Source organism: Macaca fascicularis, chromosome X (genome assembly GCF_037993035.2).
Source record: "Macaca fascicularis isolate 582-1 chromosome X, T2T-MFA8v1.1".
NCBI classification, from domain to species: domain Eukaryota; kingdom Metazoa; phylum Chordata; class Mammalia; order Primates; family Cercopithecidae; genus Macaca; species Macaca fascicularis.
Window position 1 is genome coordinate 141,712,550 of NC_088395.1, and position 72,089 is coordinate 141,784,638.

A 72,089-nucleotide genomic window follows, 5' to 3' on the forward strand; every position below is an offset into this window, starting at 1 on the left:
GAGTGACTACAGGAGAGCGATGAGATTTGGCCAGATTCTCCTAAAGAGATTTTTCTCAGATCTTAGTGGAGGCCATACGTAGCCTCCTCAGGGGGAAATCTGGACGCAGCTGACTGCCAGGGATTAGAGGCTGAGTGGAGAGTGCGCACACGGTGTCAGGAGACACTCTCTTCTTCTACTCTTTCATTTCTGGTTGCTGTCTCTCATTGCTCAAATCATCTACTAACCAGAAAGCAAGGAAGCCAAAGTGATGCGGTCCATGGTATCAGCATTCTGGAACATAGCCTTGTAGAGAAGCATATATCTGGTTGAACAAACTGAGAATAACCTAACCAATTCACCACTTTTTTTCCATAGCCAGGACCCACTGTTACTTTGATCAGAGAAAAAAATACTCTTGCATAACACACAGTTTGAGGTCGATTTGATTATAATAAAACACGGGTCCTAAATTGTAACTTTAGTGGTTACAGGAAAGTTTCCTACACATTCTCATGGAATGGGTGAAGGAAAAGTCATCTTATCTCCCTATGAAACTAATTTCTTATACTCTGTCAGCACCTGGAAATGTTGGTGGGTGGATGTGTACCTGGTGGGAATAACCTAGGAATTTGTTGCTGAAATATATGAATTTTTGGAAGTGGTACCATTATGGAATTGCATCAGTTTTCTGTGGAACATTACAGCTCGACACGGAAGTGCTAGGTGGCTCCCCAGTGAATCCCCTCAGGTGCAGAACGAATCATCTTTCTCACATTAGGAAGCAGCAATCCAAACTCCCCTTGGTCACCTGGATCACTCACCCATTCAGGACAGTGACCCCTTCTCAACCCCAATTTTTGTTACCCAAAGACTTGAAAATGGACAGGGGACAAGAAGTAAATGTCAGTTTCCAAGATAATGGAACTGTGGATATTTTCCAAAGAAGAGGCATCTTAGCTCAAATATTTTAGCCTCCAAACTATCCAAGTCCTATTTTTGGAGAGAAGGAAGGGGAAAAATCTGTGAATCATTTTTTGGGGGGCATAAGAGTGGGGAGAGTCATTCTGTATCCCATCCTGGCAATGGAGAATGGCACTATAGGTTGCTTACAGGTCCAGAACTAGAGCCATATCCTATAGGACAGCCCTCCAACCTTGAAGATTTCTGCTTCCTACATAATGCTACAATTGACTTTTCAACAGGCCATTCCAGCACTGTATAAGGCCAGATGCTTCTGGGTGATGGTAAGACTGGTAGATTACATGGGCCGGAGCTCATGTACCATCTTCAGTTGCCATTAAAAGAGTTATTGGACAAAAGTGATATTTTTGAAGAAACCACGGTATTGGGGAAGTAGATCAGCAATACAGAAATGTATAGGTAACAGTAGAGGAAGTGCCTGTTTACTCACCTCCCAGCAAATAAAATAAATGCAACTTAAAACTAAAGGACTTCATTTGTTCCTCACGTAAGCTCAATTCTGAATTTTGGACTTGTCGTTCTCATGTCTGTATGGCTGTTGTGTAAAATAAGTAGAGGCCAAATTCAAATTATTTTGTCCCATAACCCCTCCCAATGTCCAAACCACGTCCATTCTGCTGGGTTCTTTCATCTCTGCTCCCTATTATCAATCCTAGAGTTAGCCCTACACATTGTTTAATCACTGCTATATAAGAATATGTCTTTTGTGACCTTAGTATTCCACTTGGTCAGTGTTCAGTAATTTGTACACCCTGTCCAAGATAATCATCACAACTCTAATCTTCCAATATCAAAGCTTCTCGCTTCCCCCAGCTCAGGCTGGGTCCGGGCTGCAGCCTGCAGTAGGAAAGGGTGGTGACCCTTCCACTTGTACTCAGACAACATCTGCACCCCTCCCCTTCAGCAAATACTTGTCCACCAGGGTCTGTTGAATAGGGGGAAAGGCAAGAGTTCCAGGTCAGTAAACATCTCCCTTATCTGGATGGAGTTTAGCAGCTGTTTAAATCTGATTTTGTTTTCTTCAGTGAGTGCTTTAATGGCTGTTCAGGGACTAAATCGCTAGGTCGCTAGGTCTCAAGTCCCTACAGTTCCCTGACATAAGGCCTCCACACAGATCTCTTGAGAAAACTTCCTTTAGAATACTCCAGACCAAACCAAATACTATTTTTCTCTCTCCCTTTCTCTTCCTCTCTCCCCTTCCTCTCCTCTCCTCTCTTTCTGCTATCCTACTTCCTGTTTAAATTTCTTTGTGATTCTATCTTTTGAGAAGATGATCCAAGGCCTTCTTGTGGCCCCTGTGAAGTGCCATCACTCCAGGAAGTTTGAGGTGAAAAGTATTTTCTTCCTGTAAGCTGAGGACACTGTTCAACCTCTGCTAAGTGGGCCTCTCTGCTCTCCAAGTCACCCAGATCCTCTAATGTGAGTACACACTCACACATGGGTGAGTGGTCAGAGCTCACATGATTGTTTGTGATTGCCTTCTTTACCAGTCCTCCACTGATAGTCAGGCAACTCCTTGCAAGATGTGAAGCACTTGGTACCAATTTTGGAAGCATTAGCTAAGTCTGAAACTAAATAGAGCTCCACTTCAACATCCAGCTGCCTTTTGGATACCTTTGCTATTCACGTGTGTGTGTATCCAATATATGCACACACACACACACACACACAGCTTGACAAGTTTTTCTTACTATTTGGTACATACTTTTATGCTACTTTTTTCCCACTCAACTATTATAATCATGAAATTTACCTACGTTGGTGTGTATAGCTCTATATCCTACACTTCAGTTTTTCTCTTGTATGTCAATGTACTGTAGCAGGTTGGATATACCCATCTGTGCTTCACTGTATGTGTTGTCTGCACCTGTTACATCATTGGAAAAAAGAAGCTCAGTGATTGGTGGGTAAGTTTTGGATTTTGTAGGCAACATATACTACACTGGAGTGTGCTATGTTATCCCATAATCCCAGAGGTCTAAGTAAGACTACTACTTTTCACTGGGGACATTTTCTGTGCATGACAATCAATCTAATTGTCCATCTGTCCCACCTCTTGCACAATGGTCTTATGGGCACAGAAACATGGACTTTCCGTAGTGAAGGCTGATCTGGCTACCATTACTGGTGAGGTCCTAACCTGACAAATAGCAAAGAACAACACTATGCCCCAGATATGGCAACGTTCCCTGGGCAAACCTGCAAGCAACTTGGTGGCAGGACAGTTACATTGGACCTCTTCCACTGTGGATGTGTGTCACAGTCCATTCAGGCTGCTATAAAAAAATTCAATAAACAAGGTAGCTTATATAGAACAAAAAATATTTGTCATAGTTCTGGAGGCTGGAAAGTACAAGAATAAGATGCTGGCAGATTCGGTGTCTGGTGAGAGCATGCTTTCTGGTTCAAACATGGTACTTTCTCACTGAGTCTTCACATGGTGAAGTGAGCAAGGGGACTTTCTTGGGTTTCTTTTATATGGACACTATTCCCATTCATTAGGGCTCTACCCTCATGACTTAATCATCTCCCAAAAGACTTCACCTCTTAATATTATTACCTTGGGGATTAAGATTTCAACATATGACTTTGGTGAGAGGGATGGGACACAAACATCCAGATTATGGCAAGGAGGCAGATATTTGTCATCATAATAGACACATATTCAGGGTATGGATTACCTTCTCTATCCATAATGCTTATACCAGCATCACCATAGGTGGACTCACAGAATGCCACATACTTCATTATGGTATTCCACATAGCATTGTTTTTGATCATACAATTAATTTCACATCAAAGGCAGTTCAGTACTGGTCTTATATAATCCATCACCCAAAAGTGCTTGATACAATTGAAAGGTGGATAGACTTAATGAAAAATCAGGAATCCCCTGCGTGACAACACCCTGAAAGGATGGAGTTCTATCTAAAATGCTGCAATATATGCTTTAAAACAGAGACCATTATGTGGTGCTGTTTCCCCCATAGATAGAATACATGTGTCCAGGAATTAAGGGGTGGAAGAGGGAGTTACTTCTCTTACTAGGACTTCTTAACAGCCAACTCATAGACTTTTTGTTTCTTCTTCTTGCCACTTTTAGCTCTGCTGATTTGGAAGTGTCAGTTCCCAAAGGAGGAATGCTTCCATCAGGGATCATATGAGTGGTTCCACTGAATAGGAAGATAAGACTGCCACCTGGCCATTTTGAATACCTCATGCCATAGAAACAACAGTCAAGTAGGGGATTATGTTACTGGCTGAGGTGATTTACTCTGATTACTAAGGGGAAATCAGATGCAGCTACATTATAAAAGAGGGAATGGGGGAGGGCTATATTTGGAATCAACTCAGGATTTTCTTGGGTTCCCCTTGGTGCTTTTATGTTCAGCACTAAAAGGTAATGAAAAGCTACAGCGATTAAAATGAACAGGCAGTACCATGGATGACTCAGACCTCTCAGAAATGAAGATCTGTGTCACATCATCAGGCAAAGACCCCCAACAGCTGAGGCATGGGAGGAAAAAAGTGATGGCTAAGTAAATAAGAAAATTGTAATTACTTTTAAATGTGTCTGAACCTAATAATATTATATCCTTAAAACACACAAATGTGGCCTGGCACAGTGGCTCACGCTTGTAATCCCAGCACTTTGGGAGGCCAAGGCGGGTGGATCACTAGGTCAGGAGTTCAGGACCAGCCTGGCCAAGATGGTGAAACCCAGTCTCTACTAAAAGTACAAAAATTAGCTGGGGGTGGTGGCAGGTGCCTGTAATCCCAGCTACTCGGGAGGCTGAGGCTGGAGAATTGCTTGAACCCAGGGAATGGAGGTTGCGGTGATCCGAGATCATGCCACTGCACACTCCAGTCTGGGCAACAGAGTGAAACTCCTTCAAAAAAAAAAAAAACAGATGTTGAGAGCATAACAAGTAGAAATATACAAATCCACAAATACAACAGATTGTAAGACAAATATCTTGGGAAATGGAGAGAACAACCAGAAATAAAATATCAGGAACAGTATTAAAAAATTTAATGCACCCCAATCTCTGAGCACTTTGAACTTTAAGTTTATTCATTTTAGTATCCTGATTCTAACACTCTTTCATTCCCACTGCAAATTCCCATTCATTGATTCTATCACATTTACTCAAACCTATGATGTCCTCTCTCCTCTCCTTACAGGGCTGAAATTCCGTGTTAATCATTGTAATCACTGGGTTGCTGACCATCTCAATTACTGACCCTTGTCTTTCTTGGTTATAGACCATTGACAAAAACACAACTCTGGTCAAACATAAGACACTACTTTTCTCTGTACCTGTATTAGGTAGATGAATTTGGAGGGGAACTAACAAAAGAATATGCAGACTTGCCACTAATTCACATAGATGAATGCTTTTACTCCTATCTAAGGTCAAATCTCTAACTTGCACACTAGATGCGAAATCTTACCTTCTCAAGAGCATCACTCCACCAATTCTTTTTTCTCTGACTCTTTAGTCATCTATTCTTTTTCCCCTTTGCGCCAAAATTTTCTTGTCTACATTTTGTGTCCCCAATTAACTGTTTCTCTTTTTAAAATTTCTTTTTGTTTTTCATTTTTTAAATTTTTCATTTCTTTTCTATGAAGCCCCATGCATGTAAAATTTAAATATTACACACATTTTGATTTTGTATCCCCAGTTAACTCTTTCTGTTTTATTCGTTTCTTTTTTGTTGTTGCTTTTCATTTCTTTTGTTTTCCTTTTTTATTGTTTTAATTTCTTTTCTATGAAGCTCACACACAAGTAAAACTTAAAGTATTAACATCAATAAAAACTGCAAACTTTTTCTCCTGTTTGCCTGTCTTTTGTCAGTTTAATTCACAGGCCCCAAAACAGAACCTAAGAAGATAAAAGAAAAGTTTGTCCTCCCCAACAATATCAATAGAACTTGAAACACATTTGACAAATTACAGCATTCATTCATGATAAAAAAAAATTTCAGCAAACCATAAATAAAAAGGAATTTTACCAACTTGATAAAAAGCATCTATAGAAAACCCGCATATAACATCAGGCTTAGGGAAATGCCAGTTAAAACCAAGGAAATACCACTTTACCACAGTGAAATGGTTAAAGCAAAGGGACATTAAAAAATTTTAGGGAGGATGTGGAGAAATTAGAATCCTCATACACTGCTGGTGGAGCAACCACTTTGGAAAACAGTCTGATAGTTCCCCAAACAGTTAAACATAGAGTTATCATATGACCCCAAAATTCCACTCATATGTATACACCCATGACCAGTAAAACATGTGCACACACAAAAACTTGTGTAATAATCATAGTGTCATTAATCACAATAATATAAAAGTGGAAACAACCCATAAGTACATCAACTTATGGATGGACTAAAGAAATGTGATCTATCCATACAATGGAATATTATTCAGCAATAAAAAGAAATGAAATAATGATACATGCTGCAACATGGATGAAATTTGAAAACAGTATGCTAAGTGAAAGAAGCCAGACACAAAGGACAACATGATTCCACTTGCACAAAAAAATCCAGAATAGGCAAATCTATAAATAAAAAAAGATTTATAGTTACCTAGGGCTGAGTTTACCAAAGAGAACCAGGGAAAGAAATAGTAAAGAAGATTTCTCCTGGGATTAGAACAAACCTCAAAGACTTTCCCTAAAAACTACATTTCCAAAGGGACTGAAATTTAAATGGATCAGGCTATAGAACAATGTATACTCTAAGGCATTGTGAAAACCAAGAGCTCTATCAGCAGGCAATTAGTGAACCTAACAGGTGTGATCATAGAAAAAGATAGTCAAAGATAGCCCTACTAAAACCACTGTCATCTCAGGATGACTGTGCACAAGCTCAAGTTCATGTGCACATGCTCAAGTTCAAGAACAACCTCATGGGCTTTCTGCTAGGGGGTGGGGGACAACTTCAATAAAATAGTCTAGCCAAGTCACTAAACAATCAAGCAAGCAACACCAACAGTAAGTCCACAGGAGATCAATATTCAGTGTTACTACAATATATTATCTAAAATGTCTAGTTTTCAACATAACATAACAAGGAGGGTGATGTCAGTGAAAATGGCAGAGTAACAACCACCAAAAGTTCTCTCCTCCAAAATATCAACAAGGATAATGGCAATAATGGTTAGAATCAACATTTTCAGAACTATAGACATAACCCAAAGGCTTATAGCTAGCCAGAAAATATTTATTCAAGAAAACATGGCTGAATCAATAAAAATAGCAAGCTTTATGGCATTTTAACTTGCCCTAGTTCCATTCTCCACTCTCTAGCTCTGGCATAACTTAAGAAACTAATGGGTCATGTTGAAGGTGAAGCCTGACAGCTGACAGAGTTGCAGAACAGAGCTGGAGCTCTTACAAAGCTTAATTCCCAAAGAATTGTCATTATTGGACCCATCTGTTGGCTCCCTGGAAGATCTCACTCACGAGACTCCTTGTTTTTGAACTGACTTGAGGTTCACCTAGTACAAAAAGCTTCTTCTCTAGTGACATTTGTAAGGGATGTTTTATAATGATAGAAGTGTCAATCCATCAGGAAGATCAATGTATAAAAGCAATTTTATTTCTATTAACTAACAATGCATCATTGGAACATGAAATTAAGAAAGCAATTCCATTTATAATAACATCACAGAGAAGAATATACTTAGGAATAAGTTTAACAGAAATGCAAGAACAAAGTTGAAATAATTACACTACCTGATTTCAAGTTGCAGCAATCAAGATAGCGTAATATTGCTTTAAGACTACACAAAGTTGTTCAACAGGGAAAAGAAAGTCTTTTCAACAAACGCTGCTGAGATAACTAGATTTTTAAAAATATATATTTAAACAATGAAGTGAACACCATCTCCTATCTCATGCCATACACAAGCATTAATTTGAAATAGGTAACAGACCAGAATGCTAAGCAAAAACTATAAGACTTCTAGAATAATAAATGGGATAAGGTTTTGGTAACTTTGGAACAGGTACAGTTTTATTACACAGGACCAAAAGACATGAACCATAAGGAAAACACTGATAAACGTCATCAAAGTTAAAATCTTCTCCTCTTTGAAATACAACATTGCAAAAATTAAAGGCAAGCCACAGACTGAAAAAACTATTTGCAAAACATACATCCAACAAAGGCTTTGTATCTGAAATATATAAAGACCTCTTATAACTCGATATACAAACAACCTAATTCTTAAAGGGAATAAAAGATTTAAATGGACATTTTACAAGAAAATACATGTTGAATGGCAAAATATGTAAAGATACTCAGCATCATTAGTCATAAGGGAAATGCAAAAGAAAATAACAAGTTACCACTATGCGCCCATTATGATGGCTAAAATTAAAAAGACTCACTGCCAAGTGTTGCTATTAAATGTCTTATAGTTGGAAACAAGTAATTAATTATGGCCCACTTTCAATGCCGGAGATGGCTCAAGGGAGTAATACCAGGAGGTAGGGATCACTGTGGGCAACCTTAAAGGTTCCCTACCACAACAAATACATGAGTAAACAAATTGTGGTGTATTTCTACAATAGAATACTCCTTAACAATAAAAAGGAACTAAATATTCATACTTGCAACAACATGATTGTATTTCAAAAATGTTATTCTTAGTCGAAGAGGCCAAGCATAAATGAGTTCATTCTGTATGACTCCACTGGAAACCAAAGGGTTAATCTGATTAGGTCTGCCAAACAGCCTGCCCTACTCGCTTGTGGTTGCTTGCTTTTTGATATTTTTTCATAAAGCTGAAGGTCATGGTAGCTGAAGGCCACACTGCTGAAGGCTGAAACTTAACTTTCACTGGCTACCTTGTAGATAACATTTAGAAGTCACCATGGTAACGGTTGCTTCAGTTGTTTTTCAGGAACTTGGAGCAGCTCCTGTCCGGTTCAAGCCAGTTGAAACTACTGATGCTTTAATTGGGCCTATGCAAATGCCTGAGAGGTGGCCTTTTTGACTTTTTTTTGTCAGAAGGCCAAAAACTCCACCTACAGATCATGCTAACAGTAACATTTTCTGAACATACGTCCTATGAAATTCCATAATCCCCAAATACACTTGCATAGATCATTGATTACTTCATTTTTTCCCCACTACCAATCACCTTTCCCCATGCCTTAGACCACCTCGCTTCTCTAACCCATAAATATCCCTAAGCCTTATCTTTGGGGAAGTGAATTTGAGACCTATTCTCACACGTCTTCACTTGGCTGAATAAATTCTGTTTTGCAAAATGAATAAATTCTGTTTTGCAAAATCTGTCACCACAGTGATTGACTTACTGCACACAGGCAGCATGAACCTGCATGTGAATGATAACAAATGTATGTGAACCCCTAGGAAAACAAATCCAATCATTAGTGACAGAAAATAGATAGGGGTGTCCTTGGCCTGGGTGCAGAGGAAAGGTGTTGATTAGGAGAAGCACAAGAGAACTTTCTGTTGTGATGAAAATGTTCTATATCTTGATTGTGGTGGTGGATACACAAAGGTACAAATCTGACAGAACTGATCACAATATCTACTTGATATGGTTGCATTTAACTGTATTGTTATACCACAAGCATAGGGAAACTTTGAAAGATGTGTTAAAGCAAAATAAGCAGGATGCCACTAGCCTGAAGTTGTCTCTGTAACCAGAGCTCTTATGTAAGCAAACTGGGACTTAGAAACATTTCTTCTAACTGACTTAAAAGAAAAACAAGCCTCAGCCAATCACAAACAGCCAACCAGCTGATTGGCTATGTAATTAGAGACTTCTCATCAGCCCATACTCAAATAAGACAAATACCTAACTGTATAGCCAATCAGGTGATTTCTCCACTTTGAGTCAGTGATCAGGCTCTTAAAAACCTGCTGCTCACATTGCTGGGCAGAGCTCTTTGAACCTTTTCTGGTTCTAAGTGCTGCTCAATTCATAAATCATTTTTTGCTCAAATAAACTCTGTTAAATGTCATATGTCTAAAGTTTTTCATAACAGTTGGAAGTAAGGATTGCCTATGGACCTTGGGACTTGAGGAAAGACATGGTAGCAGTGAGTTACCTGGGTGTTCTTTTCTTTTTTTTTTTTTTTTTTTTTTTTTGAGACGGAGTCTCGCTCTGTCGCCCAGGCTGGAGTGCAGTGGCCAGATCTCAGCTCGCTGCAAGCTCCGCCTCCCGGGTTTACGCCATTCTCCTGCCTCAGCCTCCCCAGTAGCTGGGACTACAGGCGCCCGCCACCGCGCCCGGGTAGTTTTTTGTATTTTTTAGTAGAGACGGGGTTTCATCGTGTTAGCCAGGATGGTCTCGATCTCCTGACCTCGTGATCCGCCCGTCTCGGCCTCCCAAAGTGCTGGGATTACAGGCTTGAGCCACCGCGCCCGGCCTGGGTGTTCTTTTCTGAGACAAGGTCTCACTCTGTCACCCAGGCTGGAGTGCAGTGGCACAATGTTGGCTCACTGCAACCTTCCCTCCTGGGCTCAAGTGATCCTCCCACCTCAGCCTCCCAAGTAGCCGGGACTACAGGCACATGCCACTGATATGGTTTGGCTGTGTCCTCACCCAAATCTCATCTTGAAATGTAGCTCCCCTAATTTCCATATGTTGTGGGAGGAACCCAGTGGAAGATAATTGAATCATGGGGGCAGTTTCCCCTGAAGGGGTAGCCTGCCCCTCCACACCTGTGGGTATATCTCATCAGGTGGGATGAGAGACTGAGAAAAGAAATAAGACACAGAGACAAAGTATAGAGAAACAACAGTGGGCCCAGGAGACTGGCACTCAGTATACCAAGGACCTGCACCGGCACCAGTCTCTGAGTTCCCTTAGTTTTTATTGATTATTATTTTCATTATCTCAGCAAGAGGAATGTGGTAGGAGAGCAGGGTGATAATAGGGTCAGCAAGAAAACATGTGAGCAAAAGAATCTATGTCATAATTAAGTTCAAGGGGAGGTACTATGCCTGGATGTGCACGTAGGCCAGATTTATGCTTCTCTCCACCCAAACATCTCAGTGGAGTAAAGAATAACAAAGCAGCATTGCTGCCAACATGTCTTGCCTCCTGCCATAGGGCAGTTTTTCTCCTATCTCAGAAGTGAACAAATGTACATTTGGGTTTTATACCAAGACATTTAGTTCCCAGGGGCAGGCAGGAGACAGTGACCTTCCTCTATCTCAACTGCAAGTGGCTTTCCTCTATTACTAATCCACCTCAGTACAGACCCTTTACGGGTGTGGGGCTGGGGGACGATCAGGTCTTTCTCATTTCACAAGGCCATATTTCAGACTATCGCATGGGGAGAAACTTTGGACAATACCTGACTTTCCAGGACAGAAGTCCCTGCGGCTTTTAGCAGTGCATTGTGCCCCTGGTTTATTGAGAGTAGACAATGGCGATGACTTTAACCAAGCGTACTGCTTGTAAACATACTGTTAACAAGGCACATCCTGCACAGCTCTAGATCCCTTAAACCTTGATTCCATACAACACGTTTCTGCGAACACAAGGTTGGGGCAAAGTGGCTGGGGCAAAGTGGGGCAAAGTTACAAATTAACAGCATCTCAGCAAAACAATTTTTCAAAGTACAGGTCAAAATGGAATTTCTTATGTCTTCCCTTTCTACACAGACACAGCAACAGTCTGATTTTCTTTCTTTTCCCTGCATTTCCCCATCCTGTTCTCATGGTAGTGAGTAAGTCTCATGAGATCTGGTGGTTTTATATGGGGTTTCCCCTTTTGCTTGACTCTCATTCTCTCTCTCTCTTTTTTTTTTTTTGAGACGGAGTCTCACTCTGTTGCCCTTGCTGGAGTCCAGTGGTGCTATCTCGGCTCACTGCAAGCTCTGCCTCCCGGGTTCATGCCATTCTCCTGCCTCAGCCTCCCGAGTTGCTGGGACTACAGGTGCCCACCACCATGCCCAGCTAATTTTTTTGTATTTTTAGTAGAGACAGGGTTTCACCATATTAGCCAGGATGGTCTCGATCTCCTGAACTCATGATCCACCCACCTCAGCCTCCCAAAGTGCTGGGCTTACAGGCCTGAGCCACCGCACCCAGCCTGCTCTCATTCTGTCTCGCCTGCCACCATATAAAACATGACTTTTGCCTTCTGCCATGACTGTGAGGCCTCCCCAGCCACATGGAAATGTGAGTCCATTAAACTTCTTTCCTTTATAAATTACCCAGACTCAGGTATGTCTTTATCAGCAGCGTGAAAATGAACTAATACAGCCACCGTGCCCAGATAATTTTTGTATTTTTCATAGCGATGGGATTTTGCCATGTTGCCCAGGCTGGTCTTCAACTCCTAGGCTCAAGCAATTTGCCCAACTCCTGGGCTCAAGTGATCCACACGCCTCAGCCTCCCAAAGTGCTGGTATTACAGGCATGAGCCACTGTTCCTGGTCCTCTGAATGTTCTTTTCGCCTCTCATATATCCTTGATTGGGCACTGGAGAAGCCAGCAACCAAGAACTGCCAACAAAGAAAACCTCCAAGAAAAGCTTATTTCCTCTAGCCAAAGGTTTTAGAGGAAATGGTGGTTTAACAGAGCAGAACATCTTTTTGACAAACCCACCTCACTTCAGTCAAAGTGACCCACTCCTCTGTGCAGTTTCAGTAGGGCTGAGTGGGCAGCTAATATTCAGTCCCCTACCTCCCATGTGGAAGTAAGTGGTGGTGCTCTGATGTCTCTGATGACTGCACCAGGAATGCAATCTTCCACTCCAACCCCCTACCCAATAGAAACAAGCAGCACTCTTCTGGAGTTGTGTCAACAAGGTCTAGAGGGAGCGGGACTTCTTCCACAAATCATCACCAAAGAGGGAGATGAGAAAGTCCAAGGGAGAGCTAGTTAGTTGGCATTCAGCTTTTCCATTCACCCAAGTGTCACTCCCATCTGGCACCAAGGAAATTGAAGGAGGTGGTTCAGTTGCAGACAAGACTAGGCAGCCCTCCACTTTCCCATCCATTGTCAACCACTAATTCTATATCTAGCAAATATATCCTTCAGGAATACAGAGGAAATAAAGACATTCTCAGATTAATAAAACCTAAGAGAACTGGTGATTAGCAGCCCTTAAATAATGGTTAAAGGAAATTATCTAAACAGAAAGAAAATGATAACACAGGAGGTTGGAACTTCAGGAAGGAAGAAAGAATAATGGAATGAGTAAAAGCGGGGGGTAAACATAACGGGATAACTTTCTCCTCATGAGTTTTTAAGATCATGTTTGATGGTTAAAGCAAAACTTACAACATTAGCTAAGGCAGGTTCAATGTACATAGAGGAAATGCTTAAGCTATTTATATGTAGATGGAAGGAGGGTGAAGAAAGCTAAATGGAAGTTAAATTTTTCCACTTCACTCAAAGTGGTTTAAATGTTGATGCCAGGAGATTGTGATGTGTAATGTATATTGTAATACATAGAGTAGCCAACAAAAGATAATAATATAAAGAACTATATTAAAAAACACTACATATAAAGCAATGGCAACAAAAGCCAAAGTTGACAAATGGGATCTAATTAAACTAAAGAGCTTCTGCACAGCAAAAGAAGCTATGATCAGAGTGAACAGGAAACCTACAAAATGGGAGAAAATTTTTGCAATCTATCCATCTGACAAAGGGCTAATATCCAGAATCTACAAGGAACTTAAATTTACAAGAAAACAAACAAACAACTCCATCAAAAAGTGGACAAAGGATATGAACAGACACTTCTCAAAAGAAGACATTTATGCAGCCAACAAACATCTAAAAAAAAGCTCATCATCACTGATCATTACAGAAATGCAAATCAAAACCACAATGAGATACCATCTCACACCAGTTAGAATGGCGATCATTAAAAAGTCAGGAAACAACAGATACTGGAGAGGATATGGAGAAATAAGGACACTTTTACACTGTTAGTGGGAGTGTAAATTAGTTCATTCCTTGTGGAAGACAGTGTGGCAATTCCTCAAGGATCCAGAACCAGAAATACCATTTAACCCAGCAATCCCATTATTGGGTATATACCCCCAAAACTGTAAATCATTCTACTATAGAGACACATGCACATGTATGTTTATTGCAGCACTGTTCACAATAGCAAAGACTTGGAACCAACCCAAATGCCCATCAATGATAGACTGGGTAAAGAAAATGAGGCACATTTACACTATGGAATCCTATGCAGCCATAAGAAAGGATGAGTTCATGTCCTTTGCAGGGACATTAATGAACCATCATTCTCAGCCAAGTAACACAAGAACAGAAAAGCAAACACTGCATATTCTCACTCATAGGTGGGAGTTGAACAATGAGAACACATGGACACAGGGAGGGGAACATCACACACTGGGGCTTGTCAGGGGATAGGGGATTAGGGGAGGGATAACATTAGGAGAAATATCTAATGTAGGTGATGGTTTGATGGATGCAGCAAATCACCATGGCACATGTATACCTATGTAACAAATGTGCACATTCTGCACATGTATCCCAGAACTTAAAGTATAATAAGTAAATAAATAAATAGAAATGAAACAAATGACTACAATGACCACAGAAGAAATAGAGACAATGAAAAGTTACCTTTACTGAACTTTATATATATTTATACCAGTACAAAAAATAAAAATAAATATTATAGTACAAAAAAGGAAAAAAAACACTACATATAAATCAAAATGGAATTTTTACAAAATGTTCAAATATCCTACAGGAAGGCAAGAAAAGAGAAACAGAGGGATAAGAAACAAAGTGAACAAACAGAAAGCAAATAATAAAATAGCAAACTTAAGCCCCAGCATATCAATATACTTACTTTAAATGTAAATAATATAAGAATAGCAATGAAAAGACAGAAATTGACAGTGGATTAAAAAAATAACCCAACTCTATGCTATAAGAACCTCACTTCGAATTTTTACGACATTTCAAAGATTTATTCATTTTCAAGCATGGTTTTATGCTTCTTATAAAAAAATATGTTTTCCGAGGACTACACTTAATTTTATTTTGTACGAATAAGCCAACTACAAAAAGACAAATATTGTATGATTCCACTTATATGAGGTGTCTAGAGTAGTCAAATTCATTGAGACACATAGTCGAATAGCGGTTTTCAGAGGATAAGGGCAGGAGGAAATGGGGAGTTGTAATTTAATGGGTATAGAGTTTCAGTTTTGCAAGATAAAAAGAGCTATTTTGATTGGGTGCAGAACAATGTGAATGTTCTTAACACTACTGAACACTTAAAAACAGTTAACGTGATCAATTTTATGTTATGTGTATTTTACCACAATTCTAAATTTTTTAAATAAAGGAAACAAAAAATGAGACAACTGAGAAACTTTTTTTTTCAAAAAAACAAACAAAACTCCCTACAGTTAACATTGTATCTAGTGGTGAAAGACTGAATGCTTTCCCCCAAGATCTCAAACAAGGCAGTGATGTTAGCTTTTCACCACTCTTTTTCAACGTAGTACTGGAAATTCTATCCACTGCAATAACACAAGGAAAGGAAATAAGGATTGGGAAAGAAGGAATAAAAGTGTCCCAATTTGCAGATGACATGATTATCTAGTTAGAAAATTCCAAGGAATTGACAAAAAGACTCCAAGTGATACTGGTGGGCTGGGGGAGGTCCCCAAACACTAGTTAGACTTCAACCCCAGCTAGTGTCCAGGCTCTTGACACCATTGCGAGAAGGAATGCAAGGATAAGTCAGAAAAGAGTGGAAAGTACAGTGATTTATTGCAAAGCAAAAGTACACACTCAAGAAAGGCGAGTGCAGGCATACTCAGAGTGAGTCATGCAATGGAATTTGGGGCTTCTACCTTTGCAGGTTTCTTTAATCAAGGGGTGGAATATTCACAAAGATTCCTAGAAAAGGTTAGAGATTTCTTAGACCTGTGGCACCACCCATTTTTACACCAAATATGGGTGTTCCTGGAACTGTCCTGGTGCTAGTGGGTGTGTGATTTACTATGTTAATGAGGGTATAATGGCGTCCTAGGTAACACCTAGGTCAAATCCAGCACCATGTTGTGTCCAGTTGATCTTATCCAGCTTGGTCCATACCCTGGTTTTTAGGTTCTTATCAGCCCCTAGCTGCCGAGACCAGCTCGGTCGGGGAGACCCTAACCCAGCGGCGCTAGAGGAATTAAAGACACACACACAGAAATATAGAGGTGTGAAGTGGGAAATCAGGGGTCTCACAGCCTTCAGAGCTAAGAGTCCTGAACAGAGATTTACCCACAAATTTATTAACAGCAAACCAGTCATTAGCATTGTTTCTATAGATATTAAATTAACTAAAAGTATCCCCTATGGGAAATAAAGGGATGGGCCGAATTAAAGGAATACGTTGGGCTAGTTAACTGCAGCAGGAGCATGTCCTTAAGGCACAGATCACTCATGCTATTGTTTGTGGCTTAAGAATGCCTTTAAGCGGTTTTCCGCCCTGGGCGGGCCAGGTGTTCCTTGCCCTCATTCCCGTAAACCCACAACCTTCCAGCTTGGGCGTTAGGGCCATTATGAACATGTTACAGTGCCGCAGAGATTTTGTTTATGGCCAGTTATGGGGCCAGTTTATGGCCAGATTTTGGGGAGCCTGCTCCCAACACCTAGCTTCTGCTGCTATTTCAACAGTTTCTTTTGCTAGTCATCTGAAACTGCTGTCTGGAATTTTCTATTCTTCTGCAACCACACCGCATTATTCCTGTCTCACAAGAAATAAAAAGTTCAGCTAGGTTGCAGGATACAAGATGAACACACAAAAAAATTATCATATTTCTACATACTAACAACGAACAAGCATGTGGAAACTGAAATTAGAAACATAAAATCATGTATAATTGCTTCAAAGAAAGTGAGTTCTTAGGAGTATATTTAACAAACATATATAGGATCTGAATGCTGAATATTCTACAGTTTTGATGAAATAAAGAGTATCTAAATAAATGAAGAAACATACTGTGTTCATGGGTTTGAAGAATTCACACAGAAATTATGTCAATTTTCCCCTAAATTGGTCTGTAAATTTAACACAATTTTCAGCAAGACTTTTTGTACCCATAGACAAGTTTATTCTAAAATGTATATGGACAGGCACAAGCCCTAGAGTAGCTAAAGAAACGTTCAAAAAACAGAGAAAAGTCATGCTACCCCATTGATATGGTCTGGATGTGTATCCTCACCCAAAACTCATGTAAAATTGTAATCCCCAATCTTGGATGTGGGGCCTGGTGGGAGGTGATTGGATCATGGGGTCAGTTTCTCATAAATGGTTTAGTACCATCCCCTTGGTGCTGTTGTCATCATAGTGAGTGAGTTCACACAAGATCTGCTTGTTTAAAAGTGTGTGGCACCCCCCAACCTGTTCTCTCTCTTTCTCCTGCTCCACCCATGTGATGTGCCTGCTCCCCCTTTGCCTTCTGCCATGATTGTAAGCTTCCTGAGGCCTCCCCAGAAACAGAAGCTGCTATGCTTCTTGCACAGCCTACAGAACTGTGAGCCAATTAAACCTCTTTTCTTTATAAATTACCCAGTCTCAGGTATTTCTTTATAGCATTATGTGAATGGACTAATACTCCCATATTAACATGTACTATATCCAAACAATAATAAAGACAGTGTAGTACTGTATAAAGAATAGACACGTAGGCCAATACAACAGAATAGAGGACACAGAAAGAGACCCAAGTCTGATTTTTGACAAAGATGAAAAAAAAGTTCAGTAGAGGAAGGATACCCTTTTCAACAAATTGCGCTCTAACAATTAGACATTCATAAACAAAAATTGAACCTGGACCTAAACCTAAAATATCATACCAAAGTTAACTCAAAGGGGGGCACAAATTTAAATGTGAAATATAAAACTATAAAACTTCAAAAAGAAAACACAGGAGAAAATCTTTAGGACCTAAGGCTTGGTAAAGAGTTCTTACACATGACATCAAAACCATGATCCATAAATAAGAAGGACCAATAAACTGTATTTCATCAAAATTTAAACCTTTTGCTCAGATAATGCCCTTAATAACAGAATGAAAGGACAAACTACAGAATGGGAGGAAAATATTTACAGACCACATATCTGTTAAAGGACTCGTATCTAGAAAATATAAAGAAGTCTTGAGATTTAACTGTAGAAAACAGTCCAAGTAGAAAACGGCAAAAAACACTTTACCAAAAAGGATATACAGATAGAAAATAAGCACATAAAATGATTTTTCACCCTCATTATTGGTATTTGCCTAATCAGATATCACTATATGCCTATCAAAATGTTTAAAATAAAAAATAGTGATAACATCAAATGCTGGCAAGGATGCAGAAAATCAACATACTCATAAATTACTGGTGGGAATATAAAATGCTAGAGACACTCAGGAAACAGTTTGGTAGAGTCTTACGAAACCTAACATGCACTTTATGACCTAGCAAATCACACTTAGACACTTATCCCAGAGAAATGGACATTTATCTTCACACAATAAGCTGTAAATTAGTATTCATAGCAGCTTTATTTCTAATAGCCAAAACTGGGAATACCCTGAGTGAATGTTTAGACAAACGGTGGTACAACCATACCAAGCAGTACTACTCAGCAGCAAAAAGAAATCAAGAACTATTGACACTTCACACCCCCTACAACTTGGATGACTCTCTAGAGAATGGTATTGAGTGAAAAAAGTCAATTCCCAAAGGTTGCAATGCTATATGGTTCCATTTGTTTAACATTCTTGAAATGATAAAATTACAGAAATAGACAACACATTAGTGGTTGCCAGTCATTAAGGAGGGAGAGCGGGATGGAAGCAGATTTGGTCAAAAAAGGGCAGCTTGAGGGAATTCTGAATAGGATAGATGGATTGTGTCAATATCAATATCCTGGTTATGTTACTGTACTATAGTTTTGAAAGATATTAACCAGTGGGACTGGTTAAAGGGAACATGGGATCTCTGTATTTTTTCCTAAAATTGCATGTAAATCTACAATTATCTCAAGATTAATAATGTAATTAAAATATTAGTTGCAGTTCTATAAATTAACAATGAACACATGGAAACCAAATGTTTGACATGTAATCAAATTCACAATACCACTAGCAGTCACTCCAAAGAGGATGAAATAAATCTAACATAATATGTGCAGAGTGGCTGAAAGTGAGTGCAAAGAGGTAAGCCAAAGGAGGTTTTTTTTTTTGGGAAATGGAATATTTTTGTATCTTCATTGTAGTTGTGGTTACACAAATCTTTAGATGGCGTAAAATTGTTAGGACTATACATGTGCACACCCACACGTTAATGAAGGTTTAAAAAAATATTCCAAGCGAAATCAGGCCTGTAGTCTGCTGGACAGTAATGTATCAATTTCAATTCCTGATTTTGATATTATATTACATCAACAAAAAATGTTACTGTTGAGGCAAGCTGGATAAAAGGCACAAGGTCTTTTTTGGTATTATTTTTGAAATTTCCTGTGAGTCTATAATTATTTACAAACAAAATGTTAAAAAGTAAACGAGATGAGGCCAAGGAGAGGTTTCAGAAATGGCTGGAAGCAATAGGGTCTGCAAATGAATGGGTTTCTATGTGGCTTAAGTCTATATTTCTGTGGCCCTTTCTTTTTCAAATATTACTAATTTTTTTCATTGTATTATACAAGGAATATGTATAGACATACATTTGGATATACATACATATACAGCGGAGTAAAAAGTTTAAGTCTCCCATTGTCTTAACCAGAACAATATGAAGCAATTTGATATATCTGCCCTGGCTTTTTCCTTTTTGTAGTAGAGGCAGTCTCATTCCATCTCACCCCATCGTAGAGTGGCAGGATCATAGCTTACAGTAATAACGAACTCCTGGGCTCAAGCGATCCTCCCACCTCAGCCTCCTGAGTAGCTGGGACTAGAGGCATATGCTACCACACCCCACTAATATATTTTATTTTTTGTAGAGACGAGGACCTTGCTATGTTGTCTAGGCCCAGCCTTAAGTGATCCTCCCATCTCGGCCTCCCAAAATGCCGAGATTGCAGGCATGAGATACCGCACCCGGCCGGGGCGCAGTGGCTCACGTCTATAATCTCAGCAATTTGGGAGGCCGAGGCAAGTGGATTACCTGAGGTCAGGAGTTCCAGACCAGCTTGGCCAACATGGTGAAACCCTGTCTCTACTAAAAATACAAAAATCAGCCAGGCGTGGCGTCCCGCGCCTATAGTCCCAGCTACTCAGGAGGCTGAGGCAAGAGAATCGCTTGAACCTGGGAGGAAGAGATAGCAGTGAGCTGAGATCATCAGCCTGGAAGACAGAGTGAGGCTTAGCCTCAAAAAAAAAAAAAAAAAAAAAAAAAAAAAAAAAAAAGACTAGAAAACAGAAAAAGAAAGAAAAGAAAAACCATGCCCGGCCTCCTGCCCCAGCATTTTTTTGATGCATGTATACCCATGCATGGATGTGTTGTGTTGTTGATAAAATCGTGATGTCCACACAATAACCTAGTGACTCTAGAACTGGCTTTTTTTTTTTTTTTTAACTCGACCATGTAGGTAGGACAATTGCCCAATCAGTGCATATGGATCCGCTGCGTTCCTTAAACAGTTAGTGGGATACCACAGAGATGATCAGGCGTGACGGTGAACAGGTATTTTGAGAGTTCTTAAATACCCACGTCAACCTTTGTTGTGAAAACTGGGATGGGGTCGGGTGAACCTACTTCTTGCTGACAGTTTTTCAAAAGTCATGACCATAACGAAGTGCGAGCATTTCCCCACTTCATTAAAACAGTCTGAAAAAACGCTACTGGGTTTTGATTGGGTTACCTTTAACAAGGATTGAATGAAACCACGAAAGGGCTTTTAAGCACACCGGCAACAAACAAACAAAAAGGCCATAAACAAGAGCAAATGAAAACCCGAGACGACCTTGTGCAACCACCGGGGCAAACAATGGATTAAGAGTGCTTGGAAAGGGAAGGACAATGGGGAAATTCGCCAATAAAGAGATATACATGACCAGCAAATATACCAGAAAGGGAAAAATGCACGCGTGTGGGCTTGATGGCACTCTGTAGCGCAGAGTTACTGCACCATGCTGATTAAAGGTACAATGGCTTGGCTGATCAGTTTTCAGGGGAGACCGTGGGAGAAGGGAAGTGATATGAACAGGCAGAGGCTTCTACATGTGCTTTCTGTACAGAATCAGCGTAGCGGTCCAGATTGTACTCCTCCACTCCCGCTCCACCCTGGGAAATGGTATCAAAGCGATCCCTGGCAGCTCCACCCTTCAATCCACTCCAGCCTCGGGAGGTGCCCCGAAAGAAGCGGGGCCGTGTGGGCGGGACCGGGCAGTGGGAGGAGCTGAGCCTGCGGGGCCTGTCTAGTAGGCGGGGTCGCGACGCTGACGGTCTCTCTGCGGCTCCCGCTTGCGGGTGTGGCTACGCCCGCAGCGGAGCTATGGCGGGGGCGGGGGCGGCCCACAGTGAGGAGGTGTGGAGGGGGCGGAGCTGTGCGGGATCGTGGAGGAGGGGCCGAGGCAGCGGCAGCCTGAGCCCAGCTCCGCCTGGGGAATACGAGGGCGGGGCGCGGGAGCGGCCGCGGGGGCGGGGCGGACGGGGCTCCGGGCGACCCGTGGGGTTCGCTAGTGCTTGGGTCCCGGCGCCCTGAGGCTAGCGCTCGTGCGGGTCAGTCGGTCGGCGGGGCCTGCGCGGGGCCCGGGCCCATGGCGGCGTCGGCGGCTCTGTCTGCGGCAGCGGCGGCGGCCGCCCTGTCTGGCCTGGCGGTGCGGCTGTCGCGCTCAGCGGCGGCCCGAGGCTCCTACGGCGCCTTCTGCAAGGGGCTCACGCGCACGCTGCTCACCTTCTTCGACCTGGCCTGGCGGCTGCGCATGAACTTCCCCTACTTCTACATCGTGGCCTCGGTGATGCTCAACGTCCGCCTGCAGGTGCGGATCGAGTGAGCACCGGCGGCGGTGGCGGAGGCCCGGCTGGAGGGGCGCCCGTGTCCCCGCCCGCCCCCGGCCGGGTCGCCGGCATGAAGGACAGCTGGGCCGCGGCGAGGGGTGGAGGCGGGGCGGCTCGGGCCGCTGCACTCTAGACCTACGCCGTCCGGGCAGGACCGCCCAGCCCTGGCCCCAGCCGCTGTCTCAGCCTGGGGAGCCCGGATCGCGCAGAAACGCACTGAACGGGCATCGGGCTCCAGAAACTACCTGGGCTCGGCCTACCTGTTGCCTCACATTGGCCAAAGAGGGGGAAACCAGAAGGAGGGAATTCTGCTGCGGCGACTTGACTTTCCAGGCCCCGAGCAGAAAGGTAGGAGGCGACAGGTTGGAATGGGGGAGGGGCGGTGGCTCTGCCCTCCAGATGTCAGGGCGCCTTGGCGGTCAGGGGGAAATATAAATATGGAAGGCACCGGGGCAAACCAGCCCAAAGAGCTGTGGAGCGCAGCTGAGGAAAGGAAAAGCAGCCGCAGGCTCTCCCCTCCTCCCCAGTCATGATTGCTGGATAGGGTGAGGGGCGGACCCCTCCCGCCCACGTCCCAGTGCCTGCCTCCCTTTCCACAGAGGCCCCCAGGGTGTCCCCTGAACCCTGAGGAATGGAGGGTAATGGGCTGGGGGCGGCCCCGGGCAGGCCCTAGAGGAGCAACGATGCCCCCACCCTTCTCTTCCCCAGCAGTCTGTGGGCATAGGGAGGACCGTTCTCTTCTAGGCTGAGCCCTGTGTCTGGTCTGTTCTCAGCCCTCAGCCCTGGGGCTCTCTGCAGCTCCTGCACAGCCCTTGGCAAAACTGCCTCCTGCCCTGTCTTTGGGACCAGGGGACTGGTCTCTGCCTGCTCCTGCTGTCCCTCGTGTTCCCCTGCCCCTACCTGAGGGCACCCCCCAAGCCCTGTATTTGGAGACAGGGAAGAGTGGGAGAGACGCATTCCTACCGTCCCCTCCCCCACAGTCTTGCTCTTCCGCCATGTCAGCCCATGCTCCCTAAGGCCCCTAGCTAGCAAGGCCCTCCCAGGGCCAGAGTCGCATCCTCCAGCCCCAGAAGGCCTCTAGAAGCCTACTGTGTACTGAAGTGATCTGGGCAAAGGAGACCTCCCTGAGCACACAGCAGCTCTCAGCCTGGGGTGGGCAGAGCAGATGGAGGAGGGGCTTGCAGAGGAGGCCATTCCTGGGGAAAGCAAGGACGTGTCTGGTGGCCAGGCAACTGAGGTCCCCATCTCTTTCTTTCTCTTTCAGGCATTGGCGTTTGTTGGCGGTGACCTGCCCCTTCTTTGGCCTTGCCAAGAGTTTCATCCCTGCCTGGGGGCACCTCTGGCCCTGGACTTGCCTGGGCAGAGGCAGCGTGAAGGACGTGAACAGGAGAAGGGCCTTCCTAGTAGAGGCACAGCATGGACAAAGGCTCACGGGGTGGGGGTGCCCAGGGATCGAGTCCTGGCTTGGGAAGGAAGGTCTGAGTTCCCTGGGAACTGAGATCTGCTGGCAGCACTGAGAGAGGTGTATTTCCCCCTTCTAATGACAGAGGAAACTGAGGCTTCGGGGGGGGGTTTACCCTTGACACGCAGATAGGAGGAGGAGGAACTGCGTGTGCCCCTGGGCCTGCAGGCCCCCACACCCCTCCCCAGTCTTCTCCAAGACCTGGCATGGTGGGAGGAGGGAAGGGGAAGTGGAGAGGGAAGCATAGGGCTCCTGGGGCACCAAGGGAGAAAGGGGCCTAGGGGTATGGAATCTGGGGATCTCACTTTCTTTGGAGCAGTACCGAAGGTCACAGGGAAGATCAGGAGGACAGACAGCTGAGATGGGAGACAGAAGAGATGGGCCCCAGGACCCCTGGGGAGCCAAGCTCTCCCCAACAGCCTAACTTCCCCACCCCACCTGGAGCTTCACCAAGGGCTCCTCAGCAGTGCAGTGGCACAAGCCTCCCAGTTTGGTGGGCAAGTGGGGGTGATCTTGGTGTTGTGGGTCCTGGAGACACACATAACCAGGAGGGTGAAAGGATAAACTTGGGGTGTGCTGGGGCTGAGACCCATGGCATGACCCCAATTCTCTCTCCTCAAGTTCGACCCCCCATCCCCAGGACCACACAGGAGAATCTCATCTCACGGCTTGGATTGGTCCTGGGGGCCCCCGGGTGTGCTGCTAGCCGGTGTACAATGGTCAGGAGCAGCCCAGAGGGGAGCCAGGAAGAGACCCTCGCCCTCACCCTCTTTCCCCATTTCCCCATCTCTTGCACTGGTACCCCGAGGGCCACGTTCTCAGTTCCTGGGACTGAAAACTGCAGCAGTCTGGCCAGCTCCAGGGACAGAGTGGCCCAGCCACCTACCATGTACCCTCCTCAGCTGCCCACTGGACTCAGGTCCTGCATGAAGCTGTCCTCCTGCCTCACCCCAGAAGAGGCTGGACAGTGGCTGCCTTGTGCCCCCTGCAGTCTTCCACATCCAAGGCCTGATGACGTGCCTCCTTGTCCCAAGTTTCATGGGAACCCCTGACCCTGCTGGCCCCTCTCATCTACCCCAACCCTGTCCACCCTGGACCACCTCCAGGGGCCTGTCAGCCTGCTGGTCCCCCCAACAGATCTCTGGGGGCAGCCTCTATAGGACAAGAGTGACACAGGGCTGGAGGAGAAGAGGAGTGAGGGGCCTCCTTGTGTCTGATGCACAGATGTGGCCCTTTCAAACCCTGGTGTCACCCTCTGGGTGACTGGATCCCCAGCTCCACCCTCTTCCTGGGCCGGCCAGGAAGGATGGAGGAAAGCTCTTTGCTGATCGCATGTGTGGGAGTGTGGGGGGTGACTGAGCCCTCCCCATGCAAGGGGCTCGGCCTGGGACCCTGGAACCTGCTTCCCTACTGGGAGAAATGTGCATCAGAGCTGCAGGGGTCCCTACCCTAAGAGACCCCTGACTGCAGGGAGCCCCACCCCATAAGAGGGGCACGGAAGTCCATGTCCGCCCACCCCCGGTGGCTCCTGGTGTGGCTGTATTGGCCTAGAGGGGCTGGCTGGGGAGGGGCAGGGCTGAGCCCCTCAGCATCTGCTCCTGTCCCTGCCTTTTCACGCCTGCTGCTTGAAGTGGTAGCCCCGCCTGCTGCTGCTCCACCTCCCCTCCCCACCTCTTCTCTCCCCGATGGGGCCCTTGCTGCGTGATGGGGTCTCCATGCACTTTATTTATTTGCAGTCTGTTTGCCAGGCGGTGGAGCTTCTAGACACCGACCGGAATGACATACTTTTCTGTGCGTGATTCACTGTGTACTGGTCAGCACAGGCTGGCCGGAGACATGTTCTTGTTTCTGGTGTTGTCACGTCTTCTTGTTTTCTCTAAGTTAAAAAAGAAAAAAAAAAGTCCTTGGTTTAATACACTAAAATCCCAACTGGAGGCCTCCCGTGTCTGGTGGGGGTGATGCAGTGGCCCCAGGTGGAGAGAGGCCCCATGGTGAGGTCACCGGCTCCCATGGCCAGGAGCTGGCAGGGAGAAGCCTCTGGAGGCTAGGGCTGGGGGAGGCTGTAGCAGGCTGTGGCGGGGACCATGTTTCCTGTTCAGAGGCTGTACTGAGACCCGACTTGACCCGGGCCACTGCCCCATGAGAAGCAGGCAGCAGCCTATCCTGGCCCCGAGAGGTAGCTGCTTGTCCTGTTGACAACCTTTGTTCAAACGATCCAAAACATAAGTCCCCTTCCGTTTTAGCGTCTGGTGATCAAAAGTGTCTAAGTCAGTAGAATCCTGAGGGTGGACTAAGGTGAAGTGAACTGAAATGACGCAGGTCATTTTGTGTAGCACTGAGACTCCTCTCCTTGCCTGAGGCCACCTCCCACTGCCTCCCTACTAGCAAGGTTACTTCAGAATCTTGGAGAAGATAAAGGACCTGGCCCTGGAAGCCTGCTTCCCTTTCCCAATGTTGGAGGCAAACTCTGGCCCATCAGAGCCCCCTTTCCTAGTGGCTCCCACTGGAGAGCGCTTCCTAGTGGCTGCTATAAGCGTTGGCAAACAGGCAGAAGGCGGGGGAGGGAGGGCGGAGGGTAGTATTAGAGGAAGCCCCACAGGGCCCCGGTGGGGAAGCATCCTGAGGACACAGGGCTATGCTCAGATTCAGGAGTAGCCTGGGTTTAGAGGCCCTGGGGGCACTCCTGTTGCCAAGGGCTACCCAGGGGTCAGAGCACCCTGACAAGGAGGAGTCGTCCAAAAGCACTGGTGCTAATGCCCTATGGCATCTGCCACCACAGGAGAAATGCACCCCAGTCCTTAAGCTTCCCTCCCCTTTGTCTAGATGGTCCTCTTCATCCCCACTCCATGGATCACATGACTTGGCAAACCAAGATGGGAAATGATCCCCCCAGAGCCTGACTCCAAGGCCTCTTGAAGAGGGAGGACCACCCCTCCCATCCCTGCTACAGAGGAAAAGAAGGCAGGAAGGCCAGTTCTGCTCCGATGGGACCCCAGGAGACCTGAGCCCTGAGCCCAGCTCTTCCATTTACTACTGTGTGGTGCCAGGCAAACAGCACAACCTGGAGTTTTTAGTAAGGCTCTGTTGGGATGCTTGTAAGCAGTGAATACAATGTCTGTTCATTGTCATCAGGTCTCACCTGGAGCAGCCTTGTTACTGTGGGGAAAAGGAACCAAGTGAAGGGAACCGACCTCTGATGAGAGCCTGTCATGTGCCAGGCACCATTCTAGGTGCTTTGCATTCCTAATCTCATCATAATCCCACAACTACCTAACCGTTATCTCCATTTTACAGAGGAACCAAAGACAGTAACCAAGTCTGAAATAGAACCCCAAGAAGAAGCTCTTTTCCTGAGCTACCAATGCCCCCTGGAGAGGCAGGGAATTGGGCTGGAAGAACGGTGGAATGGAATAGCAAAGATGGAAGATGACCCTGTCCTTTCTGGGTGGGGTCCAGAAGAAATCCAGGGCTTGGATGAGGGGTAGACCTGGGAGCCTTCTCCAAATGGAGCTCCCCAGTGGGAGCAGCTGGGGCCACCCTGAGATGGGTCCACCTGTCTTTCTTCCATTCCACCTCTAGAGATTGACTGGGACCTAAGAGACTGAGTCAAGAGAGGGCAAGAGGGCAGCTAAGTAAGCGGGAAGTTCCAGGGGCAGCAGAGCAAATACATTGAGAAATGGGAAATATGAAGAGCATGCAAAATCCCATCCTACTCCTACCCACCCTACTCCCAAGGGAAATTGCTGGGTTTTGGACGAATTTTCACTTCGTGTGCATCTTTTATGTATGTAAAACTACAAACATACTACTTTGAAATCTGATTCCACTATTTTATGTTTGTCTTACCATGTTATTATGCATTTTCCTACATCCAAAGCTACCTAGTATCTCTTTTGTATGAAGGTTTCATCATGTATCCCCCAGTGCCCTTTGGTTGTTTTTCTTTGTTGTCATTTATTTTGGTGGGGGTTGGTTTGCTTTTTATTGTTGTTTTTCCTTGTTTTTATAAGTGATACAGTGACAGATGTGGTTGTGGATAAATGCTGTGGCACAGTCATGATCAATTCCTTGATACATATTCCTAGAAAGTACACCAAAGGGTATGCATGGCTTAGGGCTTTTGATACTCTCCAGAGTTGGGATACCAAGTTACACTACTCACTCCAGTCAGGATGAGAGTTTTTTGAGACAATGGTGGCGATTCTGATTCAATAGATTAAAAAACTTATTACTACCTTTCATTACCTCAAACTGGGTGTATTTCCCTTCCTTCAAGATCAATATAATATTTAACCCATCACTTTTCTAAAATGTTTCCCTTAAAAAAAAAAAAACCTACAGCACCTGGTATTCCTGGCAGTTTCCCCTTCAAGCACTAACCAGCCCCAACCCTGCTTGGCTTCCAAGATCAGACGAGATTGGGCACATTCAGGGTGGTATGGCTATAAATGCATATTTCCTTCTTGACCATCTCTATTTTAAGGCTAGAGCTAACTCTTTTTCCTAGGAGAGAGAACTTGATCCTTTCCTTCTACTCTACTTTACCTATCCCTGAGTCTCACAACGGGTTTGTCAGTCTCTCAGTTTGATAGGTTAAAATAGTTTATTTTGATCTTTTATTTTGTATTCCTTTGAATACATAATGAGGATTAAATATTTTCATAGGCCTATTGCTTAGTTGTCCTTCTGTTTTCAACTATAGAGAGTAATTTTTTTTTTTTAAAAAAAAAGGAAACGAGATATGCCTTTTATCATTCAGTGATGGGTAGCAACTTCAGGTGAGGATGTCAGTTTGAACTAACTTGAAAGAACACCACCCTAATCCACTGCTTCCCCACCTTCTTTTCCAAACACACCATAATGATGGATAGCATATTTTAAAAATATTTTAAAAATAGTAGCCATTCTCAAAAGTGTAACAAGAAACCTCTAAGACCCAGAAGCAGAAGGAATGCAGAGCAGTAAATGGGACCTGAAGCTTCATAGCCCTTGGAAGCTAGCAAGGGAAACAGGTCTGAGAAGCTAGGAAAGAGAGCTAAACTGTGGGCAGGTACTGCATGTGATAGGGAGCCAGAACTAGGTGTTCTGTATGGGTCTAGGTGGTAGGAAAATGTTTCCATCATGAATGAAAACTAGAATATCTTGATCTATCCACCTCAGGTCTCTCCTGAAAATGAGTCCCCTGCTTAAACCATGGTTTGAAATGAAGTGAAACATCTAGACTCTCAATTCCTAATTCTGCACTGTGCTCAGTGCAGGGTCTGGATTTGTACCAATATGCCAAAAAAACAAACAAACAAAAACAAAAACAAAAACAAAACCTCAAGTGGTGAGTAGGATATGTATATACACAAAATATACCGCTGGGCCCCTTCAGTTAAATTAAACAACACTGAAGACAAAGGAAATATCCTAAAAGTCACTAGAGAGGAAAGACACATTATCCATAAAAAGAAAAGCAAGCATCATCCACAACAATGGGTGCCAGAAGACAATGCATCAGTAAGGGTTCAGTTGCAGGAAACAGAACTCACTGTAGCTGTTTTAAACAGAAGTTCAATTGAACCATGGACCAGGTCCTTACAAAATTATTTCAAGGCGGAAAGAGAGAAAGGTAGGTTGGGCCTCTAAAAACACTCTCAGGGTACCACAGCAGAACTGGCTCATTAAGGTAGGTAACACTTGTACTCAATTCAGATGGTAGGAAATTGGGAGCCCAACACTGAAGCTATTAACTTCAAGAAGACATTCCTGTAGCTGTGATTCAGAGATCAGAAATCTGCTGTCATATCACAACCACCTTTTGACACCATGAAGCTAGTTACAACACAAAGGAACACTGAAGCAGGAAAACATAAAGTCTGCATGACTGTGTTCACAAGCAGAAAGACCCAAAGAAGCAGGAAGGTGGCTGCTGCTTCCCATCCATCATTTCAGTCTCACCCAAGAGTACCTAACTGGTGGGATATCATTCATATTCAGAACCTCCTACTACAGGGTAATCTGAGAAATACAGATTTGGACTTTTCTGACTGTGAAGTCCAGGAAGGTACATTAGGGGATTGGGATGGTTACTTAGTCTCGATTTTCCATGTGTCACAATGTCTTCAAAGCATGACAAGAAATCCATAAGCCTAGAACTTATGAAAAAATGTGAAATGAACACCTTCGGACACATAGAAGAACTTGGACATTTTACTATCCATCAACTCTTGCTGAAACAATTACTGAAAATATGTATGTTAGCAATAAGAACGAGAAACCCACAAGGAAGGAATGGAAGTCAAGAAATAATAGCAAGTAAATGGTAATTAAAAGGGGTTTAAAAATATCAACATACATTGATGGTTAAGCAAACAAGGAAGGAGAAAAAAAATAACATATTTATTGAGAACTTACTTTGTGTCAGGTACTGCTCTAAGCACGTTACATGTACTAAATAATGTAATGCCATGACCCTAAAACAGAAACTTACATTATCATTCTTTATAAACATGAGGAAACTTGGGCTCAGAGCAGTGAAGAAACTTGCCCAAGGTCACACACCTGGAGGAGCAAAGATTTGTACCCATGTAGTTTTTCTCCTGAGTCTGTACTCTCAGTGTGTACTCACACTTATAAAAAGAGGGATGGGTAGAAGGAAATGTATGGAGAAGGGGAGGAGAAAAGTTTTCTGTGCACTCATAACAAGCTTATACTAAAATTCAAAACAATAACATGAGAATTGTGGAGATAGAGTGCTGGGGGAAGATAACATGGGTAAGGCTTTTGTTTTGTCAGGAAAAGAATTGAGCTGCTGAATAACTCGAAAAAATATAATTTTTAGTGTGCATGTTTAAAATTTAAGGTTAGGAAGATCCTGGGAAGGTGGTGGAGTAGGAATCAGTCTCCCCACTGAGATAAAAATTGCACTGACAGACCCCGATATAGCTATTTTGGAACTCTTCAGTATATTGAAGACTTGCAATTTCCATGGGAAAGTTTGGAGGTAAAGTGTGTTCTTGGTCCACTAGCAACTATCCATCCAGCAGCCCCAGCCCTGTGGCAAGCACAGTGCACATGTTAATGGAACAGTTTCCACATAGCTTACATGAGCAAGGGTGGGCAAAAAGGAACTTGCCCTCCCAATATTGCACATCTGTACTCAGATAGCTGATTGCTGCTCGTGATCACAGACTTGCAGACAAAGAGGCGGGTGACCATTATTGTTGCACCTCTCTTCATTGTTGCAAGTCCCTCCTGCTCTGGCTGAAGCAACTTCCCAAGATTTAAAGGGTTAGCACCACTTTTCCTTTTCCTTCCTTCATTTTACCCTTTTCTCCTTTTGGAAGCCAGAGATTAAAGACTAGGACGTTCAAAAACAACTGCACATATGGGGGAAATCAGAAAGTGACTGCACATGCACAGGGAAAGCTGCAGGCTCAGAAAACACCTGAGAAGATCTTAAGTTTACACCCCAGGCTAATCTTTGGCAAAGAAAAAACCTACAGCAATAAAAAGAAACACAATAAATAAAAACAATAACAAAATCAGCAAACACCAAGGAAGGGGAAGAATCTGGTTTCCAAAATTCTCACATTATTAGATTCAAATGTCTAATTTTCAACAAAAAATCACAAGGCATACAAAGAAACACGAAACTATGGCACATTCAAAGGAAAAAAAATTAAATCAATCAACAGAAACAGTCCCTGATCTAGTATATATGACAGCAGATCTACTAGACAAAGACTGTAAAACAACTCTCTTAAAAATGCTCAAGAACTAAAGGAAGATGTGGAGAAAATCAAGAAAGTGATGCATGAACAAAATGGAAATATCAAGAAAGAGATAGAAAGCCTAAGAAAGAAACCAAAAATAAACTGTGGAGCCAAAAAGTACAAAAGCTGAAATTTAAAAATCAGAAGAGGGGTTTAAAGGCAGACTTGAGCATGGCAAAAGAAAGAATCAGCAACCTCGAAAATAGGACAATGGAAATTATCAAGTCTGAGGAACAGGTAGATAAAAGATTGAAGAAAAGATGAACAGAGCCTAAGGGACTTGTGGATACCACCAAGCCCATCAACATATGCATTGGGGAAGTCCCAAAAGGGAAAGAGAGAGAGAAAGGGGCAAAGGAAATGTCTGAAAAAATAATGACCAAAAACTTAACACATTTTATGAAAGACATGAATATAAACCTCCAAGAATCTCAATGAATGCCAAGTAAGATGAACTGAAAGATGCCCCAAAACCAAGGCACCTTATAATGAAACTTTCAATAGACAAAGACAAAGAGAAAAATCTTGAAAGCATCAAGAGAAAAATGACTCATCATATACAAGTGATCCTCAATGAAACTGTTAGCAATTTTATCTTCAGAAACATTAGATGACAGAAGGCTGTGGGCTGATATATTCAGCATGCTAAAAATATGTTGACTGGCCGGGCGCGGTGGCTCAAGCCTGTAATCCCAGCACTTTGGGAGGCCGAGGCGGGTGGATCACGAGGTCAGGAGATCGAGACTATCCTGGCTAACATGGTGAAACCCCGTCTCTACTAAAAATACAAAAAACTAGCCGGGCGTGGTGGCGGGCGCCTGTAGTCTCAGCTACTTGGGAGGCTGAGGCGGGAGAATGGCGTGAACCTGGGAGGCGGAGCTTGCAGTGAGCTGAGATCCGGCCACTGCACTCCAGCCTGGGAGACACAGCGAGACTCCGTCTCAAAAAAAAAAAAAAAAAAGGCCGGGCGCGGTGGCTCAAGCCTGTAATCCCAGCACTTTGGGAGGCCGAGACGGGCGGATCACGAGGTCAGGATATCGAGACCATCCTGGCTAACACAGTGAAACCCCGTCTCTACTAAAAATACAAAAACTTAGCCGGGCGAGGTGGCAGGCGCCTGTAGTCCCAGCTACTCGGGAGGCTGAGGCAGGAGAATGGCATAAACCCGGGAGGCGGAGCTTGCAGTGAGCTGAGATCCGGCCACTGCACTCCAGCCTGGGTGACAGAGCGAGACTCCGTCTCAAAAAAAAAAAAAAAAATATGTTGACTAAGAATGCTATATCTGGCAAAACTGTTCCTCAAATGTGAGGGAGAAATTAAGATATTCCCAGATAAACAAAAGCTAATGGAGTTTGTTACCACTACACCTGTCCTGCAAGAACTGCTCAAGAGAGTACTGCAAGGTGAAATGAAAGGATAATAGATAGGAACTCAAAGCTGTATGAAGAAATAAAGATTCCCCCCTTCTTTCCTCCCCTATTCCCTCTTCTCTTTTCCTTCCCTTTCTCTCCCTTCTCCTCCCTTCTCCTTCATCCTTCCTCTTCTCTCAGATCCCCCCTGCCTCTGCTTCCCTCCTCTCCTGTCCTTTCCCATCCCCTCCCCTCTCAACCCCCATCCCGCTCCTCCCACGGCTGTGGTCACATGGGGCGCAGCGGGATTTAAGCTTAATCTGCCTGGTGCTCAGCACAGCAGCCTGACTGTGGGGTGTGCTGACTGAGCTAGTCTTGGGGTCCTGAAGAAGGGAGCTGAAGGGATGCCCACAGACACCCCACCATGAGTTTGGGGCTGTAGAGGGCACAAGAGGCCCAGCTGACGCTGGAGACGGTTATCCAGACACTGGAGAGAAGCGTCCTGGGCCAGGAGAAGGGCTTGGGCGCACGGGACCTGGCCCAGGACCCTCAGACCATCATCCTACCTGTCCGCATCAGGGAGATTGTCACCTGCAACCTCTCCCGGCCTGAGCGCCTAGTCCCACTATGGACCACAGAGATGGCACTGCTGCTCTCACTGCAGGAGAAGAACCAGCTGCAGCAGCAGGAGCTATCGCACGTGGAGGACTTGCTGGCCCAGAGCCATGCCAAGCGTGATGAGCTCACCATTAAGTACAATGCGCTGGAGCAGCCTGTGCGTCTGGAGTCTGGAGAGCTGGAGATGCAGGAGCCCAGGGGGCTGCTACAGCAGAGTGTGGAGCTGTGGAGGCAGCTGCAGGAGGAGCAGGCCTCCTACTGGCCACAAGCTGCTGGCCTACCAGGAGGGCCAACAGCGGCAGGCCCAGCTTGTGCAGCAGCTGCAGGCCAAGATTCTCCAGTACAAGAAGAGGTGCTCGGAGCTGGAGCAGCAGCTGCTGGAGAGATCGGGAGAGCCTGAGCAGCAGCGACTGAGGGACACAGAGCACAGCCAAGACCTGGAGAGCGCCCTCATCCAGCTGGAGGAGGAGCAGCAGAAGAGTGCCAGCCTGGTCCAGGTGAATAGCATGCTCTGAGAGCAGCTGGACCAGGCAGGCTCGGCCAGCCAGGCTCTGAGTGAGGACATACGAAAGGTGACCAGCGACTGGACACACAGACGCAAGGAGCTGGAGCAGCGGGAGGTGGCATGGAGGCTCAAGGAGGAGTCCTTCAACGCCTACTTCAGCAATGAGTACAGTCGTCTGCTACTCCTCTGGAGGCAGGTGGGGGTCGGGTGGCTGGTCAGCGAGGTGAAGATGTCCACCGTGAGGGACCTGCCGTAGCTGGGAGGGGAGCTGGCCTGGAAATCATGCGCTGTCCAGGAGGGGGGTTGGTACAGAGCACGGGCCTGCGGCTGGCGGAGAGCGGGGCTGAAGCGGCCCTGGAGAAGCAAGTCCTGCTGCAGGTCCAGCTAGAGGAGCAGCTGCAGGACAAGGTGCTCCACAAGAAGGACCTGGCCCAGCAGCAGATGCAAAGCGACCTGGACAAGGCCGACCTCAGTGCCAGAGTGACAAAGCTGGCCCTGGCAGTGGAGCGTCTTCAGAAGCAGAATCTGGAGTAGGATTAGATCAACAAGGCTCTCGGCAAGCCTGAGGCCCTGGAATCCCTGTGGCTACAGGAGCAGTAGGCCCTGGAGACAGAGGATGGAGAAGGGCTGCAGCACACCCTGAGGGACCTCGCATTGGCCGTCCTGTTGGACACTGAGATGGCGTCCAGCTGAGCGGCTCCAAGCACACCACGGACGCATCCGAAGGCAGCCTGCGGGGCTCTCGGGCCAGAGGATCCCGTCCCCACCACAGCGCTCCTGGCCGGGTAGCAGCCCTTCGCCCCACCGAGGCAGGTCCGTGGCTAGCTCAAACTCCTCCAGGCTCGCCCTGATCCACTCTGCCCTACACAAGTGCCAGCTGCAGGTCCAGGACACGCATGGGCACTATGAGGCAAACCAGGACCTTCTGGGCACCCTGTGGAAGCAGCTTAGTGACAGCGAGGGTGAGCGGCGGGCCCTAGAGGAACAGCTCCAGCACCAGCAGGACAAGACCGATGGCGCCATGCAGGCCCATGAGGACGCCCAGTGCGAGGTACAGCGGCTGCTGAACGCCAATGAGCTGCTGAGCAGGGAGAAGAGCAACCTGGCGCAGTCTGCAGGTGGCCCAGCAACAGGCCAAGGAGCTTCTGAAGGAGCGGGAGAAGCTGCAGGCTGCCCAGGAGGAGCTGCAGCGCCATCGGGACCGACTGAGGAAGAGCAAGAGGATGCGGTGCAGGATGGTGCATAGGTGCCTCAGGAGCTTGAGCGCAGCCATAAACAGCTAGAGCAGCTGGAAGGCAAGCGCTCAGGCCTGGCGAAGGAGCTGGTGGGGGTGAGGGAGGCGCTGAGCTGCCCCACACTGCAGCGGGACATGCTGCAGGCCCAGAAGGCTCAGGTGGCGGAGGCGCTGACCAAGGTTGAGGCTGGCCGGGTGGAACTCGAGCTGTCCATGACCAAGCTGAAGGCAGAGGAGGCATCCCTGCAGGACTCCCTGTCCAAGCTGAGTGCCCTCAACGAGAGCCTGTCTCAGGACAGGCTGGATCTGAACCTCCTTGTCGCCCAGCTGGAAGAAGAAAAGGCAGCCCTGCAGGCCCGGCTGAGGCAAGCGGAGCAGGAAGCCACTGTGGCGCGGGAACAGCAGGAGCGGCTGGAGGAGCTGCGGCTGGAGCAGGAGGTGGCGCTGCAGGGCTCTGGAGGGCCGGGAGGGCTGGAGTGGCAGAGGACCTCCAGGAGGCGCTGGAGCAGCAGCTCCCCAGGCTGCTTCATGAGCTCAGCCGGCTGCAGGAGCAGCTAGCTCAGCTCTCCCAGCAGCTGAGCGGGCAGGAGCAGGAGCTGGAGCAGGCCCGGTGGGAGCCACAGTGGCAGGTGAAGGCTCCGGAGCGAGTGGCCCAGGAGAAGGAGGCGCTAGCCAACTGGCCTGGCTATGCAGCTGGCTGCAGCAGAGCATGAAGGCATCACCCTGTCAGAGGAGGCCACACACCTGCGCTTGGAGAAGGAAGCCCTGGGGGCAGCCTGTTTGAAGTGCAATAGCACCTGGCTCAGCTCGAGGCCTGTCGGGATCAGGTTGGAAGCCGGTGGGCAGGTCCTGCTGTTGGCCAAGGAGACCCTGACTGGGGAGCTGGTGGGGCTGCGGCAGCAAATAATAGCTACACAGCAGAAAGCCAGCCTAGACAAGGAGCTGATGGCTCAGAAGCTGGTGCAGGCTGAGCGGGATGCCCAGGCCTCTCTGCGGGAGCAGCGGGCAGCCCAGGAGGAGGACTTGCAGGGAGTCCAGCCCGAAAAGGAGGCAGCATGGCGGGAGCTGGAAGCCAAGAGGGCCCAGCTGCAGAGTCAGCAGCAGCGTGAGCAGGAGGAGCTGCTGGCCCAGCTGGAGATCGAGAGGGAAGGGCTGAGCAAGGAGATCGCTGCCCTGCAGCAGGAGCGCGATGAGGGCCTCCTCTTGGCCCAGGGTAAGAAGCAGCAGGCCTTGTCTCTGAAGGGGTCTGAAAAGACTCCGTCAGAGAAGTTGTCAGAGAAGTTGATGGGTACAAGGCACAGCCTGGCCACCAGTTTCAGCGGGAGCTGCTGGAGGCCCAGCGCAAGCTGCGTGAGGGCCAGGAGGGCCTTAAGGTGCAGCGCCAGGAGGCGGACAAGCTGTGGCTCAGTCTGGGCGGGGGCGCCAAGGAGCGTGAGGCACTGCGGGCCGCTGGGAAGAAGGTAGAGAGCGAGTGCATCAACCTGAAGTTTACCGATGAGGACAAGGAGCAGAAGCTGGCACTCCTAGAGGAGGCACAGGCAGCCATGGGCAAGGAGGACGGTGAGCTTCAGACTGGGCTGCAGGAGGTGGAGTGCTCACGGCTGGAGGCTTGGAGGGAGCTACAGGAACTCTGGCGTCACATGAAGATGCTGGACAGTGAGAATACCAGGGTGGGCCGCGAGCTGGCAGAGCTGCAGGGCCGCCTGGCGCTGGGCTAGCGGGCAGAGAAGGAGAGCCGGCGGGAGACCCTGGGCCTCCGGCAGATGCTGCTGAAGGGCGAGACCAGCCTGGAGGCGACGCGGCAGGAGCTCCAGGTAGCCCAGCGGAAGCTGCCGGAACAAGAAGGTGAGCTCCGGATCCGCGAGCGAGGCCTGCTGGGCTCCCTGGAGGAGGTGCGCGGCACCGAAAACCAGCAGCTGGACCACGCCCGTGGCCTGGAGCTCAAGCTGGAGGCTGCGCAGGCCGAGGCTGCGGAGCTGGGCCTGCGGCTGAGTGCGGCCGAGGGCCAGGCACGAGACCTGGAGGCCGAGCTGGCCCGCGTGGGGGTGCAGCGGTGCGCAGTGGAGGCCCAGCTAGGTGGCCTGCGCTCCGCTCTTTGCCGCGGCCTCGCCCTCGGTTGCGCGCCCAGCCCAGGCCAGCCCCGCCACCGGTGCCGGGCTCCCCTACCTGGGATGCGCCCGCCGGAGGAAGCGGGGAAAGGCTTAGCCGCCCCAGCACCTTAGAATGCAGCCCTGGGTCCCAGCCACCATTTCCAGGACCTGCCACCTCCCCGGCTCCTCTAGACCTGGACCCAGAGGCAGTGCGCGGGGCCTTCCGGGAATTCCTGCAGGAGCTGCGGAGCACCCTGAGAGAACAGGACGAACTTCGGACCCAGAGTGCCCTGAATCGCCAACTGGCCGAGATGGAGGCCGAGAGGGACACCACGACCTCGAGGGCCAGGCAACTGCAGAAGGCGGTGGCTGAGAGTGAGGAAGCCCTGCGCAGTGTGGATGGGCGGCTGAGCGGGGTCCAGGCGGAGCTGGCGCTGCAGGAGGAGAGCGTGCGGCTCAGTGAGCCGGAGCGCCGGCCCACGCTGGACCAGATGGCCACACTGGAGAGAAGCCTGCAGGCCACAGAGAGCGAGCTCTGGGCCAGTCAGGAGAAGATTAGCAAGATGAAGGCCAACGAGAGAAAGCTGAAGGGCGACAAGCGGTGCCTGGAGGAGATGCTGGACGCCTCCGAGAGCCGCACCATCAAGCTGGAACTGCAGCGGCACTCGCTTGAGGGGGAGCCGTAGCGCAGCCACCTGGGCCTGAGCGACCGCGAGGCCCGGGCCCAGGCCCTCCAGAATCAGATGGACTCTCTGCAGAGACAGGTGGCAGACAGTGAGGTGAAGGCAGGGATCCTGCAGCTGAAAGTGGAGTGGTTGAATGGGGCCCTGGCCAAGGTGGAGGAAAGGGAGGGGCTCCTGCGGGTCAAGATGCGAGGCCTGGCAGAGGCCCTGGCCTAGAGCAGTGCCAGCCTCAACCGCACCCAGGACAAGAACCTGCATCTACAGAAGGCTCTGACCGCCTGTAAACCTGACCGCCAAGTGCTCCTGGAATGGCTGGACGCTGCCGGGCAGACGTTGTCTGAGGCAGGGAAGCAGAGCAGCTCCCTTGGCGAGCAGGTGCAGACGTTGCCAGGTGAGGTGGCTGACCTGGAGCTGCAGCGGGCGGAGGCCGAGGGCCAGCTACAACAGCTTCGGGAGGTGCTGCAGCAGCGGCAGGAGGGCCAGGCTGCAGCCCTGCATACGGTCCAGAAGCTGCAGGACGATCAGAGGCTGCTGCAGGAACGCCTGGGCAGCCTGCAGCGCGCCCTGGATCAGCTGGAAGCCGAGAAGCGGGAGGTGGAGCGCTCAGCCCTGCGGCTGGAGAAGGAGCTCGTGGCCCTCAGAAGGGTACTGGACAAGGTGGAGCGAGAGAAGCTTCGCAGCCATAAGGACACAGTGCCGCTGAGCGCAGAGAAGGGTCGCCCTAACCGGACCCTCATGGAGGCTGACCTGGAGCTGGCCGAGGGCCAGAGGCAGATCTAGCAGCTGGAGGCGCAGGTGGTGGCGCTGGAGCAGAGCCACAGCCCAGCCCAGCTGGAGGTGGACGCGCAGCATTAGCAGCTGGAGCTGCAGTAGGAGGTGGAGCGCCTGTGCAGTGCCCAGGCTGAAGGCACCCTAGAGGCATGGGAGCGGGCCCACCACCAGAGGGTGCGCGAGCTGGAGGATCAGGTATCCACACTGAAGGGACCAAAAGTTGCAGCAGGAGCTTCCAAGGAGCTCAGCACCCTTCTCCCCATCCTCAGGCCCCCCAGAGAAATAAGCCCCTGCTGGCATCTGGAGAACGGCCCTGTGCCCAGGACAGGGGAGGGCCCTCCTCTTGGACACCCCACCCAGAGCCCGGTCCCTTGGGGGCCTCGAGCTGAGGTGGAATGAGGAGGAGCCCCACTGGCAGTGCTGAGGAGAGGTACTCCAGCTCCAGGCCTGGTGAGGCTTCCCGGCATCGCCTGCGGACCCCACCTCTGTCCAGCCCCCCTCTTCCAGGATGAGCCACTGTAGATTGTACAAGGTCTTCTTTGAGAGGTTGAGCCAGGGTTGGAGAGAGCCCTTGTCTCTGGTCAGCCCTGGAGCATGGGTTCGTGGGAAAGAGGAAGGGGACCAGGCCCAGGGCAGGGGTCAGAGGCCCAGGCTTCCAGAGATCTCTCAGCCTTAGTTCAGAGTGTGTGTCAGGAAATTCCTCAGAGAGCTCAGAGCCCCTACTCTGTATTTTTACACCTTTTTACAATGTTAACTGCTCAGAACTGTTTTCTGTAACAAGAAGACCTCTTTTGCTTAAAAAAATAAAAGTCTCAATAAATACATGGGCAATTATGAAAGATAGCATTATTATAACAACAGTTTGTAACTCTACTTTTTGAATTGTGCATGGCTTAAGAGATTAACACATTTTAAAAATTATTAGTCTAAAAGATTGTATTATTGTAACTTTGATTTGTAACTCCACACTTTGTTTCCTACATAACTTTAAGAGATGAATGAATTTAAAAGAATTATTCGTTTATGTTCTTGGGAATACATTGTGTAAGGATGTAAGCCTGTGATGTCAACAACTGAAAGGAGTGAAAACCAAGTTGTAAATAAACAGAGTTTTAATATGTTATTGAGGTTAAACTGGTATAAATTCAAATTAGAGTGTTATAACTTTAGGATGTTAAATGTAATCCCCATGGTAAGCATGAAGAAAATAACTACAATATGCACAAAAGGAAATGAGAAAAGAATAAACTGCTCACTACAAAAGAATCAACACAAAAGAAGACAGTAACGCAAGCAATGAGCCCCCCAAAACTATAAAGAATATTAAAAACGAGTGCCAAAATATCAGAAGTCCCTCCTTATTCTTAATTACTTGAAATGTAAGTTGATTATACTGTCCAATCAAAAGGCAGAGATTAGCAGAATGGATAAAAACACATGATCCAAATATATTCTTTCTACTATCAACAGAGTAAACAGACAATGTATATAGTGGGAAAAAATATTTGTAAACTGTGTATCTGACAAAGATCCAATATCCAGAATCTATAAGGAACTTAAATCAACAAGCAAAAACCAAACAACCTTGTTAAAAATGGGCAAAGGACACAAAGAGACATTTCTCAAAATAAGACATACGAGCAGCCAACAAACATATGAAAAAATGTTCAATATTACTAATCATTAGGGAAGTGCAAATTAAAACCATAATGAGATACCATCTCGCACCAGTCAGAATGACTATTGTCAAAAAGTCAAAAAATAACAGATACTGGTGAGGATGCAGAGTAAAGGGAATGTTTATACGCTGCTGGTGGGAATGTAAATCAGTTCAGCCACTGTGGAAAGCAGTCTGAAGATTTCTCAAAGAACTTAAAATAGAACTGCCGTTTGATGCAGCAATCCCATTACAGGGTATGTACCCAAAGGAATATAAATCGTTCTGCCATAAAGACACATGTATGGATATGTTCATTCCAGCACTATACACCATAGCAAAGACATGGAATCAACCTAAATGCCCATCAATGGTAGACTGGATAAAGAAAATGTGGTACATTTACACCATGGAATACTACACAGCTATAAAAAGAATGAGATCATGGCCTTTGCAGCAACATGGATGGATCTGGAGGCCATTATCCTAAGTGAATTAACACAGGAACAGAAAACCAAATACTGCGTGTTGTCATTTATATGTGGGTGCTAAACACTGAGTACACATGGACACAAAGAAGGGAACAATAGACATTGGGGTTATTTGAGGATAGGTAGTAGGAGCAGGGTAATGATTGAAAATCTACCTATCACGAGTTATGCTGATTACCTCTGTGACAAAACTATATGTGCATCAAATCCCTGTGACACACAATTTACCCATGCAAAATACCTGAACATGTACTCCTTGAACCTAAAATAAAAGTTGAAAACTATATGTATGTGTATATATGCATATGCATAAAATATATATGTGTGTGCATATGTGTGTGTGTGTGTGTGTATATACATGTCTACTTTCTAAAGGAGACTCATTTTAGATCCAAAGACACAAATGGGTTGAAAGTGAAAGGATGGAAAACTACATGGTATGCAAATAGTAAACAAAAGAGAGCAGGAGTGATTATACTAATATCATACAAAATAGACTTTAAATCAAAAAAGGATTCAAGAGACAAAGCCATTATACATAAATAGATGGTTCAATACAGCAAGAAGATATAACAATTATATACACAATTATAATAACAGACCATCAAAATATATGAAGCAGATATTGACAGAATTGAAGGGAGAAATAGACAGTTCTGCAATAATGGTTGGAGACTTCAATATCCCACACTCAGTAATGGATAGAACAACCAGAAAGAAGAGAAATAAGGAAATAGAGGACTTAACACAATAAACCAACTAATTCTAACAGACATACACAGGCCACTCTACATAACAACAACACACACATTCTGCTAAAGTGCGCATAGGACATATTCCAGGATAGATTATACGTTAAGCCACAAACTTAGTCCTAATAGATTTTAAAGGATAGATATCATTCAAAGTATTCTCCAATTACAACAGGATGAAGTTAGAAATTAATAACAGTAGTAAAACTGGAAAATTCACAAATTTGTGAAAATTGACATATTCTTAAACAATCGATGGATCAAAGAAGAAATCACAAGGAAAATATAAAAATACTCAGAGATAAAAGAAAAGACTATTCTTTGGGGAAAATACATTCTTTTCAACAAATGGTGCTGGGAAAACTGGATATCCTATGTGAAAGAATGAAGATGGAACCTTACCTAACATCATACACACAAATTAATTCAAAATGGATCAAAGACTTAAATGTAAGACCTAAAACCATAAGACATTTAGAAGAAAACAGGGTAAAAGCATCACGATATTGGATTTGCCAATTATTTGATGGACATGAAACCAAAGGCACAGACAACAAAAGAAAAAATAGACAAACTGGGCTTCAGAGATCCTGCCATTTGCAACAACATGGATGGAACTGGAGGTAATTATGTTAAGTGAAATAAACCAAGCACAGAAGGACAGACTTCATGTGTTCTTACTCATTTGTGGGGGTTAAAAACAAAAACAACTGAACTCACGAAGATCAAGAACAGAAGGATGGTTACCAGAGGCTGGGAAGGGTAATGGGGAGCAGGGAGGAAAAGTGGGGATGATTAATGGGTACAAAAACATAGATAGATAGAATGCATAAGTTCTAGTATTTGGTACCACAACAGGGCGACTACAGTCAACAATAATTTATTGTACATTTTAAAATAACTAAAATAGTACACTTGGAATGTTTATAACACTAATAAATAATAAATGCTTGAGGTGATGGATACCCCATTTATCCTGACATGATTATTACACATTGTATACCTCTATCAAAATATCTCATATACCCCATAAATATATATACCTACTAGGTACCCATAAAAATTAAAAAATGTGTGCATCAAAATACACTATGAGCAGAGTAAAAATGCAACGTACAGAATGGGAGAAAATATTTGTAAATCACATATCTGATAAGAGATTAATATGAAGAATATATAGAGAATACATACAACTCAGCAACAACAACAAACAACCTGATTCCAAAATGGACAAAGGACTAAAATAGACAATTCTCCAAAGAAGATATACAAATGGCCAATAAGCACATGAAAAGATGCCCAAAATCATTAGGAAAATGCAAATTAAAATTACAAGGAGACCCAGTAAGATGGCTACTATCAAACAAACAGAAAACCACAAATGTTGGCAAGGATGTAGAGAAATTAAAACTTTTGTGCACTATTGGTGGGAATGTAAAATGGTATAGCTACTGTGGAAAACAGTGTAGCAGTTCATCAAAAAATTAAAAGGAAAATGACCATATGATCCAGCATTTCCATTTCCAGTATATGCACCCAAAAGAATTAAAAACACTGTCTCACAGTCTCAAAGAGATATTTGTACGCCCATGTCATAGCTTTATTCACAATATCTAAACAGTGGAAGCAATTCAAGTCTCCATTGATGAATGTATTTATGATTGTATTTAATTCCAATGAACTATACACTTAAAATGGTTAAGGTGATAAATTTTATGTTATGCATGTTTTACCACAGTAAAAACAATTGAAAAAAAAAGTACCAGGGATTCTTGGAGAAATCACTGATAAAGTGGCATTTTTAAATTCTGACAAAATAAATTTTAAAACCACCCACTAAACATGAGAGAGGGTTGTTTATACTCATAAAACATATCCATAAGGCAGATATATAGTCAAACTTTTATGCATCTCATAACAACAGCAGTGAAATAACAGACCAAGTAGTATATTACCACTATATAAGTAGTAATAGATGAAACCACAATTATGATGAAGACTTCAAAGCACGTCAATTAATAACATCCATAATCATGATGACAATAGTAAGTACAATATACTAGGTCCTAATTAAATTCCAGGTACTTTAATAGAACTTCAATTTTTAAGAATCATTTCAGCCATCAGGACAGATTTGACACAACGGCCTTAGCTTTCCACCCCTGCTCAAGATCATTGTCTTATTTCCTTTTCTTCATTGCATGTAATCCTGTGTCAGTCCATTCTCACATTGTTATAAAGAAATAATTGAGCTGGGTAATTTATACAGAAATAATTGAAGCTGGGTAAATAAATAATTTATGAAGAAATAATTTATGAATAATAAATTAATAATTTCTAATTTATGAAGAAATAATTGAAGCTAGGTAATTTATAAAGAAAAGAGGTTTTATCTGGCTCATAGTTCTGCAGCTATACAGGAAGCATGGTGCTGACATCTGCTTTTGGTGAAGGCCTCAGAAAGCTTACAATCATGGAAGAAGGTGAAGGGGAGCCAGTGTGTCACATGGTGAGGGAAAGGAACAGAGAGTGAAGAGGTGCCATGCTGGAATTTAAGGTGAATTGTTGTGTCATTTCCAGGAACTCCCTACCTACAGTAATTTGCCAGCTTTAGCATGCTTTTTAATTGATAAGGCACTTCACTAAAGTGGGCTCATGGTCCAAGTGAACCAGCCAGTATCTTAATTGAATTTACCAGAAAAGTCATATGTAAAATAATGTTTTGGTTTACTAAGCTAAGCTTAGTTAAAAAATTGGATTCCCTGAAGGGAGAAAATTTCAGACTTAGAGAAAAGAAGGGCATTTCTTGGAGGAAGTCAGATTTGAGCTGGGTTGTGAAAGAAGACAAAGATTTAACCTGGCAAATGTGGGGTTTAGGCAAGAGCAGAGAGAAAGGAAAAACAACACAAGTGAGGGGAAGAAGAAGCAAAGCCATAACATTCAATCTCCAGGCCTGGGGAACAAGCATGAAATAAAGTTGTAAAAATAACCTCAACTGGGAAAAGGGTCTAAAAATATCAAGTCAAATTAGGACTTTAATTTATCTATGATAGGGAGGCATACAAACATTTTTGCTTATTGGAAGTGCAATAGTCCTTATTTGATCATTTATAATTACAAAAATAATACATGCTCGTTATAGAAAAAGTAGAAAAAAAATAAGCACAATGCATAATCTGAAGACAACCATTGACCACATTTTCATATTTACCCTGCTCCAGGTGTTTTTTTTCTGTGCAAAAGTATATACGCCTTGTTCCAAAAGCAAAATTTAACATTGTATATAGTATTCAAATAACACATGGTGATCACAAACATTTTTATAGAGCAAAAGACTACTGAAAGGGAAATACATCATCTAAAGTATTGGATGTGCCATAATTTATTGACCTAATTCCACATTGTTGGGCATTTAGCTTTTATCCAAATACATTGCCTATTTGCCTGATTTTATTTCTGTAGGATAAACTTGTAGGAGTGAAATTTCTTATTCAAAGATTTTTTATGGGAATAAGCCATCGAGCTATAAATCAGCTTTCATGTTTTTTTAAAATACCTACTTCATTGGTATTCATTTCTCAATTGGCATCTTCCAACTGTCAATACCTGTACCACTCTCATGGTTACTTCCCCCTCATTCACTTTCATTGAGGAATGAAGCACCAGGCTCCCATCTGTCTATCCAACATCACTTCTGTCAGTATTCAAGTAGTGATCCATAGCGCCCTCTGACCTCTCTCTACCCTGACTCCAAACTAGTGTACAACCACACACTTACTAAACCTTACCCCACATTCCATGTCAAATTCCTACTCTCCCAATTCTGTTTATTTTCCCCTTCAAATAGTATTCAACACAACAGTGCAGACAGATTGAAATGCTTGTATTGTATGACAGAAGGCATTTCGATACAATAGGGGCAGAGTGGATGATACAATTAATGGTAAGGAACAAGTAGGTAGCCATTATTGAAACTAGATATAGATCCCTCTCTCAGTTTGTGCACCTCAATCAATTATAGGCAGACTGGAAGTTTAGATATAAATAAGTAATAATGTCCATAGGAAAAGCTAAGTGAATACTCATGTGAATTATGAATTAGAATGAGTTCTTACTGAACCCAAAAACCACATGGACAAGATTGGCATATTTAATACAAAAAATTGAACAGCATGAAACAAAGCTAAAAGACTGTCCTATGGAAATAACTGCAAAATATTTATATACTAATTTTCCTAATAAAGTCTTAATTTTCCTAACATAAAAGTAGCTGTAATGCCACTAACGTATAAATAGTTCTGAGAAAATAAAAGTTGCAGTGATCTCATTAAGACTTAAAGAAATTCCAAATAAAATTATGAGACTGCTTTTCATTTCTAACATTGGCAAAGATTTCAGATTGATCATATTCCTATCCTTGCTAATGCTGGCAAACAGGCAGTCTTGCAGTCTGTTGCTAAGAGTATCAAATAGTACAATACAGCTAAAGGATAATTCGATAATATCCATGGAAATGGTAGATATCTGGACTGTGATGATGGTTACATGACTCCGTAAATCTACCAAAAAGTCAATGAATTATACCCTTAAAATGAGAAAATTTATAGTATGTAAATTACACCTCAATAAAGCTTTTTTTTTTTTAAGTTTAAAATGCACATCACTTGAGATAGCAATTCTACTTCTATGAATGCATAATACTGGAGAACGGTGGGGTTTTTTTAACCTGAAAAAGGAAGTTACAGAATTATATAGAGTCCAGTAATTATCAATGTTAACCATATTATTTAAACAGTAGAAGAACAAATATATAATTTTTACTCTTTTTTTTTTTTTTTTTTTTTTGAGACGGAGTCTTGCTCTGTCACCCAGGCTGGAGTGCAGTGGCCAGATCTCAGCTCACTGCAAGCTCCGCCTCCCAGGTTCACGCCATTCTCCTGCCTCAGCCTCCCGAGTAGCTGGGACTACAGGTGCCCGCCACCTCGCCTGGCTAGTTTTTTGTATTTTTTAGTAGAGACGGGGTTTCACCATGTTAGCCAGGATGGTCTCGATCTCCTGACCTCGTGATCCGCCTGTCTCGGCCTCCCAAAGTGCTGGGATTACAGGCTTGAGCCACCGCGCCCGGCCAATTTTTACTCTTTTTGTTTTGTTTTGTTTTGTTTTTGAGACATAGTTTCACTCTTGTCGCCCAGGCTGGAGTGCCATGGTGCCATCTTGGCTCACTGCAACCTCCGCCTCCTGGGTTCAAGCAATTCTCCTGCCTCAGCCTCCCAAGCATCTGGGATTACAGGTGCCCACCACCATGCCTGGCTAATTTTTGTATTTTTAGTAGACATGGGGTTTTGCCATGTTGGCCAAGCTGGCCTCGAACTCCTGACCTCAACAATTTTTACTCTTAGCAACATAAATCACTATTGATATTAGAACAAGAGAACCTGCACAGTCAGGAGAGTGGGACTTCAATTTTCACTCTACATCTACTCTACAGATCACATTAGAGAGGCTGGATTAACACAAGAAAAGCAAAATTGAAAGCCCACAAGGATAAGACTATCCCCAAACTCATGCAAAACTTACTTTGATAGCTTTCAAACCATGAAATGTTTTATCTTCTTCCGCAACTGCAGTAATTTTTGTCCAACTTTCAGAGCCACATTGTCAGTGACAACATCACTACTGAAGTAGATCAATTGATTAATCAAGCCGTAATCACTAGAGAAACTTGTCACAACTCCCCGCACAGTTTTCAATGTGGTGTCACCTATGGGATTAGCAAACGACAGTTTACATTAATCTCGAAAGCAAACACCCATTACAAATAAGTCCTACCGGAGGAAGATATGGTAGACAATCATCTACTTCTAGAAACAGAATGACCTGGATTTGAGATACAGATTACAAAAAGCGTAATGATCACCCACGCAGGATTCAGGAGGCAGAGTGCCTAGGTTCACATCCTGCCTGGCACCACGACTTCTCTGTATGGTACAGTGGCCTCATCCCAGGCACCGGGGGGCCATGGTTAAGAATGCTGAGTCTGGAGCCAGATTGCTTGGGTTTCAATTCCTACGTGTACCATCTGTGTAAACCTGCATACATCTCTTAACCTCTCTGACTTTGTTTTCCTCTGTCAAACAAAGACAGTTAACAATTTATGCATGATTTCTGCAGTGAAAGTTAATGGACACATACAGATTAACTGCTTAGAACTGTGAGTGCCTTGCATAGGTTAGAATGTAAATGTTGTTGCTATCATCATATCTGCATATGAAGAGTCCTTAAATGACCACTGTTATTATGTAACTTCATCATTATCATCAACACAATGAGCAGTAGCATCTGCAGATTCTTAAACATCTCACCAGAGCACTAAAAGATATCAGGAATTTAAGCCTAGCCCCAAAGTGCATCTGAATCACCAACAACTGTGTTTTGTTTTTTTTGTTTTTGTTTTTTTTTTTCCGGAGCAAGCATAGCTAATAGGTTATATTTGGGGATCTAACCCCAGGCAGTCTGCCTGCAGAATCTGAGCTCTGAACTATAATGCCATAACTGTCTATCCCACAACTTGGGTAAATTGACAGAATGACTGGGAAATGTGATTATACAAGATTACAAAAACAGAAACCAAGAAAATCCAATGATTTTTTTAGTGGATCAAATTTGTTTGTTACATCATATCACAGAAGAAAGAGGGAGGGCAATGGAAGCAACCACCACTCAGACACACGAAGACTTGTGGAAGACTCTTCCATGTGTCCCTGTTGGCACAAATAGAACTAATAGTGAATGAATGCTGCAATGAGAAATTTCACTCAAAAGCTAAGAAACAGTGTTCTCTGAACAAACTTTGCTAAGACTTAGCCACCTCAACAGGGATTCAAACTCAGCTAGCAGAGACGCTACAGGGAGATTTCAGCACCAGGAAGGCAGGTCCCTGCTGACAGAATACTACTGACCAAAGAGGATGGTGATATATGCCACCCTCTTGAAGACATCGTGATTCTACTCTTGTGGAAGGAGGTGAGGAGCTTAGAGGATAACAAATGACTGCTGGACCTGAATGTCCATCTTTCCTATATGTGTCTCCCTGACTCCGCTATAAAATGGGCATCACAACAATAGGACTTCCCTCACTGGAATTTTTGTGAGAATTAAATGAAATGAATGACGGTAAAGCCGTTAACTTGGGGCCTGGCACATGCAAGCATTCAACAAAAAGTAGAATTAATATAATTCAGAGCAGGGATGCGATCCACTCCAGCAAACCTTCTCACATGTTATGGATTCACACCTGACAAATGCAAATGCCTTCACACTTCTCCCCTGAGTGTCCACTCAGTGCTGGGATTTTAGGATGCAAAGGAGAATAAGTTAAATGTGACTCATGACTTCCTATGGGCAACAGATATATGACTAATCCATTTGGCTTCAAATACATGCCCTTTTTGGATACATGGCCAAATTCACCCTCAAATTAGGGGGTTTTATGCCTACTGTAAATATCAGAAGAAATCTGCTGCAAGAAGCACATGGGAAAACTCAGGGTTAGGGAGATGCAGGTGAGTGGGAGGGTGGAGTGGGAGGTACAGCCCCCATAGCCCTCTGTCAATAACTTCCCGCTTTGGACCGACAAGAGAGTTTGGGGCTTGGGTTGATGCAAGCCTAGCTCTCAGGGGCTTGTTGGGGACTCGGGACACATCCCCCTGCCCATGCACACAGACATAAGATGGAGCCACCTCCATGGTCAGTGCCTGCTTAAGTCTCCACAGCTCCATTCTAGGGGTGAGGAGAGCCCCTATTGGGAGGTTTCTGGGATGGAGGACAAGAGGACACATAGAGGAATATCTTTTGGGAGCCCCTGCTGCTGTGGGCCCTGCTGCTCTGCAGGGTCTTTCCTCCTCTAGAAGAAGGCTAAAGCCTGTCTCAGAAGCCTGAGCATGGTCATGTTGTTACCACTGGCCTGGGTACCACTTGTGATAGATGAAGCACGAGGTCTTTTTGGTCAAGAACCCTTAGGTCACAGCGTCTCCTCAGGGACTCACCTCCTCAGCCTCTATGGGAGGGGATCCAATTATTAGTGAGCAGCCCTCATGAGAGCCAGAGCTCTTCTCTCTCAGCATGTGCTCCTCAGGGCCCGCCTCGACCACTATCCAACAGATGGGCATGCAGTAGGTGGGAGGGCAGGTTCCTGTGGCCACTAAGAGGTGGTGAGCAGGAACATCGTGGCTTCTCCCATCAAGGCTGAGGGTGCCATTAGGATGGCCTGGGGAAAAAGGCTTGGGAGCTTGGGTTCTGTGTGTACTCAGAGGGTACTGGGGCTCTTCTATGGCGTTCCCGAGGAGGACGCGTGCCTGAAACACAGGGTGTGCAACCAAAAAATCCAGCTCTTGTCCTTGTATTCATGGTGCTTAGCATAAAGACTAATCTCATAGTAGGTGGTCAATAGTTACTCCTCAGCAGGGATCGTGTGTATACGTACGTATGTGTGTGTGTGTGTTCATGTGTTCATGTGGGTATGTAACATTTTAGGGATGACAAGTTCTTCTCTTTTATGTTATGATATAAAACATTATATTATAAATTATTAGATTATGATATAAAAGAGAAGGACTTGCCATCCCTAAAATGTTCACAATGATGGTTCATATTATAATTTATCATAGAGTTTTTTGAAAATCATTGCTACCAGTTATTCATTGCTTACCTAGTGATGCCAATCATTCTGCTATACATATTACATTTATTCATTCATTTAATGAATATTTGTTCAGCACTGACTATGAGCCAGATACTGTTCTTGGCACTTGAATTAATCGCTGAATAAAAGATGCAAGTATCTTGGCCCTGTGGAGGTAATTTTCTCACAAAAGGAGAGTAAGGGAGAAAACAAAACTAAAAAGTAATAAAATACATGATACGTTAGGAGGCAATAAATGCTACAGAAAAATTTAGCAAGGCGAGGGGGATCCACAGTGCTGGGGAGGGGGATTGGCTCGCATTTTAGAATAGGATGGTCAGAGTAGGCTTCATTGGAGAGCAATAGTTGAGCAAATATTGAGGAAGATGTTGGAGTTAGTGAGGCAGCTATTTCAGAAGGAGTTATCCAGGCAAAGGGAGCGGCCTGTGTAAAGATTGTGTGGCAAGAGTATGCCTGATGTGTTTAAGGGAAAACTTAGTGATTGGAGCAGAGGAAGTGAAAGCTAGAACAGGAAATGTAATCAGAGAGGTAATAGACATTCAGGTAAGAGACTTGTGGGGTCTTGTAGGGCAGTGAAAGTTCTTTGTCTTTTACTGTCCATGATGTGTGAAGTCTCTGAAGGGTTTGGAGCCTTCCAGGGATACCTCCAGCTGCTTGCTTATGAGCACGCTGGAAGGGGCCAAAGCAGGAAGCAGGAAGAACAGTTAGCAGGGTCCAGCTGTAATCCATGGTTGCCATGGATGAAACTTGATTGTCCTTCCTCTTCTGCAGAGAAAACAGGCAAGACAGCTTCAAAAGATGATCAGCTGATGGAAGAGATGGGTAAGGAGGGACTCAAGTACCAGGTCGGAGCAGTGCTGGGGCATAAGGGGAGGCTTACAAGGAGGGGGACAACAGTGCCCCGAGAAGTGGGCTGGAAGTGTTCCTTGGACTTCAGGGATTATTGTGGGGAGGGGCGCGTGGGAATGGATTAGGGAAGCTATAGGTCATGAAGAGAGCATAGAGTGTGGTCTGTCCTTTCAACAAGCATCTGCCTGAAATACATGAGACAAGGGAAGAAGGATGAAGACAGGGTCCTTCCTTGTGGCATTCGTAATAGCTAAGACTTATAGAGTATACTCTCTGCTGGGCACTGTTCTAAGTCCATTAGGTGTGACAACTGATTTAATTCTTAAAGCTTTGCAAGGCAGGGATAATTATCATTGCCTTTGTGTAGATGAGGAACCTGATGCCCAAGGAAGTTGAACAACTTGCCCGAGGGTCCCAAGTGAGGGAGAAATGGGATTTGGTGCGAGTAGCCTGACTGTGTCACTACAGCCCATAAGCACAGTGTCATATTCAGCAGCCTGAGTGGAGTTAACTGCTTAGTGCAGACACCCATCATTCTACTCCCTTCTTCCTCCCTTCATTCAAGAAACACTCTCCAGGGAGAGGTAAAGACCCCAGAGAGAGGGGGTGGTTAACAGATCAGGATGAGGTCAGGTGTGTGACCGTGGCCATCCAAAGACATGGTGGAGGCATTAGCTCCTCACAGAAGGAGGTGATGGGATCCTTAACTAGGGCATCATGACTGCACTTCTGGGGATCTGTGGATTGCATCAGACATGTGGGTGTGGGCATCTTCTGAGGAGAGGGTCCACTCCTTCATCAGATTTTCAAAGACATGGAAATCCCACCTGCATCCCAGCCCCCCAGAATAAAAGTGTGAAGCTCCACTGCTCTGAGCTTTGGAGACATGGTTAGAACAGAGTATGCTCTTTAAAGGTACATATATACATACACACATAAATATACATATATATATGTTACAATGCAATAAGAAGACAATCCAATAAAAATGTGCAACAGATTTGAGCAGGCACTTCACTGAAGAAAATACATGAATTACAGGCCGGGCGCGGTGGCTCAAGCCTGTAATCCCAGCACTTTGGGAGGCCGAGACGGGCGGATCACGAGGTCAGGAGATCGAGACCATCCTGGCTAACATGGTGAAACCCTGTCTCTACTACAAATACAAAAAAACTAGCCGGGCGAGGTGGCGGGCGCCTGTAGTCCCAGCTACTCGGGAGGCTGAGGCAGGAGAATGGCATAAACCTGGGAGACAGAGCTTGTAGTGAGCTGAGATCCGGCCACTGTACTCCAGCCTGGGTGACAGAGCGAGACTCTGTCTCAAAAAAAAAAAAAAAAATACATGAATTACAAATGAGAATATAAAAACATGCTCAACCACCATTAGTCATTAGGGAAATAAAAGTTCGAACCGTGAGGAGATACCACTCACTATACACGGATAAAATTGTCTAAAAATTTAAAAACCCACTATACCAAGTATTGAGTAAGATGTAGAGCAATTGAAACTCTCATACCTTGCTGCGGGGAATACAAAAATTATACAATCACCATGGAAACCAGTATTTTAGTTACTCAAAAAGCTAAACATACACTTCCCATGCTACCCAGTCATTCCACTCTTAGATATTTGCTGAAAAAGAAAAGGAAAAAAATCTACAGAAAGGCTTGTACATGAATGAATGTTCAAGGCAGCTTTCTTTGTAATCGTCAAAAATTGAAAACCACAAAAATGTCTATGAACAGGTGAATGGATTGACAAATTATCGTATACCCATACAATAGAATACTCTTCAGTAATATATATAGAAAGAATTATTGATAAATACAACAAATCAAGTGAACCTCAAAATCTTTAGGGGGAGTGGAAGAACACTGGTGAAAAAGAAGTACATACTGTATGATTCCATTATATAAAATTCTAAAAAATCTCAAACTATTCTGTGATGACAGAATGTAACCATTGCCTGGGGATGGAAATGGAAAAAGGGATGAATTACAAAGGAGCAAGAGGAAACTTTTGGTGGTAATAGGAATATCCGTTATCTTGACTCATTGTGTATATGGATGTCAAAACTGACTTCAAATACATGTAGTTTATTGTACATAAAAAACAAAATTGTACATAATTAACAAAGCTGTTTATAAAAACCAATGATGACTTCAGGAAGATGGTGGAATAGGGCTCTCCAGCACTCATCTCCCCACAGAAACATCCATTTGAACAACTATCCATGCACAAAAATGCCTTCACAATAGCTAAGGAAACTAGGTGAGAGATTATGGCACCTGAATTTAGCTCAAAAACAAGAAACCCTCATTAAAAGAGGGTAGGAAGCACAGTTTCATTTTACTCACATCACTCCTCCCCAAGCCTCAGACAGCACAGCATGGAGAGAGCTACTCTCTGCTTGGAGGAAGGAGAGTAAAGTGAGCACTGGACTTTGCCTTGGACCTTAACACTGGGTCTGCCCTCAGTAGAAGGTAGTGCCAGAAAGACCCTGATGGCCCAACACTCCAGACTCACCTGGCCTCATGCTTTAGAAAATGATCAGAGCATTCCTCTCCCACCCCAGCAGGCTCACCTGCATTGCGTTTGGGCTGGGCTCTTGGCTCTGACCCTGAGGTCTTCTCCTTGGACACAGATGTCCTGGCCTTGTGGGTACATTGGATGCCACAAACACATGACTGCCTGCCCCCGGACCTAACCCTACATCATCTCACATTCTCAGTTCCTCCCAGGAAGAGGATCAGAGGGGCAAACAGGATCCCAGACAGCAGCCAAGGGGGCTTGGTCACTTGCCACAACATTCCAAATATGACCTCATGGAGAACAGACATTGAGTCTTACAAGCAGGGTGACCAGACTTGCAGAGATAGACAGTCTTGATGCAGGCTGTACCCCATGAGCTTTCCTTCCATTGCCATGCTGCTGGTGGCACACACAAGTCACTATTGCCATCTGCTCCACTCAGCCACCTAGAGATCAGGCTGAACCTCGAGCCCTCTCCCAGTTCTGCAGAGCAGTCCTCCAGGTCCCCTGAGGCTGGATTGACCCAAGCCCTGCCACTGGCCCTTTCTCAGCAGGTTCCCTCTGTGGCTGTCATGACAGCACACTCCCACTCCCTGGCCACCAGAGTCCATCTGTAACAACTGCAGCTGTTTTTCCACTGACAACACCCCTTCCCACAGATATCAGGGGTCCTCTCATTAACCAAATCTTTCTTCTTTCCCTACCCACACAAATATACACCAATTCATGCCACGCTCTGTGCTCCAGGGAAGGCTTTCAGGACACCCTGACAAGGGACTCCTGGCCTGTTCCCTGATCCCTTTTTACATCTGACACTGTGGTGGGCCGCAGGCACAGATTCCCTGTGGGCAATTAGAGGAGGAGCTTACAGGAACAGGTGAGTGCTGAGTAGGAGCCAAGGTGTGCATGCAGGCTCTGCCAACAGGATTGCAACTCCCCCTACCAAAGAAATAGTATGGGGTATGGGTGTCGTCATTACCTCCAGGGCAAAAGTTAACTCAGAAAAAAAATAGACCGCCCAGTCCTGCGGAGCTACAAGATGGCCTTCCCAGTTCTCAGAGATGGGCACCCAAAGATTTCTTTTTTCAAATTACGAATGTTAAAAATAAATGTCAGGGCACATGCAGCAAGAACCCCAATGTACATACCAGACACCATGGCTGGAAAGTGATTCCACTTATACTCTAGAAGTGCACTCAATGCAATTGTCCTGGAATGTCTTTTCTAAAGGGCTTTCCATGTGAACACCATGGCAAATCTGAGTGCTGGTTAAAGCAGTTTTTGCTCAGATGTGATGCAAAGCCTCACCCCAGACCCTCTGTTGTGTCTCTCATACTCTTTTTCCCACTTCCTTCTTCCATAGGCTTTTGCTTATGGGAGTGCAGAAGGCAAAGGCCAGCCTGGGAGCTCAAAGGCTGGCATGGGGGTTCAGCTCCTGGTTCACCAGCTCTGGGAACATGGGCATGTCACTGTGTCCCTCTGCACCTGCCTCCCTCTCTGCCCCATGGGCGCAGCAGTACATAAAGGGGAAACAACGTTCACAGTGCCTGTCAACATTTGAAACTGGCAGGCTCATCTCTCTTCCACTTCCTAGTTTCTCACTTTCTATGACACTTTCAGGTGACAGCAACTAGCCACATTCATGCCACCTGGGAATCACTGCAGGTCCATTGTCAAATGTAGTAAATTGTCAGATCATATTATCCTGGGAATCACAGCAAAATGGTTAAAGCTGAGGCTCTGCAGCCTCACACTGACACCTGCTTCCCTTACTCCCTTCCTGTGTCCCATGACCTCATGGCCTTTCTTCTCTTTCGCTTATCAAAGCCTGAGGTGCAGTGGTGGCTGTGTCTCTTGCTGAAAGCTTTAGCAATACCCTCCCAAGGGCCTTCGGATGTAGTTCAAGGGAGTGACCAAGAGATGACGCTATTCTTGTTAGTGCAAGCCAGATGAGCTGGGAAAAAGAGCATTTCACCAAACAGCTTTGACAAAATTAGCCTTCTGTAGTTGAACAAACCATAAGAACGAGATAAATGGGTTTTCAAAAGTTATACGAGGTGCCTGATCTTAAGCAAATAAGCACCCATGAGGTTGTTACGTGCTTTTGATTCCTACAAACACTACAGCAGAGATGTGCAAACAGGACTGGAGACCCAGATACCCAGATAAGTCACAAGGGCCTTCTCAGGACACCAGTAAACACTGAGAGACAGTCAGTTCCATGCTTTAAACTAGGTACCCTGTGGTTCAAGCAGGCTTTGGAGGGAGAAACCAGCTGGGCTTAAATCCTGGCTTTTCAGGTTATGAGCTGGGTGACATTGGGCAGGTCACTCACACTCTCTCTTCCTGGCTTCTGGTGGCTGCCAGCAATCGTTAATGATCCTTGGCTTATAGGCATCACTCTAATTGCTGCTTCCATCATCACATGGCTTTCTCTCCTGTGTGTCTCCGTGTCTTTGTTCTTATGAGAACAGCAGTCTCATTAGATTCAGGGCCCGCCCTAATCCAGTATGACTACATGTAAATGTAACTAATTACATTTTTAAAGACCCTGTTTTCAAGTAAGGTCATATTCAGAGGTTGCAGGTGGACATTGACTTTGGGGTCACAGTATTCAGCCCAGAGCAGTGCTTGCCACATGGAAGTACTAGTCTTTTTTTGTCTTTATTAGCTTTTAGCTTTACTTGTAGCTGTGTCTTGGGGACATCAAATAGGCATCCACCCTGCAGGCTGCCATGGAAACCAAGTACAGCCGTGCTTATACAAGTGTCTGGTACGCAGGGAGGGCTGCATACATGGAATTGGCTGTAGTCATATGCAAAACAGAAGCACCACTGTGAGCGCTCCTGCGCGTGAAAACAACTGATATTTATCCAGCCTCGTCTGCACCTTGTTCCTCTATTTGTTACCTGCCAGCCCTCAGTTGCAGAGAAGGGGTAGTGGACACAGAAGGCTTAAGAAAAAGAAGAGAAAAAAGAAGGCAGAAAATAGGGGGCATTCTACCCCTCAGCATTGTTTCTGGTTTTGGAAAAGATAGCCATTCTCTGACTTTGATGGTTGTACTCCAGCTGAAATCAACAGTGAGCCTTCCTGAAGCTCACAGCCTTCCTCTGCTAGTCCCCAGCTCTGTCTGTGTGTGCCTGAACCCTTGGCTTCCTGCAGCCATTGAAGCAAGCGTCTTGCTGCTGTCTCTCCTCACGAGTTCCTCCAGGAGGAAAACTTAAGGAGAAGAGCTTGGCCACATTCCTGCCCCGGCTCCATTCCTTCCTGTGACTTTGCCTTTTCCCCTGCCAGAGAGAAGGCCTTGGAATGCTTTGTGCTGTTTCCTGTCCCTGCTTCCTGATAACTCCCTAAACCAGGCCCATTTACTCCCCACTTGGAAGTGCGGCCCTGCCAGTGAGGCTCCGGAGCCAGGCTGTCTTTGTACTGGGAAGAATTTTGAATCCCAGCCCAAAGATAATCTGTTTGCTTCTCTTTCTGTTATTTAAGTTCTTATCAGATGGATATAAAGGGAAATGTACATGTACTTATTGACGTTGGGTAGTGCCTATATGGGAATTTCTTAGACTTTTGAATTTGGTGTATATTTGAAATTTTCCATAATAAAATTTAAAATATTACCCCCCCTCCCCCTGAGAAAGGGCTATAATCCATTGCTTTTAAGCTCTTTTTATTTTTCAAATAGAATCTTAGGTGAAGCCCTAAAATGTAAAACAAACCAAAGACAAGCTACTCCTACTAAAACCGGGGAGGGGGTGATGACTTCTAATCTTCAATCCCTACCAGCAGATAGGTAACTGAGACACTTCTGTGGTCCTCTATGCTTGCCTGCTACTCAAAGTGTTGTCCAGAGACCAGCAGAACATAGTCATCTAGGAGCATGTGAGAAATGCAGATTCTGAGGTCCCCACCACAGACCTGCTGAACCGGGACCTGGATTTTGACAAGATCTCCCAGTGATTTATGTATATATTAAAGTTTGAGAGGCATGGCCCTGTAGTAGGTTGGGGCTCCAGAGGCTGAAACCCACTGACATAAGTGAATTTCTTTATTTTACAAGAGAACTAAGTGAGATTCATAATGTTGTGCATAAAGTCATACAACTTTTGAGTGGGAGAGCCAAGGCTAATAGCCAAGTTGCCTGGCTTTCACTGCATGGATTTCTGCCCTATTCTTGCTGATTGCACCCTGTGGCAGATCGTCTTCTAGTTCCAGAGGTTGGGATCATGATTTGTTTCTAGGACAAAGCCCCAGGTTTATTCCTGGTGCCCACAACAGGGCCCCTCTCTCATGTTCCTGCAGGTAAATCCATGACTTACTTCCTTATTGTCTTAGTCAGCTGAGGCTGCTATAACAAATTACTATAGACTGTTTGTTTAAACAACAAACAGTCATTTCTCACAGCTTTGGAGGCTGGAAGTCCCAGATTAGAGTACCAGCATGGTCGTCCTCTGGTGAGAGCCCTCCTCCTTGTTCATAGATGGCTACCTTCACCTTCTTGCTGTATTCTCTCTCCACATGGTTGAGAGAGAGAGAAAAAAAAGAAAGCTTTTTCATGTCTCTTCTTATACAGACTCTAATACCATTCATGGGGGCTCCACTCTCATGACCCAACCCAATCACCTCCCAAGGGGCCCACCTCTTCATACCATCACGCTGGGGGTTAGGATTTCAACATATGAATTTGGAGGGACACAAATATTCAGACTGTAAAACCTACCTAACACCAAGTTCCACTAGAACTGTGGTCAAACCTTGTCTCCACTCCCTATTTCCCTACCCTCAACACATTCCTCACTCCTGTCGTTGCTAGAAACTATTTTTGATGAGCCTGACATCCTAAAGGAAAAAGGTCTAGGAGGATAGGCACTTGGCATCAGGAAGTCTCAAGACTGGTTGGAGTTCAAGGTTGGGATTCCAGTATCTGGCAAGGACTAGGATGAGCAATGTAGAGACTGCTGTCCATTTTTCCTGCTTCTTGATTAGAGTACTCTTTGGACATGTAATCACCAGCTTCTGCTTCTGCCAAAACTGTGAGGCAGAGCAGCTACCAGCAACAATAGACATTTCAAACTTGTTCCTTCTAAAGACCATTTTAAAACATAATAGAAAATAGAATACTTTAAAATAGAAAGCCTTATTTTCTTAACTCCTGACCCCCAGCTGAGGCCAGGAATGTTGTGTTGGGTCACACTGACTTGGGTGAGAAAAGAAGCAGAGGGTCATGGTAGGTATGGTGTGGCCCACAGGACTGCAGGAGGATGCCTCTATAAATTCCTGGCACCCTGTGGCCAGCAGCAGACTGGTACTAAATATTTAATTGGGCTCCATGCACATCTGAAGTGATCTGAAGTGCATCTATCAGCAGATGGGGGTAAGGAAGGAAGGAAACAATCCCAGAACTTCTTATGTCCCCCTAGGTGTCATTCTGTGAAATCTCAACATCTAAGTGATGATAACCTTGCCTCAGGACTCTCAGCATCCACTGAGCAGGAGAGGCTGGGAGGAACCTCTGGCTACTACCAGATATTTTTCCCAGCATAAATGGGATGTGAGTGTGTATCAGGAGAGGAGCACCCTACATCATAAAATAACTTGAAGCTTTTATAGGCATGATTTGGTGGAAACCAGTGATTTATGTTAAGGAACTGCTATGAGGCATTTCCAAAGCTCAAGTTCATGCATTTCTTCAATTGTGAAAGTAAAAAAAGAAGTCTGACAAAATTTGAATGTTTATGGGCCTTCAATATATATACATCTAATGGCCCAAACAATACAGAATTTATGAATACAAGATGCATTACTTTGCTGGAAAGAAGGCTGTGGTTCTTAGGGTGGTGAGATTAGCTAGAGTACGTTTTCACTAGCTACCTATTGCTGCTGATCAGCAGAAGAAAAAGCCTTCATCTCTCTGGTGAAGTTTTAAGAATTTGAGATAGGTCCAAGGTGCTCTTGGGTGTTCCTGCTAGATTTCCACATACAAGGCAGAGTGTGATTTGGGACATGAACAGCTTAGAGTTGTTTGTGTCCTTTGATGTCTGTATGAAGTTATTAGAATAACATGGAAGTGGCTGCTGAAATCTCTGTAGCCCCTGGATGAAGCTGAAGAACAATGATTTCTGAACAAGAATAATTTCTCCAGGCTTCTGTAAATTATGTGGGACCACTAATATCCCAAGGGTGGGGTAGGGAAGTAAGTGCTACTCCAGCAGGGGAAATTATTTCCTTACCCCGTGACCATTTTGCAACAACTACTAGGAGTGAAAATCTTCTTCTGGTTTCCATAGATCCTAGAAGAGATTTATGAAAATTGACTGAATTATTGCAAAGCCCCATAAATGTGTTTGATTAGGAGTATCAGTTCTGAACTAGGGCCTTGGTAGGGAAAGGGGTATACCAAGGATAAGAAGGACAAGTGTCAGGAGTCTGAGAACAGGTTAGCCAGGTCCTGTGCTCTGGGTCTAACCTAGGCTGAAGCCAAGTTTTTGGTCAAGGCTGCAATTTTCATATGAGGCTCAGTGTCCTCTACAAAACTCACTGATTGTTGACAAAATTCATTTCCTTGTGGTTTAGGACTGAGGTCCCTGTTTTCTTGCTGTCTGGCAGCCAGGGGTCACTTTCAGCTCCTAGAGGTCACCCACAGTTCCTTGCCACATCACCTCCATAGACATTCACAGCAGGACTGTCTTCTTCCTTCTAGGTCATCAGGAACAAGTCTCTTTGAGCTTCATTTTCTTTTAAAGACTACTCTGGTTAGGTCAAGCCCACCTAGGATAATCTCCTTTTAATTAACTCAAAGTCAACTGATTAGTGGCCTAATCACTGGAATGACATCTCATACATTCACAGGTTTCTGTCCACACCCAAAAGGAGGACATTATACAAGGTATGTATACCAGGAGCAGGGCAGGAATCTTGTGCATTGTTTCAGAATTCTGACAACCCCACTGATACATCCCAAATTTGGAAAGTTCTAAGAGTTAGATAAGGACTGATTGTTCCTTCCACCTCAGGGAATATAAATGGCTCATGACCTGTCGGTAAGGTTATCGTTTGCATAATAATTCCAATGCTTCTAGTAGGGGTCACCTCTAAGGACCTGGAGGGACAACTCTCAAAATGAGGAAAATTCTTATCCTGTGGTGCCTGGTAGCAGCTCCGCCATTAAAAAGGGCACACAGCAGTTTCTCTACCCTAACATTAACTAGAGTAAACAAGCCTGGATCCTGTCCTTCCGTAAACATTCAAGCATGAACAACTATGGGTACTGCACACTTCTACACTGTTGCCATGGCATCCTCAGTGATCTTTTAAAGAAACTGTACAGAAAGACTTTTGTTCTTTACAGGAGTGGAGAGCCCTGGAATCTTATTTTTTATTGTGGCAAAATACATATAACATAAAATTTATCATTTTAACCATTTTAAAGCATACTATGTGATGGCATGAAGTACCTTCACAATGTTGTGCAAACATCACTAATTCCACAATATTTTCATCAACCTGAAAAAAACCCTGTATCCATTAAGCTGTCACTTCCCATTCTCCCACCCGTCCCTGGCAAAAACTAATCTGCTTTCCATCTCTGTGGATTTGTTCATTCTGTATATTTAATAAAAATAGAATCATCAATATGTTATATTTTGTGCCTGCCTTCTTTCGCTTAGGATAATGTTTTCAAGGATCACCCATGTGGTAACATCTATCAGTACTCCATTACCTTTTATGGCAGAATAATATTCTGTTGTATGGATATACCATATTGTATTTATCCATTCATCTGTTGATAAGCATTTGTCTTGTTTCCACCTTTTGGCTGTAGTGAATGAATAGTGCTGCTATGAACACTCAGGTACAATTTTTTGTTTGACACCTATTTCCAGTTCTTTAGAGTCTATACTTAAGAGTGGAATTCCTGGGTCATATGGTAATTCTATGTTTAACTTCTTGAGGAAACACTAGTTTTCCTTAACAGCTACAACATTTTACCTCTCCCCAGCAATATATGAATGTTCTTATTTCTCCACATCTTTTCCAACAGTGTTTTCCTTCTTTTCTGTCAATCCTAGTAAATGTGAAGTGGTATCCCCCCGGAGTTTTTATTTTTGTTTCCATAATAACTAATGACATTGTGCATCTTTCCATATATTGTTTGCCATTTGTGTATTTTCTTTGGAGAAATGTCTATTCAAGTCCTTCACCCATTTTCTAATTCGTTGTTTGTCTTTTGTATTGTTGAGTGGTAAGACTATTTTATATATTCTGGATACTAGACCCTTCTCAGATACACACTTTGTAAATATTTTCTCCTATTCTGTGGATTGTCTTTTTAGTTTTTGACAATATCTTTTGATGCACAAAAGTCTTAAAATTTTGATGAAGTCCAGTTTATCTATTTTTTTCTTTTGTTGCCTGTGCTTTTTTATCCTATCTAAGAAACCATTGCCAATCCAAGATCATGAAGATTTACCCTTATGTTTTCTTCTAAGAGTTTTATGGTTTTAGCTTTAGTACTTAGGTCTTTGATGAATTTTGATTTTTGTGTTGTATGGTTTTTAAGGCAGAGTTCCAACTTTATTGTTTTGCATGTGTACATCCAGCTATCCCAGCACCATGTTTTGAAAAGACTACTCTTTACCCTATTGAATTATCTTGGCACTCTTGTTGAGAAGCAACTGACCATAGGTGTATGGATTTACTTCTGGATTCTCTATTCTATTCTATTAGTCTATGTGTCTATCCTTACATGAATGCCACACTGTTTTGATTATTATGACTTTGTAATAAGTTCTGAAATCTGGAAGCGTGAGTACCCAAAATTTGTTCTTTGTCAAGGTTGTTTTGGCTATTTGGAGAGTCTCTTGCAATTCCTTTAAAAATTTAGGATCAGCTTTTCAATTTCTACAAGAAAAAGGGCCATTGGCATTTTGATTCTGTCGATCATTTTGGGCAGTATTGCCGCCTTAACATCGTCTCCCAATCCGTGCAAACAGGATATCTTTCTATTTATTTAGGTCATCTTTAATTTCTTTCAGCAATGTTTTATAGTTTTCACTGTATAAGTAAAAGGTTACACAGTATACAAGTGTAAGCTGCATATCAAGTGTAAATTTATTCCCATATATTTAATTTATCTTCACAGCATTGTAAATAGAAATTTTTTAAAACTTCCATTTCAGACTGTGCATTGTTAGTGTATAAAAATACAACTGATTTTTGCATATTGATCTTGTATTCTGCAACTCTGCTGAATTTTTTATTAGTTCTACTTTTTTTGAGAATTTCTTAGGATTTTCTATATAAAAGATCCTATCTCTGCACATAGTTTCCCGTTCTCCTTTCCAACTTGTGTGCCTTTTATTTCCTTTTGTCGCCTAATTGCTCTGGGTAAAACTTTCAGTACTATGTTGAATAGAAGTGGTGAAAGTGGGCATTTTTGTCTTCTTCCTGATCTTAGGGGGAAAGCTTTCAGATTTTCACAATTGAATATTATTTTAGCTTTGTGTTTTTCATGAATGTCCTTTATTATTTTGAGTTAATTCCTTTCTATCATCTTATAATTCACTTTTTTGTCTTTCAATTTTTTATTTTGTACTAGCAGGTTAAACATATCTTTAAATAGAGAGCTGCTATATTTAAATATTTTTGTAGAAAAGAAACATAACGAAATTTACCATCTAATAATTTTAAGTGTGTAATTCAGTAATGTTAAGTATATTCACATTACTGTGAAGCAGATCTCCAGAACTTTTTCATTTTGAATATCTGAAACTTCATACCCATTAAACAATAACTCTCCTTTTCCCCCCTCCCAAGCCCCTGATAGTCACCATTCTACTTTCTGTTTCTATGAATTTAACTACTTTAGATACTTCATATATGTAGAATCATACAGTATTTGTATTTTTGTGACTGGCTTATTTTACTTAGCATAATATCCTTAAGGTTTATCCATAATGTATCATACAAAAAGAGTTTCTTCCTTTTTAAGGCTGCATAATAATACATTGTTATGTATACACTGCATTTTGTTTATCTATTCATCTGTCCATACAAATGTGGGTTGCTTACACCTCTTGGCTCCAGTGACTAGTGCTGCTATGAACATGGGCATGTAAATATTTCTTTTTTTTTTTTTTTTTTTGAGACGGAGTCTCGCTCTGCCGCCCAGGCTGGAGTGCAGTGGCCGGATCTCAGCTCACTGCAAGCTCCGCCTCCCGGGTCCAGGCCATTCTCCTGCCTCAGCCTCCCGAGTAGTTGGGACTACAGGCGCCCGCCACCGCGCCCGGCTAGTTTTTTGTATTTTTTAGTAGAGACGGGGTTTCACCGTGTTAGCCAGGATGGTCTCGATCTCCTGACCTCGTGATCCGCCCGTCTCGGCCTCCCAAAGTGCTGGGATTACAGGCTTGAGCCACCGCGCCCGGCCGGGCATGTAAATATTTCTTGAAGACCCTGTGCTATGGTCTGAATGAGCCTCCTCCCAATTTGTATGTTAAAACCTAATCACCAATGTGATAGTATTAAGAGGTGGGGACTTTAAGAGGTGATTAAGTCATAAGGGTAGAACCCTCATGAATGAGATTAGGGCCCTTGTAAAAGAGCTTGGAGAGTTGATTCACTGTCTACCATTTCTTCTGCCATGTGAGGACACCACATTTGTCCTTCCAGAGGATGCACCAGTAAGGTGCCATGGTAGAAGTGGAGAGTAGGCCCTTTGTACCAGACATCAAATCCTGATACCTAGCTCTTGAACTTAGCCTCCAGAACTGTGAGAAATAAAGTTCTGTTATTTATAGATTACCCAGTCTGAGGCATTTTGTTACAGCAGTGCAAATAGACTAAGACATCCTGCTTTCAATTCTTTTGGCTATATATCCAGAATTGGGATTGCTGGATGACACAGTCATTCTATTTTTAATTTTTTGAGAAAACTTCATACTGTTTTCTACAGCAGTTTTCCCATTTTTCAATCCCACCAACAGAGCACAGCGTTCAAATTTCTCTTTATCAACACTTGTTATTTTCTGGGTTTTAAAAAATAGTAGCCATCTAGGCCAAGCACGGTGGCTCATGCCTGTAATCCCAGCACTCCGGGAGGCTGACAGGCAGATCACTAGAGGCCAGGAGATCAGATCAGCCAGGGCAACATGTTGAAACCCCGTCTCTACTAAAATTACAAAAATTAGCCATGGCATGGTGGCGCATGTCTGTAATCCCAGCTTCTTAAGAGGCTGAGGCACTGGTTCTGCCAAAAAAAAAAGTCGTCATCTAAATGGTTGTTACTCTCGTAATTCATTTTTGAAGTACTTTACAAAACTATTTGTTTATACTGGATTGAAAATCGAAAAGCCACGGGTAGTTTGTGGAGAAGCATTGCTATCAAGTCTGGTACTGGGGAGTCTTGGAACAGACACTATGTAAAATTTCAGGCACAGAACTTAGGCAAAGTCAGAACTAAATTCTTGAGTCCCAGCATATTAGTACTTCTTTCCAAACTACCGAATTCTGTGTTACCACTTTTTCATGACTGAATTTCTTAAAATAATAAACTTGAATCCATTTCACATTCACACGCTTTCTCAGGCCTAAACATTAAGTTCTTGATCTTCCCTGGCCTTCAGAATTGTTCCTGTTGTCATTCCATTGGCTTTGGAGGATTTTATAGCTCTATAACTCATCTGTGAATACTGTGACTGCCTGAAAATGTTCACCTTGGCTTTGCTGGCTGTGCCTGCCCAGAACTGTCTTCTCCACTTCTGCCCTAGACCAGCAAATTCCTAACACATTTAGAAAGTACAGGCAACAAAACCTTTCAATCCTAAATACCCATCTTCTATGTTTGTACTTAAAAGTATGGTATCAATGACATATTTCTATTTGTTTCTTCGGTTATGGGGCAAGGTGCTAATGACCACTGTAGTCATGGGAGAGTGTGCCCTTGACACAGTCTTTGGTACAGCAGCAGTTGTTGTCAGCACCAAGAGATATGGATGACCACAGTGAGGGGAAGCTGGAGCTGAAGAGAACTGTTCTTCAGAGCACACATGAGAAATCCGTGAGATACACCAAAAAGTACTTAGAAGGCATTAGGGAGGGGATCTGGGGCTTCATCAAAGCAGGTTCAGTCAGAAAAGTACTGATTTGAGTTCATCATTACTATGACCCTATTTTTATCTCTATGCTGGTGTCCTGAGGAACACAGGTATACTAGGTGGTTCTTGCATTGCTATAAAGAAATATCTGAGACTGGGTAATTTATAAAGCAGTTTAATTGGCTCACAGTTCTGCAAGCTATACAGGAAGCATGGTGCTGGCATCTGCTTCTGGGAAGGCCTTAGAGAGCTTTTCCACGGTAGAAGGCAAAGTGGGAGCAGGCATGTCACAAGGTCAGGGCAGGAGCAAGAGAGAGATTTGTGGGGAGGGGTAGGTGCCACACACTTGTAAACAACCAGACTTCATGAGAACTCATTCATTATTGCAAAGACAGCACCAAGCCATGAGGGATCTACCCCATGACCCAAACACCTCCCTCCAGGCTCTACCTCCAACATTGGGGATTACAATTCAACATGAGATTTGATGGGGACATATATTCAAACTACATCCACAGGTTACATTTTAGGAGCCTGATTGAATTGAAATATTTTAAGGAAGTCATGTTTCTTTCCACATCTGCTCAGCTGCCAAACTACCAGAAAGGTGCCTTGGGAAACAGATTTACTTCTCACAGGCTGTGAAGGTCTTTGAGGCACCATCATGAATGCCTTTTTTCCTCGCTCTGTGGGTTGTCCATTTACTCTACTGACTGTTCCTTTTGTGATGCAAAAGCTCTTTAGTTTCACTAAGTCCCAACTATTTATCTTTGTTTTTATTGCATTTGCTTTGGGGTCCTTGGTCATGAAATTCTTGCCTAAGCCAATGTCTAGAAGGATTTTTCCAGTGTTATCTTCTAGAATTTTTATAGAAAATCCTCACAATCTATACATCTGACAAAGGAATCTAATATCAAGAATCTACATCAAATTCAAACAAGTCAGTAAGGAAAAAACAATCCCATCAAAAAGTGGGCTAAGGACATGAATAGACAATTCTCAAAAGAAGATATACAAATGGCTAACAAACATATGAAAACATGCTCAACATGACTAATGATCAGGGAAATGCAAATCAAAACCACAATGTGATACCACCTTACTCGTGAAATAAAGGCCATAATAAAAAAATCGAAAAACAGTAGATGCTGGCATGGATGTGGTGATCAGGGAACACTTCTACACTGCTGGTGGGAATGTAAACTAGTACAGCCTCTATGGAAAACACTGCGGATATTTCTTAAAGAACTAAAAGTAGAACTACCATTTGATCCAGCAATCCCACTACTGGGTATCTACCCAGAGGAAAAGAAGTCATTTTATAAAAAAGATATTTGCACACGTATGTTTATAGCAGCACAATTTGCAATTGCAAGTTCGTGGAACCAACCCAAATGCCCATCAATCAACGAGTGGATAAGGAAACTGTGGTATATATATACAATGGAATACTACTCAGCCATTCATAGAAAAGAATGAATTAAAGGCATTCGTAGCGATATGGATGAGATTGGAGACTATTATTCTAAGTGAAGTAACTCAGGAATGGAAAAGCAAACATTGTATGTTATCACTGATATGTGGGAGCTAAGCCATGAGGACACAAAGGCATAAGAAGGATGCAATGGACTTTGGGGACTTGGAGGGAAGGGTGGGAGGGGGGCGAGGGATAAAAGACTAACAATAGCTATGGCAGCTATAGATTTTTCTACCATACTCGTAATGCTGTTCATGCTGGACATGTCAGAGTATATACTGCTCGAGTGATGGGTGTACCAAAATCTCACAAATTACCACTAAAGAACTTACTCATGTAACCAAATACCACCTGTACCGCGATAACTTATGGAAAAAATCAAAATAAAATAAAATAACAATGACTTTTTTTTTTAGGAAAACAAGACACTTATGAAAAACTTGAAGCACTCCAGCTTTTGATACAGCTTTTGTTTCTAAGGCCCCAGCAAAACCCCACACCCAAGTTATCACCAACATGTACAGTCATTCCTGTGTTTGAAACTTCATCACTGGAGAGTGGGTAGAAGCTCAAATGAACAAGTTACCTGATGTATCTAGAAGCCAAACTATCACAGAATCTTTCTTCCCAAATCACCTCCCAAAAGTGTTCAGTTTGTAACTGAACACTTCAGTCACAAACAGTGCATGCGCCCAAATGTTTTGCTCAATATGTTTTGAGTCTAGTTCCATATATTGCTGCTAAAGATTTCCAGAAAGTCGCAAAAGTTCATCCTTATTGATAGGTGATTGGAATTCAGTGACACCGCTGCTGCTCTGTAGTGTGTGCAAAGGTCAAATCAAAGTAATAAATACGATATTCTTGATCATTTCCCTCTAAAACTGGGTTTCTAGCCAGGGCACATGTCTTCACACTTGCTGAAACAAGTTCACCTTTTGCACCAGTGCTGCCAGAGAGAGCTCCCTGTGACACGGGAATCATGTTTCTGTACTTCCCACGCAGAAGCCACTCACCATATGCGGCTCCTGAGCACATGAAGTGTGACTGGAGCTGGGGATGGCTGAAGAGTTAGTTCTATTTGAGTTTCAATAGCCCCGTGTGGCAAGTGGCTACTTGGAGAGCAGCATACCACCTGAGATGGCAAGAACAACATGAAAACATCCTCCATGCCACTACAAAAATGTCTGCCTATACATCTTAGAGGAAGATATGTCCAGCATGAACATCATCACGAGTGTGGTAGAAAAATCAAAAACTGCCACTGCTACAGGTTAGCAGATTGCCTTCAACATGAAGATAAAATGCCTTCAGCACTTCCACTCTGCCCCATAGTCTCTTAGTTGAGCTAATGCCCTGGACAGCTTCTCTTCAACCAGAAGGGGCACAGACACCAGGCAAGAGCCTATGATCAGTGATACAGAATATTCTAGAGCCCAGGAGACCATTCCATCCACTGAGCTGAGCTGGTCAGACCTAATTAATGTCATCTTTTCCTTCTTAAAGGGAGATGTCAGGATGAGGAGGGAACAAATAAAAACTGCTTTTGCTGTTTCAGGGTTGTGAGAGGCACTACCAACCACCAAGGTCAGCAACTCAAAGCCACCTCACTCGGCCTCAACTTTTTGGTTTGGGGCCCAGGTGGGGGACTTCTCTAGCTGCTACTGCAGTCTCTCCTCTTTCTTCTTCAGATAGAAGATCATGTTATCGAAGATGGCCTTATAGAGACTGCTGAAGTTGGCATCTGTGACTAGTTAGAGCCTTCCAGCATGGCCCAGTTCCCACGAATAACACTGGAGACTTTTTTTTTTTTTTTTTTAACACAGTGCATTCAGGAACAGAATGCCACTGGCCACCCACAGGCCTGCAGACCACCAGGGGGATTTCATGGCAGTCTGGCAGCACCCACAGCCCCTGGGTCTCCTCGAAAGCCACATCTCACACTTGGTGTTAGAATGACAGATGCTGCCTGTACACTAAGTTAGCTGTCTGAGAGCATCAAGCTGGAAGATGTGGATTACAGGAATACAGTTGCACAGAAGTGCCATGCAGTTCTCCTAGCACCAGAACGTGATCCAGGATGTGACAAACCTCTGGGGCCCCAGGGGCCCATCAGCTCTTGCAGACTGGCCAGGTGACAGCAGTGCAGTTGATGGACCACTTCTGTACTCCCAGAGCCTAAGAATGCAGTCCCTGGAGGAGGACAAGAAACAGTTCGGGCTAAGTGGGCACCACAGAGATGTGGCTCACAAACTCTGTGTGCCCGAGGCAGAAGGACTCGATACTGTGAGGCGCTGTGGCCTAGCTGACCTGGATCTTCTCATCCCGGTTGGCAGTGAGGATGAATCAGTTATCAGGACTCACAGTCACCTCTAACAACATTGACAGGTGTGGCAGGTCAAGTCTGCCACATCTGTGTGGCTCTGAAACCAAAAAGGAGTGCACATCTCCAGATTTGTCGGCCACCAAGACCTTCTCTTCAGAGGCTGTAAGGTCAGGGCCATACACCTCCTTACCATGGTCCTGACACTCAGACATTGCCATGGTTTTGTATGGAAAAGAATCAGCCAACTACTTACATTTCATAAAGCACATAAGGTATTTCAGGCTTCCATGTCTTTTCTGGTTGTTCCTTCTATATAGTAGAAAGACATTCCCACATCTGGCCTCAACCTTTTCAGACCCAACTAGAAAATTCTCCATCATGTTTAAAGGCTGAACTTAAGGGTCCTCCCTCCAAGAGCCCTTCCTTGATGGCCCTGTTAGGCATAGCTAACCACTCTCATTCGGTGAACAGTCAAACAAGCTTCTACAGATGTCTTGGGGGGATTCAGTGAAGAGCATAAAAAGTTCACACCAATCCAGGCTCTGGATTCCTTGTCTCCCATCCAGGATGCTCCAATTCCTGACTGCTACTGCTTTTCAAGTGAATTATACTGGAATGGCAACCAGCCTACGTTAAAGACTTGTTTAAAGCCATGGCCAGTTGCAGAATAGACTAAATGCATCATTTAACTATAGGTAAGAAAACCCCAGCATGGCCCCCTAAGGGATCAGTGCAGAGGCATGCCTCTGTTTTATCTGCCTTGGAAACTTTTCAGGGCTGCAGCAGCCTTCTGAGAAGAGTTTGATGAATTAATTTCAAAACAAATGTATTACTCTTAGCTATCTAGTGTAAGGGATAACAGACGGGGCAAGCAGTAGACAAATCAAAAAAGCCTGGGAAATAAGAGGCTAGGGGAAAAGATAGAAAGGAGACTGAAGGCTTTGTAAAGCTTCTGAGTACATTAAGGACTCTATAAGCCCATGCACTGGCCCAGGAATGGATGGATACTCAAAGAAGACCCGAGAAGACCTTGATCTTTCACCTATGGCTGACGTTTAAGCTCTGCACAAGCATATAGTGTAGGCTAGGTCAGAACTGTAACACAAGACAATCTGCTATTTTTATTTTTGTCTCCTAGCGTGCAAGGAAATCTCGGTCCTATTATTAGTGGACCACTAAGCTAACAGAACAAAGACTTTAGTGAACACACACAACAAAGAATAGAGTCTTTAAAAATGTTTCTAAAAGTCACCAAACAAAAGAACAAACAAACCTACAACCCACGATAAGCAGTAACAACAAGTCCCGGAGCAAGAGAGAATCTGATTCCCTGAGTTACTGCATTATAATGTTTTAAACGTTCAATTTTCACCAAAAATATGTGATGCATGCAAAGAAATTAAAAACTATGGCTCAAGCACAGGAAGAAAAAGAACAGATACTGTCCCTGAGGAAGTCTGAATGTGCTACTTACTAGACAAAGACATTAAATCAATTGTGCCTCAGTTGGGGCTCCTGAGGCCTTTATGTCCCAACTAGTATTAAAATAGACCTGTCCTTGGATCCCTTTCCTTTAACAATACTTTCTGCTTTCTAATCCAGGTTGCTAACTTAACCTGACCATTATAGTTCTCATTGAAAGTTGATTGGCATTCTACTTTGAAAATCAATCCTTGGTAAGTTTGGCTTAATTCTTGGCTCTTGCAAAATGTGTTCATGACTCTGAAAAGCTGAAGACCAGCCCTTAGACATGGTAACCAAGCAGATTCTGATCATATCTCTAAACTGCCTATGGCACACTCAAATATAAAAAATCAAAATGTCCCAAGTTGAACTTGTCTTTTCTCAAAAAAAAAAAAAAAAATTCCCTCTCTTCTTTCTTGGTTCCCTCTCTTGAGTGGTGTCACCACCATCTACCTAGAAAGTCAGAAGACATCTCTGAGTCAGCTGCATCCCACTCCCCCAGGAAAAGTAGTTAAGACAGACTTCACTTCTTACAGTTTCAAAAATCCATCCCACACTTCATCCTCATCAGCCTTAACTTGGTTTGGATACACGTTATGTTCCCCTATGTCACTGCAAGTTTTTTGTTACTGTCCCTGTTGGCAGGTTTTCACCCCCGTCCCCACCAATGCTAAATTCATCCTCCTCATCCCAGTTAAGGTATTCCATAGAAAACATAAATATGACCACGCCACTCCCCTCTCCAATATATTTCAACAAAGAATATCAACTAATGATAAAGTTTGAATTATAAGATCCATTAAAAGCTAAGTGCTGGCCAGGTGCGGTGGCTCACGCCTGTAATCCGAGCACTTTGGGAGGCCGAGGCGGGTGGATCACGAGGTCAGGAGATCGAGACCATCCTGGTTAACACGGTGAAACCCCGTCTCTACTAAAAATACAAAAAATTAGCCGGGCGTGGTGGGGGCGCCTGTAGTCCCAGCTACTCAGGAGGCTGAGGCAGGAGAATGGCATGAGCCCGGGAGGCGGAGCTTGCAGTGAGCCGAGATCTCACCACTGCACTCCAGCCTGAGCGACAGAGCGAGACTCCGTTTCACAAAAAAAAAAAAAAAAAAAAAAAAAGGTAATTGCTGCCCTTACACCACTTGTTCTCCCTCTCTTCCACCTGAGGATCTCACAACCTGATATATCCTCTACTGTTGACAGAGTGATGTACTCTCACACAATCTAACCTTATCCTTCCTCTTTCAATCCTTCTTCCCACCATAAACATATCCTTATTTCACCTCCTGTCTTCAGGACAAAGTTCAAACTCCTT

The 72,089-nt window shown here is 44.4% G+C and overlaps 1 protein-coding gene and 3 pseudogenes across 1 annotated transcript; 2 read left to right on the forward strand and 2 right to left on the reverse strand.

Moving 5' to 3' along the window:
• Window positions 1-21,643: 21,643 nt before the first annotated feature.
• On the forward strand, window positions 21,644-25,351 carry SMIM10L2A (small integral membrane protein 10 like 2A). Its single transcript, XM_045383243.3, has 2 exons — window positions 21,644-22,308; window positions 23,225-25,351. Exon 1 carries the CDS (start codon window positions 21,720-21,722, stop codon window positions 21,954-21,956), a length of 237 nt encoding a protein of 78 aa, XP_045239178.1. The 5' UTR covers window positions 21,644-21,719; the 3' UTR covers window positions 21,957-22,308; window positions 23,225-25,351.
• Window positions 25,352-27,754: 2,403 nt separating this feature from the next.
• LOC123571415 (5S ribosomal RNA) lies at window positions 27,755-27,872 on the reverse strand (annotated as a pseudogene).
• Window positions 27,873-32,850: 4,978 nt separating this feature from the next.
• On the forward strand, window positions 32,851-39,555 carry LOC102124043 (rootletin-like; annotated as a pseudogene).
• Window positions 39,556-68,588: 29,033 nt separating this feature from the next.
• Window positions 68,589-69,363, reverse strand: LOC102116255 (tRNA (guanine-N(7)-)-methyltransferase non-catalytic subunit WDR4 pseudogene; annotated as a pseudogene).
• Between the last annotated feature and the right edge of the window lie 2,726 nt (window positions 69,364-72,089).

Coding starts and splice junctions, on each gene's coding strand:
- SMIM10L2A (XM_045383243.3), top strand. CDS start 21,720: ATGGCGGCGTCGGCGGCTCTGTCTGCGGCAGCGGCGGCGGCCGCCCTG.